The sequence below is a fragment of the Triplophysa dalaica genome, chromosome 13, assembly GCF_015846415.1.
Source record: "Triplophysa dalaica isolate WHDGS20190420 chromosome 13, ASM1584641v1, whole genome shotgun sequence".
NCBI lineage: Eukaryota > Metazoa > Chordata > Actinopteri > Cypriniformes > Nemacheilidae > Triplophysa > Triplophysa dalaica.
In genome coordinates, this window is record NC_079554.1 from 10,488,743 (window position 1) to 10,560,831 (window position 72,089).

General features: G+C 40.0%; 1 protein-coding gene across 4 annotated transcripts; it reads left to right on the forward strand.

Annotated features, from left to right (window-relative positions):
- The first annotated feature begins 7,630 nt into the window (after positions 1 to 7,630).
- jag2b (jagged canonical Notch ligand 2b) lies at positions 7,631 to 48,236 on the forward strand. Of its 4 annotated transcripts, none has more exons than XM_056764429.1 (26): positions 7,631 to 7,875; positions 8,392 to 8,709; positions 24,996 to 25,053; positions 28,249 to 28,506; positions 29,197 to 29,257; positions 32,314 to 32,444; positions 33,045 to 33,164; positions 33,587 to 33,700; positions 35,649 to 35,762; positions 36,742 to 36,855; positions 37,142 to 37,188; positions 37,615 to 37,791; positions 40,073 to 40,229; positions 40,363 to 40,527; positions 40,946 to 41,059; positions 41,133 to 41,246; positions 41,332 to 41,445; positions 41,533 to 41,649; positions 41,806 to 41,833; positions 42,535 to 42,620; positions 42,987 to 43,100; positions 43,331 to 43,446; positions 43,889 to 44,140; positions 44,338 to 44,469; positions 46,292 to 46,442; positions 47,007 to 48,236. In XM_056764429.1, the coding sequence occupies exons 1-26, from the start codon at positions 7,807 to 7,809 to the stop codon at positions 47,519 to 47,521; spliced, it is 3,756 nt and encodes a 1,251-aa protein (XP_056620407.1). In that variant the 5' UTR covers positions 7,631 to 7,806; the 3' UTR covers positions 47,522 to 48,236. The 4 variants fall into 4 exon arrangements, with proteins under 4 accessions (XP_056620407.1, XP_056620408.1, XP_056620409.1 ...); XM_056764430.1 differs by having other exon boundaries at positions 7,632 to 7,875; positions 28,252 to 28,506; XM_056764431.1 differs by lacking the exon at positions 36,742 to 36,855 and having other exon boundaries at positions 7,632 to 7,875.
- The last annotated feature ends 23,853 nt before the right edge of the window (positions 48,237 to 72,089 follow it).

The window sequence follows — 72,089 nt, forward strand, 5'->3', positions numbered from 1 at the left end:
TTGGATTTTAGGTACAGATAAGGGCTACCATTTCCACAGCCTTGGGCAACAGATCACCCTCACTGAAGTGTATCCCTCAAGTACTTTTGATTTTTTCCTGTAAGTACTATGGGGTTGTGTAACGCTCATATGCGTGATGCTCTCAACACGGAGAGTTCCTGAACAGCGGAGCGTACAGATGTTATCGTTCCACACCTGAAGGCAATGTTTCTCGGAAGGGGTGGGTATTTATGAATCGTGACTTGACTTCCCACCCACAGCATTCCACAAAGTTTCTGTTCTGTTCTGTTCTAGAAGAACTTGTTGCCAGGGAACGAGATGGCAACAGGTCATGAAACACCCCCTCAGGATTTTGTTCAACGAGTCCTCCTGTCTGGCACTTTTGGAGCATCTGCTAAGCATCATTGCATCTTCCATTCAGTTTTCCAAACTTTTACTCATTTGGCTTGTCTCGGTCCAGAGAAAAGCAAATAAAAAATGTGCCATGTATATGGCATGTCATATCTAAACGCATGTATGTGTGCAGGGCAACCCTACTGCATCTCACAATGTATTTCCACTATGTCACTACTGGTAATGAAATAGTAATGAGGTCTTCTCAAGCGTCACAGCTCCCAAATCCGTTCAGGAGTTTTGCCAAGCACTTTTACGTGTAATCGGACACATGGACCTCATGCAGCTCGGTCATTGTGCTTTAGCGCGAGAGGCCATCTGTGCGGCTGGCTATGGGTGCCTACTCCCTTTCTCAGAACACTCCCAGGTGTGACCAGCCCTTTGAAGAGCAGTGAGCATTGTGCCCACCTCTGGAGTTATGACTGGCAGACAAAGAGGAGGGGGACACACAATATGATTCCAGCACACTATCCATCTGTATGCTAATGGGGACTGGTGTGCACACGGGGGCAGAGAAACTGGATAGGGCTCGCCACTCTGTCCTGGGATCCTTTTGACCTGGAATTGATGGTCAAAAAAATGAGCCTGGTCAACAGGTGTCATTGTCTTGGTTCACCGGTGGTGCAGCACTAGAGAGCTGCGAGCCGATCTCTGTAGAGAATCTCTTTGACGGGGACATTATACGTTTATGGCATTAGTTTTAGTTAGGAGTCTCTTTATCTTTTAGGTAAAGTACGCTTTGTCCACTTGCATTGACTAGCCATATGTGTTTCATATAAAAGTAATATTTATAATCAATTTCACGAGCAATCACAAGATAAATTATTGTTTTTTTAAATGGTGGCTAATTTGTATGAATCTCAGTTTGTATGAATCATGTTTCTGCTTGTGCCATTGATGGTAAGATTTAGGAGTGCTTTTTGTTGCTTTTATCTTAAATAGTTTTTTTTACTGTTGACATCACACAAAATCATACCAATTTGCCACCTCGTAAAATAGTCTGCGTGAAATAAGCCTGATATAAATATTTATTCTTTATTCAACATGAAATCTCTATTATGTTAAAAATCATTTATTTTATTTCAGGTGTAAATTAAGAGATATAAACACAATGTCATCGGTGGAAATTTGGTCACAATTAGGTGCAAACCCATTTTTCCATAAAGCACCTAGTAACAAATGCACCATTTTAAAATGTATCTGGCAACTTTTAACAACTTTCGACAAATTTGAAAAGTGACTCAAACTATGAAAAGCAAACTTGTTACCCTAAATGACATTATTTTCTCTGGCACTGTATGGGTCTCATTAAAAAGACTGGAGGACATTTGTCAGTCACATATACTGTTTGGCCAAGGCGGTCTGTTTTTCAGAAAAGCGATCATTACTTTTAATAGAATCAAAGTAGTCTCCATTATGCCTCATGATAAATAAATGTTATATTTATAACTGTTACTTTTATGAAATAAGATTACTTGGTTAATTCTTTTCAAATAATTAACAGCCCAATTTAAAAAAAAAATTTTTAAATAAAAACTCTTATACCGTGTCTACAACGGACGTGGCACAATGTGACAAAATAAAACACTTAGACGCATAAGAACCCATTATAATAAAAAAATTGTCCTCACTGGATGTGATGCAACGTGACTCGACAAACCTTTTAAGAACAAGCCATTATCTTAGCGCGTTGCGCCAGTAGTGGCAGGTGTACACACGGTGTTACAATTTTCTTCGCAATCAGACAGTTTAGCGACATCATGATATGACATCATGACGTAATGACATCTCAACATTATTTAGCCACTTTTGGCAGTAAATCCTCTTGTCAGCAATTTACCCTTAAAATTCTAAATGTGTAGAAGAAGCGAATAACCGAAGACAAAATTTACCAGCATGAAATTGATGATTTTTACAAATGGGATTCCCTTTATTGTCACTGTTTTTTGGAAATATCTAGCCAATAAAATACGTTAAAAACGGCTTGTCAACAGCACAATATTTCATCGTTTAAAAACTACAATGTGTTTTCATTTCCTGAAAATAGCAGATTTGGACATGCAAGGTTTTGGAAGGACCGCAACAATTTGAGCATATATGGGCAGCCGATCATTATAGTAAGTTGCTTTACATGCTGTCATCTATGCATCTCATTTTCATTCTATCATCATTTCACAGCCCAGCAGCAGTCACATCCTGAACATTGCAGTTTTGAGAAGAGGCCATTTTCCGGTGCTTTTTGGGTAAGAGTAATGATCCAACGTTTTGATTTAGAGTGATTCAGAGAACTGGCTGTGAGAACACAAGGTCCTCTGCTTATCAGCAGACATCGTAGATATTTATGAGACTTCAGTGACTCGACTCTCCTGCTGTGCAATCTCCTTCAAAGTTTGCTAATTCCATCTTTCTTTTTCTGAGGAGATAGTAAAAAGCGAACAAAGTAGTTTTGAATCCACAGGATTCGCCATGTAATCCCTGAACCCTCTTTGAACCAGTGGACGGATGTGCAGTTTTGAATTAACCAGAAAGAAAACAAGCAAACAGGGGAGTCACCATTCCGACTCTGTTGTAGGATATCCTGGATGAGTCAATGTGGCTGTTTTTGGGCAGTTAAAGCATCTAGAGTTTGATATGGTCAGCTCTCATGAGAATCCTAAGCCACTTCAGTCCGGTTTGTGATGTCATAAACAGGACGGATATCCCGGTCCAAATATAACCAAAATAAGTTCTCAAGTGGAGGGTGACACTGCGTTTCAGTTCATGTAGACAATGGACAAGACTGAAAATGCTTTTTTATGATTATGCGACTTTGAAGAGTAATTCATATTATTACATTTGCACTGTCTCACAAACATGCTGATACAATCATAAACACTTTCAAATATGATCAATAAAAATGAATAGACTATGGAGGACTGAGAATGGCCTCTTCAACATGTTAAAATTATGCAAATAAGGGGCATGCTTGCCCTCTTGATTGAATGTGTGCACAAAAGAATCCTCACTCAACCCTCAGCACAGATGTATTATATCTATAACACAAATGGCAAAGGCATGTCCCTACACTTTGCTCTTTTCAGAGAGCTATAAGAAAAGAGGGTGAAGAGTCTTTTCATTATGCACAAGTGGACTGTTATATTTTTAACATAAGTGATGCATAATTACTGCTGTATTTTATGAAACTAAATGTGCATGAATTAAATGTGCATCCACCTCATGCCCATTATTTTGTACAGAGTAGCGTTTGATTAGATAAATTAAACAGGTCACAACATTTATAATATATATAATGTCTGTCTTTCCTTTGGTTCATCTTTCTTTATTCAATTTTAATGGGTGGGTGGATTCAATTTGGACATGTTTGACAAGTTAAGGCTGGAATGCACTACATACACCATCTTAAAAAAATGTAATAACAAGACATCACACTTGCCGACTTGGTAATGGGATACAGAGATAAACTGGGCATCTACAGTACAGTACACTAAAAATAATTAAATATCACACACAGTACCAGACTTCAAATCTTTCCGATCTCAACAAACTCACAGAGAAATACAAATCTCACATAAACAAAATATGGATGTGCAGGAGATGACTCCAGTTGTTGTTATGGAATGGACTCTCATTGACGTGACGTGTCATTGTAGGTTGTGCTATGTTTACAAAATCGACTCGAAATGTCAAACGTGTTTTGATGTCCTTCGACAAAATCTGCACACCAGTGCAGACTTTCTGCAACTATTGCAAACTTATCAAAGAGTAATGAGCGAAAGTTGCATGGTTTATTTTAGAAATTTACATGTGTGGGATTGGTCTAAATTAAATCGAGTATATCAACATAAATTGGCTCCATTAAATCACTGTATATCAACATAAATTGGCTCCATTGTTGAAAGTCCAATTTAAGATTAGGTTAGAGGTAAGAGGTGTGTCATGCATTCTTATAGCCAACCACAAGAAGTTTGAACACTACTTGACATACTGATCCTCTGAAAACTATTGACAATCTATTGTTCTGAACAACCTATTTGTTATCGTGAGTCATGTCTGAAGTGTTGTTTTGTTCGTACATCAAAAAACGTCATATATTTTTACAATCAGATTTCACACACGGACGGAAGATGAGCAAAAGACAGAAAAAGTATCCATTGCTCTCGTTTAGAGGAGGAAGTCATGCTTCCTGAGATAATAAGATTGATCTGAGATCAGTGATCAGGGTTTAGGGAGTCGCAGCACTTTCAGGTGTCGGATGCCCTCATGTTCTGCATCACTGCAAATATGCACACTACTCTTACGATGCAAGAGGTCGCAGAGTGCTTGACAGGGGCGTGACCTCACAGATAAACTATTTACACACATACAGTAAATCCAATACATGTAAAACATTTCTTGAATTATAATTAGTTACAGTACTTAGGATAAATATCACAAATGAGGACACGTTTTGTAATCCCGTAACAAAGACGCATTCTTATTATGTAATGTGACACACTACACTACTAAAGTTGTCATTCCCGTCTAAATGAATGCGGCCAACGGCTTTACTCTTAGCATCGTTTTTAAAACATGAAGAGTGAGATTCCATTCAACACAACCAACGCCATTTCCTCATTATTGCTTTCATACGTAAAAAAAAATAAAGGAGGATTTAAAGTAGTTGTATTAGATATAATGCTATTATTAAAGATGTTGTTATCACAATCTGTTTCGTGACATGAGAAATTTGTCTTGGCAGCCATTCCACTGTAATGTCCCATTGAAGCCCATTTGTTCTAGATGGTGACATTATTATGACAACAGTGTTTGTTTGACATGGGTTTAAACAAACACATAAAAACTTCATGGTCTGTGACTGACAGTGCTCATGCAGGGCAATATACACATGAAAAAATTTCGTTGCAAAGAATGATTTTTGAGGAATTATACGTTGTATATGTTATTTTTGAGTGAGTAAAACGCTTCAGGTTATCAGACCGGAAGGAGTAAAAATGTACGAAAAAAACATAAACCTGTACTTTCCGGCTTTTCTTGCTTAAACGTGAAAATCAAATGTTTTAGAACTGCTCCAGGCATCCATAAAGTGTTTTACACATGCAATCACCTTTAAATGTATGGATTCTAATAGACTGCAACTTTTTTATCTAACTGTAATGTATTCTGTAACTGTAATCCCTGTACAGTGCAGTCACTCTAAGTTTTGCTTCAAATTGTATGGAAATACTTTAGCAACCATGCCTTTATTTTTTAAAAAGTGCTTGATGACACCTTAGAAGAACCATTTTTGGCTTAATGGTTCCATAAGGAGCCTTTAAAACATGAACCTTTCCGTTTTACCTAAACGTTGTTTGAAATGGAAAAAGGTTCTTTAGACTATAAAAAGAAAAAAGAAATGGTCTGATCAGAGGTAACCAAAAAAAGTTATTCCATAGCATGTGATGAACCTTTTGTAGCACCTTATTTTAAAGGGTAGTCTCGTCGAAAGATATGAGATTATGTCTTTCCTCTCAATTCTGATTTGTGTAAACAGGAAGATGTTGTCTAACCTTAGATCACTGCAAAAGAAACATTGAGTCCAAAATGTAGAGTATTAAAGCGATAAATTCTAACTAGTCCTACGGATTATCTATACCCGTCAAAGAAGAGTAAAGATGCTGTTCTGACAAAGAAAACAGCATCCAGCAGCCATATGTCTCTTTGACGTGTGATTTTCCATCAATTATTTCTCACCTTTGGGAAATCTCTTTATATCACATTTAATTTCCTCTGCTTGCTTTACAGTAAAATCGAAAGCCTATCGCTATGGAAACAAGCTTCTGTAATAAGGTCATGCATCAAATATAGGGCCGAGAGAACCGAGCGCAGCAATACAAAAAGCAACCACACAATTGATTTATAACCTGTCAGCATGTAAAGAAGTTGCTTGTTTTATGCCCCAATATTCTGTTTTCGCTTGGCTGAATAATGCTGTCATTAACCATATGGGTTTATCTTGTTAGCAGGGGATTCTTTATTTTCTGATCTGTCCACGGTGATGAGAGGAAGTGAGCAACTAACAGATCGTGAAAGACATTAAAGTGGGTCAAGGCCATGAATCATGATTAAAGAGAATCAATGCGTCGGCTATAGGTTTATATGCAAGGCCTCAAAGGAAAACTAATGAAATATGAATGAGGGAGGCAACCAAGACACGCCTACCAGAGCCGCCAGCATCCCTGTCCGTCAGTACACCACTCCCCCTTCCCCCATCCTCTTCACAACAGATCCATTATATCCACCCACACTTTCTTCTTCTACCTTCTCCGAGGTCTCCCAGCCATTTGCACCCAGCTGTGTCCATTTGCTGCCTAAGTTATCAGTGCATTTATTTATGCTGTGACTAGTGACATGGCCTTCACCAGGTGAGAGGGTGTCGGGTGTTGTAAGTAAATCAGAGGAGATTTTAAACCTCCTTTAAAACCAAATAGCTTTAAAACTCACATCTAGCGGCGTTACAAATAATACAGGAATACAAATGCACCCAGAAACGTCTACATAAATAGGTACCTATGGCTACATCTCAATTATTTTCAGATTAAATTTCAAATCAGTTAATTTATATTTTTAGTCAATTTACAGTAGGATATTATTTTAATGTTTAGCAGTAATGTTTCCAATGGTTTTACAGTGCACTCGTTTCCGGTTAATGCACAACTGTACAGTAGAGGGCGCTCTCACCCGAGCAAATCACACTTGCAGGCTGAGCACGCACCAGCACATAAGACTGCAGTGTAGACAGACACTTTTCCTCAGGATCATCCTACTTCGCTACAGTGTATTATATTGTAGTCGTCCACATATCAATCAAACATTAATTTTATAAGAACGTCGTTTTTCATGCGCTCTGAATTTTGTATTACCGCTCAACTATTTACGGGAGAATATTGCACACATTGGCTACATGTAGCCTAATAAATGTGGTCAAAGGGATGTTTTCGATTTCATCTGCAGAGCACCCGCTCGTTCAAAACGCAATTGTTTATTTTTGTATGAGCAAAGCTTTTCTTAAAAGGCAATAAAAAAATCTCTTATTATTGATGGCGAAACATTGCACCTTTCACAGCGTGTCAGCGTAAGTTTGGGAAAACTCCGCCCTCGAGCAGCGGCGTTGGCCACAAATCTAAACGGGGGCTTCGTGATTGGTCCGTTCGGCTGTCAATCGCGAGATCTCCTCAGGCGTGCGGGTAGCCGTGAAACATATCATTTGCCGTGAAGTGATCTGACGGAGGGAGAGAGAGTATCAGCGCAGACCATCACCACGCAAACACACCACGCTAGTGAATCTTTGCATGTCAGGAGCGGAGGATCCTGTCGCCGGTCAACGGCCGTTTCACATCTCTTGTCGCTTTTATTCATAACGTTTAAATCAGAGGCATGTGGACTTGTATTAGGATTAGGAATTTGCTCCGGATGGCGTGCCTGCTGTTAACGATATGGACGAAGGTGAGAGCGCTGATTGTTTCTAGTGTCGCGGGTTGATTTCATTGTCATCGAAGTGATCGGCAGGGGAAAAGTTGACGGGTGTGGGCTGATGATTTGAGAAGCATTCATGGCGAGAGCAGAAATCTGCTCGATATTTGAATTGTTACGCAGCCGTCAGCTGTAAGACACATGTGCTCGTGCAATTGGACTGTCAAGAGATGTGAGACATTTGAACTTAAAACGCGACATTTCTGTGATTTAAAAATGTGCAAAGTCAAGAGCATCTTTAATATACACAATTCGGATCTTCTTAAGCATCACGCGTAGTTTGCAGATGAATTGCGTGACATTTACCTGATATTAAACTAGCGAACTGTAGACTCAAATGCTCGAGCGCACGCGATCAGCCCAGCTTGTTCAACACATCGCCTCAAATAACGTTGCATCTTATCTGCATTTAGGATTGGTGCAACACATTTTTTATGTTAACCAGCATTATCGGCTCCCTTTTTATTTTCTATTCTATGTTATTTTTAGGTGTCCCAGTCCTCTGGCTATTTTGAGCTGCAGCTGATTGCTGTCGAAAATTTAAACGGCGAAGTGTGGGACGGGGAATGTTGCGACGGCACACGGAACTCTCAAGACAAGCGCTGCGTGCGGGACGACTGTGACACTTACTTTAAAGTATGTCTGAAGGAGTACCAATCCGAAGTCAGCACAACCGGGCAGTGCACCTTCGGTACTGGATCTACTGGCGTTCTCGGTGGAAATATATTTTCTTTTAGAAATGCCAAGAACCCCAACAAAATAAGCGACGCGGGCAAGATCGTCATCCCCTTTCAGTTCGCCTGGACGGTAAGTGCGCGTCTTCTTCTGAGCTGTCAGTGTGTAGTGTTACGGTGATGACATGGTTGGAAAGCGCTTGGATAAAATCGTGGGTGTGTTATCTACTGTGTTCATTTAACTTGGGATCTTTTTTCAGACCACGTGAGGAGTTAAAGAAATAAAAACCATTATGTTGTGTTATCATTCTAGATGCGCGTGTTTGAAACAGAACATATTGACTGATGTAAAGGTGCATTTGAGGTGACACGCATCCCAGTTTTCTGGCTGTATCTCCAAACATAGTGGGCTGCCTGACTGAACGATTTTATAGGCAACATATCTGTCTTCATAGAGTGCTGTCTGGGTAGAAAGCTCACTAGGCAGGGAAACACAGCAACTATTTGTTGGTTTGTGGTGAATCTTTCACATTTTTCCCGAAGAATATGGCAGCCCGTGTTCTATAGGATGTATTACTGATTTGCATGAATTTTTATTGAAAATATATAATTTCGGCCAAAATATAGCCATCGATTCGTTTTAGCTATTTATTTCGTATTGTTTTAAAGTATTATATTAAAAGGAGTGCCTTAGTACTCCATCCAGTGTGTATCCTGCCTTGATGCCCGATGACTCCTGAGATAGGCACAGGCTCCCCGTTACCCGAGGTAGTTCGGATAAGCGGCAGAAAATGGAATGGAATGGAGTGCCTTAGTAATAGTAACCGTGGTCTTATTACAGTAAATTATGGTTATTGTGGTGAGACTAGTAGATTTGTGGTTACTATGATTTAACTGCAAATACATGTTAGTATAGTTAAAGAAGGTTTCATATTCATATGGGGTAAAATGTATTGGTGTAACTATTGTATGGTCAATGCGGTGATTTCTCGTAACCGCACCGAATACAAGCTGTTTTAATATCTGAAACTATTATCAAGTGTCTCCACACACACTGGCGCAGTACCGAAGCTGATATCAGGTTGCGCATCTCTGCGATGTTTCATGCACTTCAGTCTCACACACGCAAAAAAAAGATTTGGCATAGTATTGACTGTCAGTTTTGGACTGCAGCCCAGTGTCAGCTGCGGCTCACTCACCTGTGTTTAATGGCACACCCCATAAGCAGCCCTCCTATGGCAATTAAACACCTTTCCTTTACAACCCCCCCGGCACCCACACGCACAACACACAACCGTTTAAGTTAATGTGTAACCCGCTATCACACTGACCCTCTTGGGTCGGTTTGATCAAAGCCAGCTTAAACGGTCCACCTGCTCTCTCTTCTGCCCCACTGCCTCAAATCCCACTTCGACGTGTCCATATATAACTTACTCATGTGATTTGTGGCTTTAGACCTGTAGGATCGGCATGCCCTCTGTAAGCCTGAGATTGAGTTTGAATTTCTAATGCGTGCTGTGTTTGCAGTAGTTGAGCGTCCCGTGGAAGCTAATGAAATTCCCGGAGGAATCTCTTCCCGCATCCGGTCATCTCTTTGATGTGTGCCCAGTGAAACCTCATCTGGGGAGTATTGTAAAAAGATATCAAGCACCTCACCCAGTCTTGGGAATGGCGTCCGCCACCTGCCGGCGGGGTTGTTTATTTACTTCTTCCTATTTGTCTGATTTGTTTCTCGAATTCAGAGTTTCCTCTGAAGTTTACAACTGGTGTTCATGTGAAATGGATTCCGTTTTTGCCACTAGGATACCCAAGCTCAATTCTTCACACCGACTAATAGAGCCAACGGGTTAAGATTCTCACCTGTTCCCAGCAGTTGTGTAATGGAGCTTTGCATTACAGTTTAATGTCTGTCGCTGGCCAGCTCCACTGCACAAGCGGGTGACAGAAAGTAACCACACGAGATCCTGCCGGTGAGCAGAGAATGTTGACGATAGAGACTGCAGCTGTAACCGTCTGTCAGAGTGGAGGACCACTACACTTCAAGGCTAAACGGCAGCGTCAGCCACACCTGATTGGGAGCTTGCCGGGTAGTTGCTAGGAGACGGTTACATGGGCCTTTAGTAAACAATTATCTATTGCCCTCCGAGTTCCCTTCCCCCTTGACTGGTCTTTCAGTGGAGCCACTCGTTCCCGTCTCACCTGGGAAAGAAGTGCTAGAGCCTCACGACTGATTACACTATTGACTGTGTAATTAGCCAGTCACAGCTGGCTACATCTCCGGTCAACAGAAAGCAGTAATTGTCCGGTTCAGCATCAGAGCAGGTGGCTGCTGATTGGGGTTGATTATAGATCGCTGGTCCCCTAAGGCCTAAACATGTTCACGTAAGCGCTGTCCATCTTTTGTTGTTGTCACCGGCTTTTGTGGGGAAGGCGAGAAAGCCACAAAGTTGTGGGCCGGACAGTATTAGTTTTGTAATTTGGAGCTGAAAGAACCCAAACTGATCTCACAGGATAGGGTAACTATTGTACAAGGTGGTAATTTCGAATGAATTCATACGATGACAGTTGTTGAAAATTGTATGGTTATTGGTTAAAAAACGGAATGAAGCTCCACCCCTAAACCTATGTAACCATCACTTGTGTGAAAGCAGAACGCACTTTGCTAAGGAGATCATACAAGTTCACACACATTTTCCACTTCCTTAATTTGAGCAGCAGTTTGTTAGGAATTACCATAAAATTGTGTTGTTTGACTAACTAGATGCTATTTGCATGCAAAACGGAGAATGCAAATAGCAGCTATACCAGCGCAACTGAATGGAACAGAATGCACAGGACTTGTGTAAAAAAATCTGAATTTTTTTACCTAAAAAAAATGCTTGTAGTGGTGTTTTGAGGGTGAGGAATAGATTTGAATGCAAGGATTTGTTGCAAACTATATCAAAACAAATAAAATTTATTAGGGCTGCACGATTAATCATATTTTATTTGCGATGATGATTTCTGCCCTCCTCAAGTAATCGAGCATAATCGCCGTGATATGAAAGTTTAAATAGAAAGCAGAAAACACATAATATGAAGGTCAAATTTTTTTTTAGGCGGAGTATACGGATGATAGCATGTGTTAAAAAAAGGGTTGCAGATGTTCAGCAGTAGAAGATTATAACATAGGCTGTCACGATAAACCGACGATAAATATCACGTGATTTATGCACAGCTTTTGAGTGAAGTATTGAAAATGCTGCTGCATCCGAAAGCCAGAGGGCGATCTCGTGCGGAAACTCCAAATATGTACTGCAGAAGAAGAACAAAACGCTTTCTAGAATCAAGGTAATGCCTGTGGACATCTTTTTATTACTGTTAATCAAGCCTCATCAGGTATTTTAATGAGAATAAAGTATATTTATAATGATCATGTTTGACGGGTGTTGCTTTTTCAAATGCACATTGTAAGCGACTCAAACTCGCACTGCTTTTGGATCAGTATTTCCTACTGATCCCAGAGCCGTGCTTCACAGACAAGCTACGCATTCAAAAGAATATCGACAGATTCCATATCCTAGCCAGCTCGATTACAATAGGATTAAGTCGTATCACGATTAGTAATCGTGCGGCCCTAACATGTATTACTTGAAAAAAATATGCAGAAGTGAAAGAAAGAAGTTACAAACTGACAGAATCAGGTAATTGTGATTAAAAAGCAAAAAATCATTATTGTCTAGCCCTTATGTATAAACATAAATATATAGTCAACTACACTGAAAAAAAGGATAAGTACTGGCAGAAAAATACGAGAACACTTATCCTTTATTTCACAGACATTTCCGTTAATGCTAAAATGTAATTTAATGCAGTGCAAAATACAGCCTTCATATTAAAACAGTATATTGTGCCCTATTTTTACAGATTTTTTTGGAATATAGTTAGTTGTTAAATGCTCAAACAATCTTCCTGACCCATTACTATAAAAGGGGAACAATAGGCACAAATAACCAGTCAACTTAGTGTGCTATGCCCTATCATCTGCAGTGATGTTTCCGGAAGAGCTTGTATTGATTTTTCCCGCTCAGTAGAGACCTGCTGTGGTGATTCAACAGGAAGTTGGGGAAAAAGGAATCTCCGGTTTGATGCGAGACTCTGTCTCTTCCTGACCCTAAAATACCTTTTTGTTCCGCCATCCCAATAAACATTTTCTTTCTTGCGACGCTGGGCAAAGCACAGCTTTTTATTCCACTTCCCTTCATTTCACGAGAAAATACCCATATAGCTGGCATTTGACCTCTTCTCAATGCAGCAGTCATTGTTGAGGTTTTTCTAGGAGCAGAGAGGATGGACCAGCTGTGGAACCGATGTGCCAGAGGAAAAAACCTCTTGCAACTGAATGATGTGATTGTAAGATACTTTCTTCATCTCCTAAATCTTAACAATTTCGACCGCACATTTGATTGTGAAAAGCAATTGTGAGGTTATCTGATATAAAAAGAGGATGCTTGGACCTTAGTGAAGTGTGCTGGTCAGGCACCTCCTACTCCATCACTCCCACATGGTGCACAGTTTTAAACAATAAAGCCTACTTCGAGATTGCATTTGGGCAAAGGTTCTTTTTCTAAATGCTGTTTATCGCTAAAGTGGGTTTTTCTGTTTGAGCATTGTATTATTCATTAAGTCAGAAACCTGACATGATTGCAATGGTCGGGTTATCACAATGGATAGGCCTGCCATTTGAAGCAATGATGTGAAGAAAAAGCACTATGCTTTTGTTTGGTGCTTCAACTGAGTACCCAAGACAGTATGGCCCAGTATTGTAGTGCTTTTAGATGTGCCTGTCTATGTTGAGATGTTGAGAAAATGAAGCATTGCCCTCATAAAGGAAAAAATACATGCCTGCTTGCATGCTTGGGTGCCCAATGGAAGAGCTTCCATTAGGTTAAATGTACCAGCCATGGATATAAATGCAAATATAATTGCACCACCTAATACAATTATGTCTCCCCTGGGAAGGGTCAGAAAACATGAGTCCTTTCAGTGAAAGAAGTGGGAGTTAGAGAGCTTAACCCCGATGGTCCCTTTCCAATAACACTAGAAGTGTGTGTGTGTGTGTATGTGTATGTGAAAGAGAGGACTTTCTTTTGTTAGTTTATAGTGTTCAACTAATTGTTTTCAAAATCACAACCCATGATGCTCTACCTCCCTGGCACCCTGGTTCCTCCATTGCATCAACAATAATTCACAAATCACCGTGAGCAGCACTTTTAATGACTCGAAGTGTGTGTGCACAAGTCCGTGGCCCTTATTACCATGCCCCTGTTGTTTTTCCCCTTCTTAGCGTTTGATTTTGAATTTGCTCAGTGGGAGCCTGATTGTTTTGCCATGTTGGCATACGTGGATGTGTCACGTGTGTGATTGTGTTTAACTAATGCATGTTCATCTTCTTGAGCGAGCTGGCGGGCTAATGAATTGTGAGCAGGTGTGCTGCAGTAATTAAAGTGCATTAGCGCTCAGCAAGTTTAATTCCCTTTTGACCTCTGACCTTGTTCGAAATGATAATGATTATAATGGAGATGTAGTGCATGCTGTCATTGTGGCAATAACCTAACATCACGGGTTGGCTGGAGATCATCTTATCTGTTTACTGATGGTGAGAATTTGGTTTAATGCTAACAGTCAACGGTCGAGAAAAATATTTTAATAAAACGTTTAAATAAAGGTTTGCTACTCACCATACACCACTTTCTTTAACAGAAGCACAATGTCTAGCGGAAGAGATACTACGCATAATGTGATGTTCTAATGTTTTCTGTTGTTTTTATGCTTCTGTTTACAAATAGATGCATAAATGATGTGTATATGTACGTATATAAAACATTTGTTCCTATTTTAAATGTGTTACTAACAGTTGGCCATTCTAGTTTAATTACAATTGTAATTCAGTGTTCTTACAATGTTCAATTAACATTGGTTATTGGTTAGGAAAGAACATATCAAAATGTGCAAAACAAATTGAAAATGATTGTTCTCAGTCAGATGGCTGTTTCTTGGATTCTTGGCTATTTTAAAATTGCAGACACACAAGATTGACTATAACACTAGTAGGAATTTTCAGTAAGATCTATCTGAGAGGCTGTTTACACAAGACCGTTTTCAACTAAACCCTTAAAACTGTTCATTTACACGATGCGAGTATTCCCTAAACAATAATGGCTGCCTCCGTGCTGCATGTTTGTACTGCCTAGTTGAACATCCTTTCTCCAGCAAAAAGTAGATTTACTGCACAACATAGGATCTATATACACCAACTATAAACATGCATACACGCGGACAAAGTGTATTTGAAGAGCTTTTACCTTTAAACAGGGTATGTTTATGTGCGCAGGCACATAGTGTTTCTTTATAGTGCAACAGCGCCATCCACTGGCCTGGCATGCATTAAAATGCGTTTTTATTCGATTTCCCAGATCCGTGTTAATGCAGATCGATTTGATAACGCTGTCATGTGTATGTGAAATCTTTCAAAAACGCAAATATAAATGTTTTGTGTTTTTCATCGTATACACATTCTCTGAATCTACTTTGCGATGACTCTCTCATTTAGCTAGATACGGACACTGGAATCCTCATCAGTGCTGTGACTGGACAAGACAGACCGATAGACAACTGGGTTGTCAGATGGTTTGATGATGAGCTAGCAGTCTAGGGTGTCAAATGGACGATTCACTGTAGCAACTGAAGGGCCGTTTGCCAAATGGATGGATCTCTGCCAACCGTTATGGAATATTGTCATTCCACGTTGGGGTCATAACACTAGTGTAATAGTAGTTATGAGGTGAAACAGTTTCACGGATAAGGTTAATGTGTTACACATTCATTTTGAAAGCTTGTTACTAGGCATGAGCAGACCACCGTGTAATACATTGGTTGGAATGAGCTGCAAGAATTGATTCAGGCCAACGTCTTTGGGAGATCTGTGAGTTGTGCCCATTGGGATATGGCAGCTTCCATTCTCACAGCCTGTTTCTGTTGCTGCCAAGCAGCCATGCTAGTTTCAGTTTCTACAAATGCCGCAGTTAAACAGTCTCTGAAATTGAGAAGATATGAATTATCACAGCTCTGTATAGTGGTTATCGATATATTTTGCCTTATTTGTATCAAGGGTGCGTCACATAGAAGTAGACGCAATCTTTAGTTTAACGCATTTCGCTAAAATACACAAATTATTTTTATTATAATTATATATAGTTATTTGTTTTCAAGGCTATATCTTATATATACAATATTTGTAATTGAGTTTATATTTGCAAGTCTATCTTACAAGTGTTTTCAGAGACAATAACATGCTTTAAAGTCCCCGTGAACTGGGAGTTGAGATCGTTTTTTTACACATTTACCCGTATTTCTCAGTGAAATGGAATTTTGAATGAGAAAAAATAGTGGGCATGGCTTTCGTCTTTCTCTGTGATTTTATTGGATGGATAAAAACAGCCGTTGCATTTTAAATGGAATTGGCAGTTGAAGGGGAGGGGTTAACAGATGCTCCGCCCAAGCCGTCTGACATGCGTCATCGAAGATGGATATTCATTACTGGATGGAAGTGCATTTTCAGATTTGAACTAAAGATTACGAGGACACATGATTTTTAAAAAGATAATGACCCACATGGATGAACTATTTACGATAAACGCTGCAATATTTTAGGGAAAAATGAGGCATTGCGATTTTAATTTCTTATTTTAAAACCACTCTTGAGAAATGTGTAATAGATTAGTTTCATTCTAGAAAGTAACCGAATTTGACTCAGAATGAGCAAACTATTTATTTTACAGTCTAATTTAAGTGTTTAGCTGTCTGGCATTCATTCTTTGTTATCGTTTAAGGATATGACCGTTTTTAATCTCGCCCTGAAGTTGATGCTGGTTATCTGAATCTAAGCAAACCTTTTGTCCCAAAGTTATCGTTTCAGTACCCTTTACATCACCTTAAATCTAGTATGTATCTTGGAAAACTTGTTATCAGCATGATTGAGATAGCTTGTACTTTGCTTGCATTTCTGAATGTAAGGTAACTCTTGAGTGTATGTGTGCCCACTATCCGTCCCTTCCAGTTAAATTGGGACCCAGAGGGGAGGGGTTTGTTGTATTGTCATTGCTAATGATCTTGTTGGCATGGCAGCCAAATGCTAAATAGTCTGTGTATGTACACGCTCACTCTGAGCGTGCCCTACGCTGGCCAAGTTTGCAGCGATAAGCATAAATCCGCATCTTACACCTGCAACCCGATCGCCTTTCAGTCACACGGACATAAACAAACTCTTGTCCGTCTTGCTTTATTGATGATGGTGTCTCATGGGTTTGCTGGGGTTAACTAGAAGCATTGTAGTCAGTGATGCAGCTTTAGTATTGTGTCTGTAGGAACTCAACACTAGTGTGAGAATACGCTGAAAGAGGGGAGGTGACTGAGCACAGAATATCGTTTACTGGCTCCAGGGCCCAGAATGTACATCAGGCTTCATCTTCCTGTCTTCCCAGGACCATAATGCCGCTTAAACAAAGCTATTGTCTGCTTTTGTGCTCTGGAAGTCTGGCGGAAAATGACAATTGAATTGAGTTGAAACAAGTCGTGTCATTTAGAATTGTGTGGAGAGGACACTGGCTTTGTCTGTAGACACATGGTAGATGATGTATTGCGGATTCTGGTGTGAAATAGGCAGGGGTGATCTGAGGTGGAGTTCTTGACTGAATCTTATGGGAGTGACAGAAAATGTACATCTCTCATTGGTTATGAACTTATGTCATTGTCACGAATGACCTAAACCATCATCTCAGATAGTAAATACAATACATGTTCTAATTCTGTAAATACCTTTTGATTTTTGTTGTTGTCTTTTTCTCATACAGTATATCATGTTCTGAACAAGAAACAAAGAATTATCCTTTTGTACAGACTGGGTTAGGGTGGGACCTCAAGGTAAATGTCACCGCTTTTCCGGGTTATCATAGAGCAGGGCTAGTCAACTGGCGGCCAAGTGGAGAGACTTTGATAACGGTGTGCTTTAAGACATGCACTTCCTGAGACGCCATATCATTAAAAGTCCAAACTACATTCAATACAAAAGTAATTCCCGCAGCTCATAACGATTGACGTCTTAAATAAGGATTTGATCGGTCTGTCCAAGAAACGTAATGTTATTTACAACATTATAATCATCAATTTTGTAAACTATCGGTACTGTTCAGCGTGTTCCAAAATATGTATATGCTCTCCTTCTTGTAAGTTGCTTTGGATAAAAGCATCTGCCAAACTAATAAATGTAAATGTAAATCCACAGCCACAGGCAGTTGGTTTGCGTACGCGATAGGTTGCGATTTTAGAACGGGTCTTGTACCCTTGAAAGTAAGCTAACTGCAGGAAGGGTACACCACGGATGTGCCCTTCTTAGTGCGTGGGGCACATGAATGCTATGGTTCAGTTTCCTGCACAGACCAATTGATTCGCTTTATAAAACGCTAAATTAACGTCACACATGGCAGGGATTGCTTTTGTGTTTAATGTAGTAGCGTATTTGTATTTTATTGGTTTAACTTTCATTAATTCAACCAAATATCTTCATAAATAACTTCTTGAAAAAACAATGCCACCCACATCTTGGATGTACTGGGGGACCGTGGGTGAGTAAATGAGCAGCAATTCTCAAAGGCAAAGTAACGCATTAAGGAATATAAAATGCAATGATAAAGACAATATCCCTTTAGATTTAATCTCATGAAAAGGCACACATACTGGATGCAATATTTGTGTGCAACAAAAACAGTATAAAATGAATAAAAACGCAATAAATAACAGAAATTCTAAATACCAGAATAATTGAGGAGATGGTAAAAAACTGGCCCGCATCCTATTTAGACTTTTGAAATCTGGCTCTCAAAGAAAAGGAGTTGAAGACCCCTGTCACAGAGTCTCGCCCACCTATTTTGCTAGCCATTTTCTTTGAAGCGCCCCGTCGCTTCCCGTCCCCTTCCCACCCTGGTCCCCTGTCATTACCATACTCTGAGGAGCAATCTTTGCTCTTTCCTTTGGTTTACTTAGTTGGACTGCATGCTCGAGGTCATCATCTTCAGAGAGCTGTTGTTTTTGTGAGAAAGCAGACACTTGCAACAAAAATGGATTTGTGGATTGTGTAGAATTGAAGATAGATGCAGGGCTGACAGTCAAAGAAAGAGAAAGAGACAAAGAGCAAAGATGAAATGACCTGGTCACCCCCTGTCGGCAGGATGGTCAGACCTCTATGTATTGATAATATAGTAGAGGACACCTTTCTCTTGTGAGTGATTGATTACAGAGCTGCCTTTTCAACCTTTTCTTCCCACCACTGAGGGTGTGATACGAGGTGACTGGACCTTGCAAACGCCCCCTAAAATCCACAGCCTCAGTCTACCAAGTCTAGACTCGGTTGACACAAACATGACCTTGTCATGTTGGGTTGGGTGGTTGACATCACACTGTTGATCGCCTAGAGCACCGGTGAGAACAAAGTGCTCTCATTTGTGATCAGACCTATGCAAAGGGACCCTGGGGCAGAACACAGCGGCTGAATTTGTACTGTGGTTCGATTGTCATAATAAGTTGATGTATGTGTGTGTGTTCTTTTATTGGGGAAATTTCAGTGTTATGGATGTGACATTTTGCATTGTGGATGTGACACACACTCTTAGAGAACGTATATGTTATCAGTATATTGAAACACATGTTTATATTTTACAGAACCCCTGTCGATAGAGTCTGAACATCAGAAGAATATCAGTCTATGCGCAGTTTTCTATAATAAAAGAGAAATAAACATGTGTTATGGATGTGACAAAAACGGACATAGTTTTTGAGAGATGACATACTTGGTGGGATTTCGGTGAATTATAATGCATAAACCATAAGCAATAATACCAACATATGGAGAAGGGATGGCTCGTTCAAAAAATTGTTATTATATTTTAATATTTCATGTGCCCATGTATAAGGAATATGTACAGTTACGGGTGTGACAATGCTGAAAGCAGGACTTATCTGACCATGCAAAATTTAATTTAACTATTCGATAAATAAATAAATTATTGGCATTTGACATTTGCTTGGAATTGCCCATTGGCTTTCCGATTGGTCATAATTTATCATCATATATATAATTTCTGGCAGTACAAATTGTTTGTTTGCCATACGACTTCCATCTAGTTAATTGAGGAATTAATACTTTGATTTGGATTTAATTTCAACATCACATTTAAGTTATCCAGTCATTCCAAACATATACATTTTTTTTGTGTTGCGAATTCTTGAAGACACTTTTGATGCATAAACCAACAGGAATGAACAGGCAACCATCCTGATAATACAAAACAGCCATTCAGTGGTTTGTAATTGACCTGGTGTTGTCTCACATTTTGTGGTAATTGAAGGTTGTGGTCAGTGATGTTCACAGCCTCTCCATCCCCTTTTAAGCCCGAATCTCTGTCAGTCAAAGGTTCGAATTGTCGCATGAGATTAATGGAGATTATATGTTCCCGTTGCTTTCTGTGAACTGAATAAATGACCTGCAGGTCCCCTGACGACAATCAATCAAAGTGTGTGGCAGAACTTGTGGGACGTGTCGTGTGTTGATACTTTGAGAGCTGAGTTTTGCATGTGTTTGAATGCAGCGTTTCATTATGATGCAAATTATTTGGAATTTAGCTTTTCCTCAACATCTTTCTCACAAACATCTTTCTCACAAACATGTTTTTCTACATTTGCCTCCAAGCTCACCTGCAGACATGAACTCCTGGTAAAATGTCGGTTGGCTGAGAGGGTGTGGAGAGAATCTTCTAGGCAGGTGTCTCTTCAAAGTTCCTTTCTCAAAAGCAATGAGCACGCAGTGAACTACCCTCACCAAAGTCACAGGGGAACGGAGACCTATTTTTCAATATTCACACTGGCTCCATGTCTCTCTTCCGTAAACCAGGTTCAGTTTTCCAGTTCTCTGCCGTCTCGCTGGCTCTCTATCCTTGAGGAAGGGCAAGTGCTTTAGATAAGGCGTGTGAAAACTCTTTGACCGCTTCACCTCACACTTAACAGTCACGATGACCTTTATGGTTCGTCATGGTGAGGCATCCTTAACTGGACATCACTTGTTCATGACATCTACAACAATAGCGCTGGTGGAAAACACTTTGCCCTCTTAGCAAGGTGATCGTGATATCGTCCGGTCATGTGATCGCTTGTCTAAAGTTAACATTGTTACAACCGTTGCATACTAAAACAATCACATTGAGCGTGTGAATGTGTCAGAGCGTTGCAGTAGATTGCGTGTATGCACCGTCGCCAGTTAAACCTGCAGCGTGGGAGCCTTTTGAAGCTGATGAGAAGCCTGATGAAAGGTCTCCAGGGTCATTCTCAGCCTCTCTCACCACAGCCCCCTTTAATTTCAGCCCTGCCCCTCTTTAAACTGCTTCATCCACTGACTGTGGGAACCTGCACCTGTGACTCCCGCCACCACCCAGCTAGACACCCACCTTATTGTACAACGCACACACACAGGTTGTTTACATGCTTAAAGGGATACTTCAACCAAAAACGAAAATTCTGTCTTCATTTACTCACCTCGAGTTGTTCCAAATCCGTATACATTTCTTTGTTCTGATGAGCACAGAGAAAGTAATGCTTAAAACCAAACAGATATCAACACCCACTGACTACCATAGTAGGAAAAAACAATGGTAGTCGAAAGTGCCCCAGAACTGTTTGCTGTCCTACATTCTTCAAAATGTAATTTTTCCTACTATGGGAGTCAATGGGTGTTGTGATCTGTTTGGTTTTAAGCGTTATTCCAAAAATCTTTCTCTTGGTTCATCGGAACAAAGAAATTTATACACATTTGGAACAACTCGAAGGTGAATAAATGATAACAGATTTGTATTTTTTCATTTTTGTGTGAAGTATCACTTTAAAGCGATATTTAAACCTGTATGACTTTCTTCCGCTTGCCGAACACAAAATCTTTTTTTGAAGAACGTCGGTTACCAAACCACATTGGTCCCCATTGACATCCATTGTATGGACACAAAACCACGGAGACATTTCTCAAAATATCTGAAAAGTCATATACAGGTTCGAATGACATGAGAGTAAATAAATAACTGAAGTTGAATTTGGGTGAACCCTAAGATACCCAATCTAAAACAAATAGGGGATCGCTTAAAGGTTTCCTTTAGTTGAGTATTAAAGGACATTGCTTTGGTGGGCATGAAAGAGGTGCACTTAAAATGTGTGACCCGTAACCGCCTGTAAATATGTTGGTGCCAGGCAGCCTGCATGACCTTGTTTGCAGGCCCCTTTATAAATAATCCCCATTATCAGCAAAAGTAGTCCGTGATAAGGAGCGCAGAGTTATACTTTGCTACCACTGCAAAGCGCATCTCCATGAGAGCTGGGGTGCGCGTTTGTGTGCAATTGTTGCGGTTTTTAGGGGAGGTTATAGAGTCTGCACTGAACAGGACGATGTGTGTGGCTGGAGGAATGTCCTTGGAGCATCACGAGACTCAGGTTAATGGTGACTCTCTGTGACAGGGTTTAGATGGAGGTCTTTGTTCACTGGTCACCTCCCCCACTAGGCCTGATCCGCATCTAGCCCTTTGGGCAGCTGTCACATAATCCACCTAATCAGAGACCGAGTGTGTGGGAACAGGACTGTCCCCGTACTGCCGTGTTTCTGTCTTTCACGCACACCGTGACATTCTGACTTCTCCGTTTGGTTACATGGCTCGTCTCTGATACCCAAGAGCGTAGCCAACCGGATCAATCCGGCATTCATTTAGAGATGGAGCATTGGACCAAATCCACATGTACGGATACGCGTGCACACACCCACTTTAAGTAGATACGTGCAAACGTCCACACAGATGCCACGAGACCCCACTAATACTCTCGTGCACACATAAACACAGTGGAAGCCCCCTGTGTTGGGGGATGGGAGGAGAGGTCAGAAGCCTTGCAGCATGTCGTGGGATGAACCACGTCCATGTCAAATAATCCATCTTTTTAAGACGCATCTGTTGTATGTCTGCATTGATATGTGGCTGCGGCAGAGTAGAACGGACCCCACACCCACCCCAGTGCATCCAGACAGACATGGTGCTGCTTCTAATCCCTGACTGCATCCAGCAAACCAGACCGGCCCGGGACCACCCCCCGAACTGTGTTCACGTTGTCTGACTCCGCCCCCTTTCTCACTCCACCTCTGGATATCGTGTTTATAGAACTTGGAGATTGTGTTTATTTGTTCTGTCTAGCGTGTTTTGTCAACTGTTCAATAAAATTGGTGCTCATACATGATACACTACAAATTCAGCTTGTCAACTCCAAATCACTTTACATTTTTACTTTTTATTTACTCCCTTCTTGTCATTTTATCTTACGTTATAAGTTACCCTGCTTTACTGGCCTGTTTATTGATTTGATGAAAGATTGTAATGACCTGGTCAGGCTGGAACTGTAAGTGACATTTAGTAGATCACGTCTCTGATGTCAGAAGAGTATCAAGAATGTTTCCAAATTTAGGGTGATCATCTAAGGTGTGGCAGAAAATCTCATGTTGTAACTTAACTCAACTCTTGTAAACCCCGCTGTATTGAGGGAGGACTCTAAAGCCTCTTGGCCATTTTACATTTATTTATTTAGCATTAAAGTGGCAGTAACTCAGACAATTTCAGCATATCTGATGTTAATCTTGAGTACTTGCAGAATAGTATCGTACCCTTCAAATAGCCGTAGAATCTTTAGTTTGATCACATTTATAAAAGACGATTATTTCCGAAAACATACGACGCGTGGGGGGGAGGGTGGAACTAAAGCATGTGCGCACTCATTGCCAGAATGCATGAAACAGGGTTAGATTTTTGCTTTTATCCAAACAATATTGATTTGTTCAGCATTGATTGTGTTTAAACTTTCGCATCTTTCATTAACTTTGTAAAGTGTTTGTACACCGACTGTATTCGATAAGAATGAACTTAGGATGTGATCTTTTAAATTCGGCCATTTAGCAACAACCCAAAACATCCTAGCAGCAGCAATCGCCCAAAAATCCTTATCAGATCATGATATCAGATTTTCATTACATGGTTCTCACGGCTACACAATAAAATAACAACATCTATTGAAATGTCTAGTAAATAATTTTATTGGTCAAATTTCAAATAATTTAATTTAGCTTATTGTGTGTATAATTGTATTTACAGAGGTAGCGCAAGACTTTTTCATTGTCCGTCATTTTGACGCAAAAGGCTCGTAATAAATCTGTCATAATTTTTTTATGGTAAATGTTGACCATTGTGCTAATTAGCATGTTTGTGACGTCATCGCGAAGTACGCGTTCTTTGAACTTACTGTATAGTACCCAATAAAGCCGACATCATTTACTTATTTAACGTTTCTTTTGTCAGACATAAAATACTTATTACAGACAAATGTTCATACAGCCAGTCAGTAACAATGACAGTACACGCTGTTTTGTAATCATTCATTCACTCACTTACAAGTAACTTTAAGCTTTTATTAGGTCATGAACAGAAAAGACGCAGACATTTTTTCGCTCACTGAAAGTTAAGGTTTATCCAAAATGACTCTCTAAAGGAAAAAAGTATGTAAACATCGCACCACTGGTTTGTTAACACCTGTGTGTATGAAAGCACGCGACAAGAGGGTCTGATTACGTGACTCAATCGGAGAGCGTAACTTGTGTTATTTATTCGTAGTTTTATAAGAGCGGGTTGCTTGACAAATAAGAAAAATTAAAGAATCAGATCCACAAACAACGTTAGAGATCGCAGTGTTATTATAAAAAGTGCAATAAGATTTTAAGTTTGTTTTGAAACTATTGCGAAACAAATTAGACTGTGAAGTGTTTACACGCCCCTGGCTCATATGGCTCGGCTACTCACCGCGAGTCTCCGCTGATCCCGCTTGGGTTTCCCTGAATAGACAAGGAGTTTATTAGTAGCCTAATGAATTGGAAACGTACACGTCCATACAATCACGTTCTGCTACCAACTCGACAAAAAGGGGAATTACAAACTTCCTTCATTGTAATCCGTCAAAATGATGGATAGCCTTCAGATATTTCCGTCACTGGTATAAAAAAATGTCGATGATGAAGAATTTTCGGTTAATGCAACCTCTGGTATTTGTGGTCTGGTCACGGTATAACACTTACAATAGGAATATAGGGAAGCAGAGACTGAGTGAGTTTGTAGAATTAACACAATATTGATCATTATAGTTTTTAATATCTCGATTATTGCCTAATCGTTATATTGTGAGATCCCCAATATGTCGTGTTTTTTTATCTCTATGTTTTCTCTGAGTCTCCAAAATATTAATCTCTTTTTTTCTCCCCTACAGCGTTCATACACACTCATCTTGGAAGCCTGGGACTGGGACAACACCACCAATCAGAACAGTGAGTCTATTCCACATTATTTCATAGATGATTCATTGCTGTAGGCTGCTGTAGCATCTCTGAGTTGGATTTAATGCTTATGATGGGCACTGAGCATTGTAGTTTTAGAGCCTCATGTGGACGACTTCATAGTATGGAGTTTGAGATGAAAGCATTAATGCCAGTCTGTTGACGTGTCATACGTTTAGGGGGGTGGGGGGTTTGAAATTTATCAGAAGTTTATATTCTGCTCTGTTGGTTTTATTGGGCATGGATGGGGTTATTTAGGGACCTGGATGTGGGCATTGAAAATCAAAGTTTTCAGTTCTTATGTGCCTGCTGATATATAGCGTTGGAGGCGTGATTGCCAGTGGATATTGGTCACAAACTGAATGGTAGCTAATTAATGTCTGACAGATATATTAGTTGTTGCTATCCCACAAAGGAAACTGTACCTGTGCTTCCAGAGAATTCTTAAGAGTGCTTATAAGGAACTTCACACAAACATGTATTTTAAGGCTCAACGCTAAAACAAGTACACTCTTGTGTCTTGTGCTTTAGTGTGCGTGCTTATGCATGTGTGTCTACCAAGATTTCTTAATAAGCCCTCATCTGAAACCTCAAAGTCATACATGCAATTACAGAAAACGCCACATTGTCAGCGAAATTGTCAGTGTTTAATTTTACGGAACCTTACTTTGGGGTGTTTTCTTGTTTAGCTCTTTAAGCGATCAGAACTTCAATTATTGTTGGTTCATTCTGTTCCTGTGGTTGCAATGTATTTAATTTTTCACTCTTCAAACTGAGTGAAGCCTCTTAAATGTAAGAGCTCAAAACTGTTATTCACCAACTTCTGGTTTTAGGGGGAGCTTCCTTTGAGGTTTCAGCATATTAGGATCTTAGGGAATCAACATGGGCACCATAATTCCGCAGCTGTATCCTGTTTTCCCCCGGCGCCTTTGTCTGGTTTTAAGAATTGTCGGTATAAAGGGGTCAGGAGGAGGAATTTTACGTATGCGAAAGAAAGGTGAACGCTGGCAAACTATTAGAGACCTAGAGCTTTTGATCTGAGGATGTGATCGGTGGAATAACTGTATATCCCAGCGTCTGTAAAACTCCTGATGCAAACACAAAGCTTCTCATTCCGCTTGAAGTCATTACGTCCTGTTTTTCGTTTTCGCTTTAGCGTACACTTGAGCTTAAAAGAATGGCCAAGGGACGCTTGCTTGACTGACCGCAGTAAGCCAAGTGCCTTGTAATGCTCTTGTCTATAGAGGTTGCCTGTCAAGAGTGCATTTTGAGTGACTTGGGGCCTATTTTACCTCGTTAGATATTCCGTGACAACAACTTTTTTCGTCATGTCTTGTTTTGGCGTTAGGGTTGTACTATTTTGACTGTCTAATGGTCAGGCAGTTCCAACAATTCCAGACTTCCAATAGTTCAATCAATTCCCAAATGAAGTGATAAAGTCCTACCCTACATTTTTTCCAATTCCAAATGCCGTTCAAGATCATCGAAACTTTTGCTTCCTGCCAACTTTACCTTATTGTATACTATATATTGTCAGATTTAAAAAATGACAATAGAAATTGTCGTTGACAAAAGTCACAATTGATTCGCTCTCAGTGGTTTGGCAAGGATCTGTTCGAAACAGTGGCTTCATTTATCACTCATTCCCATTGTAGAGAGGTGTGCCAGACGTTAATGATCTTGACATAGAGAGAGAACGTTGCCATGGTCTTTCTGATGTGATCTGCAGTCTGTACTCCTGCCACGATTGGCAAAGAACACAATTAAAAAATCTGCTGGTACCTCATCCTCTTTCTATTTGATGCTTTTCATTTAGTATGCATTGTGTGAACACCCAAAGCTGCTCTACCTCTTTTCTTAAACCGGACACGTCTCCACGCCGCCCCTGCTGTCAGTCAGACACCCAAGAGAAAAAAAAGATTACCCTGTTTTGCTTTTAGCTTAAAGTTTACTCTGCACGGCTTCATGTCTTTCCCTTGTTGAACCTCGTTTTGTTCCAATGTGTTCTAAGATTTGGGCCGTTGTTTATGACTCATTAAGAGAATAGACAGACTGAACATTATCAATAACCTTGCATGCTTTACCGATGGTATGTGTACGTGTGCATTGTAGGTCCCCGCAATCCCCAGGAAAGGTCCTGTAGCATTGTGTTTACTCTGCAGGAAGGGCTCTGGACTGCCCGGTGTTTAGACATTGGGCAGAACAGCCCGGCAAAGCTTGCTCCATTGTTCTTTATCTGGAAGCGCCAGGGCTATTTCTGTTTTTGTTGCTTAATTCGGTCCACATTGTCAGAGGACGGAGAGGAAGGCGTGTGTATGTGCTCTGCTTGTGTGAGAGACGTGGACGCTCGACGCGTCAGGACAGAGGAAATCGCAGGCCCCCCATTTCCACCGCGATTGTTCGCCGTCTCCGATCCCATTGCGATAAAGATTGCTTTCTTTGCAGAGGGCTGGGAAAGCTTGGGAAAATGGAACTGTTAATGTGGCCGCTAACCGCTCTTGCTAGCAGGAGGGACATTTGTTGAGGGTTTGTGGCCTGGTAATCTGGGATAGGATGGGATCCAAGTCCAAGATGAAATTTGTTAGATATGGAGACCAGTTGCTTCTTCTTGCCTAAATCTCCCTAGAAACAGCACTGATACTTACAGTCTTCTCTCTGATCTGACACTTTACTGTAAGAACTGGATTTGTTCATTTTTTGAAGGTTATGTAGGTGTTGCTTGCTTGTGCAAATTGCTTAAAGTAGTTTTAACCTTGAGCTATTTAATTTGTACATTTTTGAATGCAACGTCTCGCCTCAAAAAGCCTTTGAAATATAGTTTTTTCACTGCTAACAATCTGGCCCCAGTTCCACACATTAAAGGGAAAATTCGCCCAAATATGAAAATGAATGTAACCTTTTCTCACCCTTTTCTCATTTCAAACCTGTATGACTTTCTGTATGAGCAGAACACAAATAAGATATTTTGAAAAAATATTGGTAATCGAACAACGGCATTAACCATTGATTTGTATTTGTTTTGTGTCCATCGAATAGAAGTAAATGGGTACCGCCGTTGTTTAGTTATCGACTTGTCTAAGAAATATAATTTGTGTTTATTATTATATATTTATTATAATTATATATGTATTATTATATATTTATTAATAAATATTATTATATAATATTTATTATCATTTTTCCAAGCAGGTGAGGAGAATTTGATTGAACGTGCCATACATGCCAGCATGGTGAACCCTGGAGACCAGTGGCAGTCCATCCAGCACCCTGGTATCACGGCCCACATCGAGTATCGCATCAGGGTCAAATGTGACGAGAATTACTACGGCAGTCAGTGCAACAAGCTTTGCCGGCCACGCGATGATTACTTCGGCCACTTCCGCTGCGATCCATCCGGGAATATTGTGTGTCTAGAAGGCTGGATGGGAGAGCAATGCAGGACGGGTAAGTGATGTTGCACTCAATGCTGATGTCCTTGCTAATATAATTTAAATCATTTTAGAATCAAATTCGCCAATTGGCTAATGCCTACAAGCGTCTTTCGTTTTCTGTAGCTTAAAAGAGCATAGTGCTAAAAACACCAGGCATTGATTCCCAGGGAACTGCCTGAAATGCACTTGCATAAAAAATTCAGAGAGAAGAATCCTGTTCTTTCTTGCACTCTACCACCTTGTAAAGGGACCTGCTGCTATCAGGTGTTTTCACAGTCCCGTGATCTTTGGTCCTTTGCGTAGAGGTGAGATTGGGTTGTAAACAACACCTCTAGCCTCCTGGAGTCACACTTTCCATTAGCTCAATTAATTTAAGTGATGGTGGGGTTTTGGTGTCTTTAACTGCTTCGGACGTGCGTTTTAAACAACCTAGAGACCTCTGTGCCAACATTGTCTGTGTATGTGTGTATATATCATCTAAAAGGCACTAAATCACCATCTGCTATTCTACAGAGCAAGGGTACGAGTAAGTGGGTGGAACTGGGGGTGGATACCAGGGGCAAATGTCTGTGTGTGGATTTGGGCCATAAAGTTGTCTTGTCACAGCGAGAAGAGTGAATTTATCTTGTCACACTTGTAAGGCAACAAAAACAAACAAGACTGACCTCTGTCTCTCTCCCTCTTGCTCTCTGCCCTCCCTCAGCAATCTGCAAGCAGGGCTGTAATCTCATTCACGGAGGCTGTATGGAACCTGGAGAATGCAAGTAAGTGCTCGAGCATCATTTCATGCTCGGTTGGTCAGGCTAAGATGACTCCTTAGTTTCAGTTGGGCCAAATGTGTTCATGCTGATAAGGTCTTTTCATTTGTTTACCTCAACATTAAGTAATTAGTGCACCGAAGCCGTTGTTTGTGCAAGCTGTTTTTATGTGTTTTCCTTTATCACGCTATGTTTTCTCAGGAGGGTTTTGAAGTTGTGAATAAATTAACAAATTAGACTTTAGTGTTTGATAGAACTTTGTATTAAGCGGTAACTGCTAAGGCAAGAATACTTAGTCATAACCTGTATACATCTATACATTTCTTTGTTCTGCTAAGCACAAAGGAGGCTATTTGGAAGAATGTCAGTAACCAAACAGATCTAATCCACATTGACTCCCATAGTAATTAGTTTCTCTACTATGATGGTAAATGATCTGTTTGGTTTCTGGCATTCTTCCAAATATCTTCCTTGGAGATCAGCAGAACAAAGAAATGTATACCGGTTTGGAACAACCCTTGGTTGAGTAAATAATGACAGAATCGTTATTTGGGTGAACTATCCCTTTAAGTTTTTTTAACTGTGATATCAAACCTATAGTAATATCTGAAATTGTGCAGCTTGTTGAGTTTTGTTTTATAACTGGCCATAAAATAGCATAGACTGTTGAGGAGACATATCAAGGGACCACATTTTAGAGACTTGGGCAACCACTTAGAAAACCGTAGCAACCACGTAGCAATTGCCTAGAAACGCCTTAGCAACTGCATGTAAATGCATTAGCTGACACCCACAACACTAGCTGCTATTGTGATGAAGAACCCAAATCTAAATGTTGAAATATAAAAATCTAGTTAGAAACTATTGCTTACAGGATGTAAGTTTAAACTATTTGTATGGTTACCCAATGCAGCGTTCCCTGGCAGAGGCTCTGGTGCTGTCCCAGCATGCCATGGGTTTCAAATGCTGCCTCTCAGAGTTATCATCAGATGATAATTAAAGCGAATGGAATGTTTGGATTTTGCTCCGACTGTCTCAGGAAGCTGTAACACTTCCTGTGCTGGACCTCAGCTGGGAATCCACCTCACGGTCCTACATGACGTTTCCCATTCAGTCTCTTCCTGTAGCTTAACGCAGCCTGCTTTGCCACAGGAAAAGCTCTTAGCATTTGGCACGAGAAATGCCTTAAAACATCTCTGTTTCATGCCAAATGATTCGAATGCCTATTTTAATGGCAGGGAAAGAATGAATCAAGAGGTGTAAACCAGGAAGTCACTGTAGATGTTGATGAGAGACTGGAATCTTTTGACAACAATTCACTCAGGATCCCCTCCAAAAAAATCCCAACTGTTCAACACTGTTTTTAAAGTGCAGATGCTTTAATTTATTTCACCTTCTTTGAAATCTGTTGGGTTTAGTCAGTAGAAGAGCCAAATTCTCCAAGATGGGGGGGTAAAAAAGGCCAATAAGTAGTGTTGGAGAATTTGTAGACATCTGTGACCGTCGCTCTTCTTCAGGATGCAGTGATTCGTTTCCCTGACGTCACTTGCTTGATGGTTCCGGGGAAGGAAGAGGTTGGAGAATGAGGTGTTGCATCATATTTAACCAATACTGGCACCAGTGGGTCCCGAATAGTTCAACTTCAAAATGAAAATTCTGTCATTACCGGTGAGTAAATGATGACAGATTTTTCATTATGTAGGTGAACTGTTCCTTTAAAAAACGAATGATTGGTCATTCTACTGAACTGATCGCTAAACTGAACCTACATCGGACGATCCTGATATTATCGGCCACAAAAAATGATAAGAAAAACTTGAGCCTCATTTTTTTCCACGTTCGGTCTACCTAAATCTTTTTTGTGGCCTCTGTAAACAAATGTGAAACAAAGTAACAGAACTTTGCTAATGCTTGAGGTCTAAGGTGTTTTCCATAGCTGTAGTGGACATGTCCTAGCACACATAGTGAATGCATCCTACGTGACTTTCTCTTTGCAGAGAGTTAGTGAGCATGCTTATGTTTGGCAGTGCTCGACGGAGCTGAACGCCCCCATGCACAGGCAGGGTTCAGACTCTCCCCACACACTCTACTGCCTACATGCTCTTTCATACTAGCAAAGGTTGTTTCTGGGCAGCACGAGGCTGTGTAAGCTCCGGTGTAAATATTACAGCCTCTGAAATAGCCTCTAGATCTGTGCCCAAAGGGGCTGGCCCTGAGATCTCATTTGAGTGTAGTTGAATTGATGCCACCATGCAGAGAATTTATGAGGTTTTATATATAATATAAGCTAAAGCTAGATTTAATTCGCAAAATTCTTCGTATAAACATGTTTTACTCTAATTTTCTTTCAATTTATTGTCCTAGGCTAAAAGATTGTGGTGTTTCTTGGTTATAAATGCATTGTTTGCATTTCAAATCATATCAACTACAACGTAACATTATTAGACATGTACTATGGTGTTTCTGGAAGGACTTTGTAAAACCCATTTTTTATGGGTAAGCTACACAAGGGCATAGTATATTGCAAAGAACGTTATTTTGATCTGATACCATGGGACCACCTCAATAATAGACGTACAGGTTTTTTGGAGAAGACGTACTGGGTTAGTTCTGCACTGTTTTGCTTTCTCTCTCTCTTCAAGACACCGAGATAAAGATATGCAGACAGCGTCTCTCCGCTCGGCAGCTGGAGTCAGCCCATACCTCTTCTGCAGGAAAGCTGTCTTAAAATAGCCTGCTCAGAAATGACAAGACAGCTGGGTGGGGGGTGTGGCGGAGTGAACACCACTGTCCTTGGAATAGCGGAGCGCTGCTGTAAAGCAATGATTAGTTAACCCATCACCAGCATTTCTACGTGCGCCAACTAAACCGCCCGCGGGGGAAGTGGCGCACGGTTGTGAAAGTGTTCTTAACCTTTGTCACCCCGGAATGCCTACCCGTCCTAAGATTAGGTGTCGGCTCGGCGATGTGCAGGCTATATGTTTGTTACTGTCTGTCATTAAGATGTCACGGGCTTGTTGCTCCAGCCGTTAAAGTTATAGCATGCTTGTTCTATTTTTCAGGTGCAACATCGGATGGCAGGGCCAGTTCTGCGACGAGTGTGTGCCACACCCCGGCTGCGTACACGGGACATGCGTCATTCCGTGGCAGTGCGCCTGCAAGAAAAACTGGGGCGGTCTTATGTGCAATAAAGGTAAGGGTCTCGCAGCGTCGCTCCGCATTTGACCTAGTTATTTTGGAAAAATGGAGGTCAACCTGGAATTGACCCATAAAGTGGTCCGCAACGGATCTGGATAAATGATGGTCGTGTTATTGCCTAAGCCCGTGGAGGTGCCAGAGCGGTGGATTCATATCATCGTGTTAAACAGAATTACGGCATCTTACGCTGGGCTGATTTGTTGGCTGCGATGTCAGCACAGTGTGTCATGTGACATAGTGTACGCGCAAACATGCACTCACTGGATATAGCGGTTGTGATTGGAGTGGAGCTCAGATACCCGATCCGTCGGTCGGCGTGCATCCTGGAAGGTTGTTAAGAATGAGAAGAAGCCGAGAGGTGCCTACGGTCCTCTTTATTTATTCACCAGCTTTTATGTGCACGGCCTCGCCTTACAAGGCATGCTGGGAGCCCTCAGTGGTTTGTCACCTGTTTGCACCTGAAGTGCAAATGTTAACAGCTGTAAAAATTTGATTCTTGGGGGAGATACTCGGGTGGCATTGCTCCAAGAAATAGCCCATGAGCGAAATTCACTTTGTTTGATATGAAGTCATCGTAGTTTTCGTGTTCTCGTAGATCTGAACTACTGTGGCACGCACCACCCCTGTGTCAACGGAGGTACCTGCATGAACTCCGAGCCGGGTGAATATAACTGTGCCTGTCCTGAAGGGTACTCCGGAAAGAACTGTGAAAAAGGTAAGAGTATGAGGATGGATTGAAAGAGCTACATATTTATTTGATGCAACATTAATGGAAATGTCTAGGTTATCTCATAATGGTGAGCAATAAAGCGACAATTCCCCCAAAAATGAACATTTTTGTCATCATTTGCTCCCTCTCATGTCATTTCAAACCCGAATGACTTTCTTTCTTTTGAAGAACACTAAAGGAGATGTGTTGATGAAAGTTTGTAACTAAACAACATTGGCCCCCCATTGACTTCCATTGTATGGACACAAAACCATTTCTTAAAATATCTTCTATTGTGTTTCAAAATAGCAAGTCTAAATACATGAGGAGAAATTACATGAGGGTAGAAAAATGATGACAGAATTGAATTTGAAAGGTTCTCTCGTAAGAAATGTGTTTGTATTTGACATACAATTGTGTTTTTGCAGCTGAGCATGCCTGTGTATCCAACCCTTGTGCAAACGGAGGCACGTGTCATGAAGTCTCCTCAGGATTTGAGTGTCGGTGTCCACCGGGCTGGGAGGGTCCCACCTGTGCTAAAGGTTTGAAAACATTTATTTTCCCCGCCATTGCTCATAACCAGTCCACGTGGCCTGAAAACCTAGTTTCTAGAACACACACACCCCCCTCGGCCCCTTCCACCAACATGTGTCCAGATGCAGTGGCCGGTCGGCCCCCCGCCCGGTTCTCATGCTGAGATGTGTCAGGTGTAAGGAAAGCCAATCCTGGATTTTGGCAACACAGCGGGGTCCCTTTGGATGGCACAGAGCTGAACTCTTAAAGGGGCCTGGATTATACCCTGGTGATACCGATCATGGAGACGGGGGATTTACATAATCTGCCTTCACTTTAAACCAGCATTTGGCTTCACAAATCCAGAACAGAGTGTGTTTTGGACTACTCCTCTCTGCACATGAACCGTCCCGCTTTGGCACAACAGAGCTCAATATTCGTCTGTTGCAAATGTGCCTGTATTTCTCACATCCAGTGTTTTTTTTTATTTGGATATTTCTCACACTATTTATTAATCCCTCCACATTGCATCTCCCTCGTCCTCCACCACACATATGGGGCTGTGTTTCCATAGTCATAGCAACAACAGGGTCCCCTGCCGGAATTTGGAAAGCCGCACACCCCTTTCCCAACCCATTTTCCCTATAAAGGTCCTCCCCACCTCTTTCTTCATCACTTCCATGTCTGACCCTTTACGCACCCCACTCATCTGTAACAATACAATATGTGTAAGACTACAGGAGGGAGGAATATCACCTGTTTCTGTTTCACTGTTTCTCCCAAATTTTGGACGCTCCTCAGTTTTTGTGCCTGTTTGGAAGCTGTAGAGATATAGACTGTAATAGCAGCTAATCTGTCTTTACTCCTGTAACACGATTAGAGTTTGATATAATACAGGTCGCCAAAGACTGCTCTATTAAACACCCTGACACACTCTTGTTTTTCCCCTCCGGTAATATAATCGGCTTTACCATTGTTTTGGCTGTTTTTATATTAATACTGGGTTTACGGATACGTTAGGCATGGCCCTCCAAAACAACTGAACCGACATAGTGGAAGACAAATTATGAAACGTATCATATCATAATAAAAGTTTTAAGTGAAGTTTCTTAGAAAAGTGTTTATTGCTAATAAACCGGTTAAATGTCACACATCAGAGATCAGTGATGGAAACGGTACATTGTGACGAAAAATTTATTTGTTTTCGCGCTTACTTGAGGCGGTTTCTGCAAAGAAGAGATATTGCGAATTATGGGAGATGGAAACACATTTACCGAATTCTGACATAGCGAACATTATATCCACAATATTCGACGTCTCCACAAAAAATATGTTGTAACTGTTTCCAGTCATGTTTTATTTACTGTTGGTTACTAGGTTTCCAACACTGTCATCGGCATGAAGAACTTGATGGAAATGCTCCTATTTCGCATTTGTTTTTGCGAACGTTGAACAGATTTGCTACATGTTTGCAAGGAAACACGCGAATGCTATATACAGTAATAGTTGAGTTCTTATCTACAGTTTGCAGAAAATCTCAGTTTGATGTTCTTAGACGAGAAACCCATGTAGGATGAATACATGAAGTTCAATAATCGATAATCTTAGCATACCAGTTAAAATCAACAATATTGTTTAATCTACTATAGATTCTTTATTTTTATCTTTTCTTTCCTCTTTATCTTATAAATGAGCCTTTTTATCATATTAAACCGGTGTTGAAGGTCTGATAAGCTATCTTGTATTTGTGGTGGGTGGTGAACAGCTCCCACACCAAGGCTGGGTGTAAAATTGTCCAGTTTGAATGTTATGTAGATGTAACGGAAATCCATTCTTGTAGACCTCACGAAAGCTGTTTCGTTTTGCAAATAGTCAAGTGCTTTTTCACAAAATGTATACTTTTATGTGTAACAGTATTAGGTAATATAGTGTAAATGTGTGACATGATTTTTTTGTGTTCTGTTGATTTAATTGTAGACATGGATGAATGCGCCTCCAGCCCGTGTGCACAAGGTGGAACTTGTATCGATTTATCCAATGGCTTCGAGTGCGTCTGTCCTCCTCAGTGGGTCGGGAAAACTTGTAAAATCGGTAAGATTTAGATCCTCGCTCGCTGTATTAATGTTCCTTCCATCTACTCATATTCATTTTTTAATTGCTGTTTATTGAAAAACGGTCAAGTGTGCGTCCAAATGGTTGATATGTTGTGTGTTTGTTATAAATACGCTATGTGTCTTGAAACAAGTCAACACTGCATGTTTTGGTTATATACTATACAGTATATGCATATGAAGCATGCCCGGATTACCTTAGACCTGGCTTAACAACTAGATCAGATAGCCCATTGCAGGCGCCAAAGTATCGGTGTGTTGTTTTTCCATCGCCCTTCTGCTAGTAATAGTCCTCGGCTCTTGTCAGGGGAAGTGATGAATGTGAAAGGAAGTGGATTGTGACCTGTAAACAAGCGTGGGGTGGGAACAGGAGTCGGGCTGCTCGTCTTACGCTTCGAACCTTAGCCTCCGGCTTGGGTTTCATCCACAAGAGCAAGGCCCGAGCTATGGGGTGTAATGTTTCCCAGAGGACAGGTGTGCTGGAGAGCGGAGCGTACCTCACTAGGGGCCTCTGATGAATTTTTAAACGCCTAATAAGCACCAGTTTTTGTTATGGCAAGTCGTAAGGGCCGTTGTCCCTTGAAGTGCCGTGGCACCTGCTGGGTTCAACCAAAGGGGGTGGGATTCAGCGGGGATTTATAAATATCAATTTGGGGATTTTGGTACCAATACCAGTGTTGTGAGGTTATCAATATTTACCCCCCATCAGCTAATAAAGGTGAGATGAGCAGGTCCAGGGTTTAGCTGTAATCGATCAGCACGCGGAAGTGAAGCAAACTGGCATCTGTGTGACTGTTAGAATTTCAAGCCAACGCTCTTTTCATTGGGCTTAATGGTGGTGGGGTTACAAAACAAGATCTCCGATTCCTCTGGCCCTCTCTTGCTTTCTTTCTTTGGTCTCCCATCCCTTGGAAAATCAACCGAACCTACCAAAAACTCTCTCTCCCTGACTTTCACAGATGCAAATGAATGTGTGGGGAAGCCTTGTGTTAAAGCTCACTCTTGCAAAAACATGATTGGTGGATATCACTGTGACTGCTTTCAAGGATGGGCCGGACAGAACTGTGACATCAGTCAGTATCTTCTCATGCTACTCTCCGCTTCCTTACTCCATCTTTCAGCACAACCAGTTTTCCTTCTCGGCCACTTGATACCCTGTGGGCTTCTGTACACTGTCTTAGGCTACTGTTGCATGCTGGGTCTCTTTCCTTGTTTTGTTGATTAAACTAACCTTTCCACCTTCAGCACACTTACAGAGCTCATCTAATGCCAGTTAATTGTATCTTCAGCTGTTCTTGACTGCTGTTCTTCCACTTAGCCATTGATTAATTGTCTGCTTTACTTCGCCCGTGACTGCAGATTTAAACGGCTGCCATGGACAGTGCCAGAATGGAGCCACATGCAAGGTACAAGATCTCAACATCTGAAACTGCTCTTATTCTTCTTTAGCATTGATTCTTGATTATGCTATTAAAGGGACAGTTTACCCCATAATAACAATTCTGGCTTTATTTACTCGCCCTCGAGTTGTTCCAAATCTGTACACACGGAGAAAGATATTTTGAAGAATGCTTATAACCAAACAGTTCCTGGCCACCATTGACTACCATAGTAGGACAATTGCAATGGTAGTCAAAAGAACATTATTTTACTGTTATGGTAGTCAATGGTGGCCAAGAACTGTTTGGTTACAAGCCTTTTTTCAAATATCTTTCTCTTTGTTCATCAGAACAAAGGCATTAAACAGGTTTGGAAGAACTTGAGGGCGAGTAAATAGACAGAATTTTCATCTCCGAGTGAAAGGTTCCTTTAAATGCTTATCGTTTTTGCAGGAGCTGGTGCACGGAGGTTACCACTGTCAGTGTCCTCATGGTTTTGTGGGCTTACACTGCGAGGTCTCGAGGAACAAATGTGCCAGCGAGCCATGCCAGAACGGCGGCCGTTGCCATGTGATTTTAGACAGCTTCGTGTGCGAATGCCCTGCAAACTACGAAGGGATGCTCTGTGAGGTAAGAATCTTTACTTTTTTAATTTTTTCCCCTCAAAATAAGGGCATGTTTTGCGCCTGGATTTGTTGATGTTGACTTAGGCTTTTATTTATAGTATATATAAATATATCCAGAAGCGTGTGTGCCTTTTCGGTATCGTGTATCTCTTCATGAACACAAACAAGACCTGCGATCCTTTCAAACAATATCATAATAGATTTCCTCATAAAGGAGCTAAATGCATTAAATATTTATAACAATTTAGTTTTGTTTCACAGTATTTAAAATCGCAATCTTTGGAGTCAGAAATTGTTTGTATTAAACAGAGAGAGCGATACAGAAAGATATTCCTTTCCAAGGATCATCTTGGACCTGCTGAAGTACCTTCTGGAGTACTTCGGTTTGGAATTAATGGTGTAGGAAGAGGACAGTGGGTATGAGCACCGTAGCTCAAATTTCGTGTGCAAACGCCCTGTTCGGAAAGCCATTTATAGTCCAAATTTTTCCTAGAATTCAGCCGTTGGTTTACTACTGTGTCACTCCTTCATTCATGTTCTCCTTGCACCTCATTGCTCATTGTCATGACTAAATCAGTCTTTAACCAAACCCCCCACCCTCCCTCGCCATAGCGTGCATGTGTGTTTAAAGCCCTGGTGTAGGGCAGATCAATCCTGTTATTCGGCCACAGGTGTGCCACGGTAACTAGAGTAGGGATTGGGAGGAGGGCAGAGGTTATTTTTTCTTGTGGTCATTATCGCTGGTCTGCAGCCAGTGTTAGTCCAGCGGCAGGCTAAAGATGGACTTCCATAGATGTTCTGGACACTGGTGTTGAGCCAGTCTCGGTTTACCATGCCGACTAAAAATAAGCTGTAGTGAATGAGGCAACACTTCTCTTGGCGTCCTGGCTGCCTGCCAACAATTCAGCCCGGGAAAAGAAGGCCTTGATTTTTTTTTTACGATATATTCATGCCTGGCATGCCACACAAGACAGTAACGTCTACAGTCTTGGAGAATGTAGAGTATATATGGGGAAGGTTTTGATCTGTAAGCCTGTTTTCCGTGTAGTATTATGTTGATATTGACTCAGAATCTTAGATGCTTTAGTTAGGATCAGATTCATCTAGATGCTTTAGAATGCAAACAGTCAATTTAACATCTCTCTGCGGTCCAATGGTCATTTTTAGTCTCAAGACCAAGACTCGCTTTTCTAAAAACAAGGTGTAGATTTTTGATACCACTATTAAGTAGATCCAATAAATGATGATCAAAGACTGGTCTACAGGTCTCTTGCAACGCTTCCACCTATATGCTCTTTAGCTTCCAGTATATAGTGTCTTTATGTATTTTAAATAATTGAGCAGACATGGCCAGCATAAAGCTAGAGACTGCTTACGGTCGGAACCAACACCTTACATGGCAGCTGGGATGATGTGTACTGTAGAGAGGTCGTTTCGCCAAAAGAGGAATATGTGAGGAAAGATGGGAAAAGGGGGGGTACTGAGGAGGTCATGGAACTCACTTTAATTTGAGCGGTTGAAATGAATTGTATAGTAATTGTAAGAATACAATTATTTTGGTTAAATTAGTTTAATATTTAAACAAAATTGTCAGCTGAACTGTCACAATTTATGCAGTTTTTGAAAGTTTTACATAATGTATTATGACTTATTGCGTTTTTCCCCTAAAAAATTCCTACCACCACATTTTGTATCATGGTATTACAAATTGTGAGTAATTACATTATGTGTGGAAAGTTTGAATTCTAAATGTTATTCATCATGGATCATCAGGTTTCACACCAACTTGTTGCTTTAGCTCAAGCACGTGCTGTTTTTAAAGCCAAAGTCAGTAGAAATTTCTGAAATTCAGGGTTTCTTTAAAGTTGAACTGTTTTACTAGAATATTGGTGCTGAAAATCTTGGAATAAATACATTAGTAACATCTAATATGAAGCATTGTTACTAAACAATTAAGCATTGTATGCCAGTCAAAGTTTAACAAGTTTAACATTTAAAAGAACAAGGGCAAGGCAGAGGAAGAACTAGATGTGCAAAAGTGTTCCTCGTCCCAGTTGACTATGTTCAGTAAGAGAGGAAGGATGAGCTAAATTTAGCTTTGCAGTTTGTTTTGATTGGTCTCTTGTGTGAGTATAATGGTGCTTCTGCATTAGCTGTATGCTTATGGGAGCCTTCCACAGCTTACCTGACTGTTTATCTCTACAGTTTAAGAGGATTGGACTTAAAAACCAAAGACCTAACTCATTCACTCACCCAATCTCTCTCTTGTTTTTTACTGTTTTAAGTTGGAGACTCACCCAAGCCCCTGTGAGTCGAACCCGTGTCAGAATAAAGCATTATGCTACGGCTTGCCCGGCGATTTCTACTGCGCCTGTCCTGAAGATTACGAGGGCAAGACCTGTGAAAACCGCAAGGACCACTGCAAGACCGCCCCTTGCCAAGGTACAGCCTTTACTCAACAAAGACTGGCTTACTTTTAGATACCCTATATTTTGGCAAGATATTGGTTTAAAAAAGTTGCGTATGAATCTGTTTGTCATTGGGTGAATGATTGATTTCCCGCTTGTTTTCTTAGTGATTGACAGCTGTACGATTGCCGTGGCGAGTAACAGCTCTGATGGGGGTGTTCGACAGATCAATTCTAATGTTTGTGGTCCTCATGGCCGATGTATCAGCCAGCCCGGCGGCAACTTCACCTGCACGTGTGAGTCCGGCTTCACCGGAACCTACTGCCACGAGAGTGAGTCGTCCTTTCTGTTTATACATATCTCTTTACGGCTTCGTGTTATATGTTTCTGACCGTATGACGGTTTACAATTTATGCACAACGATATTTTATTTATGCTAACAACTGATTAAAAATGATGTATTGTTTTCTTACTTTAATGATTAAACATGCATAAATTTCATATTTTCTCAATTGATTTTTTGTTCTACCGACTTAAAACAAAGTCATTACAATGGTGATAAGTTGCAGCCCTTACAAAAAATTCAACATGGTTTAACTATAGTAACCATAGTTGTTTGGGTTTATTTGTTGAAAAAAACATAGGAACCACAAATTTACCATAGTAACCATGGTTTAACCATGATATTTGTAGTAAAATCTTGATGTTGAATAATAAAAGTTTATCTCATGTTATATGTCACGTACACAGATATCAATGACTGTGCGAACAGCCCATGTCAGAATGGAGGTACCTGCATCGACGGGATCAGTTCTTTCCAGTGCTTCTGTCCAGACGGCTGGGAAGGAGAACTCTGCGAGCTCAGTGAGTGTCTCACCTTCACCCTCCTCTTGAACTTCTCTATACCGTCTCTCTTACCTTTCTTTCTCACGCTCAGATGTGAACGAGTGCGGTCGGAGCCCCTGTAAGAACGGCGGCCACTGTGTGGACCTGGTAAATGACTTTTACTGTGAATGCGGCAACGGATGGAAGGGCAAGACCTGCCATTCGCGTGAGTTTATACCTTCCTTTGATATCTAGTACGGACTTGCTGCATGTGTGAATTGACTTTCAAACGTTTCGATGTTTACGTGCAGGTGAAAGTCAATGTGATGCCAGCACGTGCAGTAATGGAGGGACCTGTTATGACCACGGAGACAGTTTCCGCTGCTCCTGCCCACCCGGATGGGGTGGGAGCACATGCAACACGGGTGAGCAGACTTTCTCTTCTTTAAACTGGATTACGGGTTTTCCCGACCGTCTCACTCTCTGTATCTTTTCTCATCTATCTCCTTCAGCAAAGAACAGCACATGTGCTTCCAGTCCTTGCGTGAACGGAGGAACGTGTGTGGGTGGTGGCGACACGTTCACCTGCATCTGTAAAGACGGCTGGGAAGGACCCACCTGCACTCAGAGTGAGTCATTTTGCCCATTCACACTTCCCGTCTGCACACAGCTGGAATGCAGACATCATCCATAAAAGTGTTTGTTTACTTACGATCAAAACGCAGAGGTTTAATGCTGACTGACATGTTTCTCTTTTCTTTTTTTTATCTTTTTATTCCTCGCAGACACCAATGACTGCAACCCTCACCCCTGGTAAGAATAATACTTTGGCTCCACAGTGTTCCCTTCTCTTATTTGCTCAATACCGCCCAGGGCTGCTGGTAAATCTGTTGTCTCTTCTGTACCGTCCCTCCCCTTCGCTGTACAACATAGACAGCTTGGAATGACCCTTCTAATGTGGCTTTCTGCCTGTTGTTCTATGCCGGCATCACCCCCATTCTCTCTGAGCGGATACACTAGGGGGTAGGCGGACGCGGGAGGGGTTCAAGGGGGACGCCGGTTGTAAAGACAGGAGAAGATGTCCCTATATCACCCCTAAATCCGACAGCTCAGGAGACCCCGGGCTGGTTTTAATGGGGAGCACAATAGAGCCAATGGCCCTAGAAGAGAACCCCCAGTGGTGCGGGGCGGAGGGGATGGGCAGGCTCTTTTTCTCCCAGCCTCCTTGGTCCCTTTGCCTTTCTTTATCGCTGACCTGAGAGCAAGGGATTTGGGAGGTGGGGCGGGAGCAGGGGGTGGGCGTCCCAGCAAGGAGGCAGCGGCGGTATTTGCATCTGAAAGGTTTGGGTATTGATAAACGGAATGAGGCTTTTTAACCCCCTTGCATCCTTTTTCGTCTCTATCTTGCGGTCTTTCCTCTCCGTGCCCTTCCCCCTTTTCCTCTTTTGAGCATGTTTATTGGACTCTGGGTCTCGCGTCACGACTAACCCAATTGTTCTTTTATCTTCCCGCAGCTACAACGGGGGAATTTGCGTGGACGGGGTGAACTGGTTCCGCTGCGAGTGCGCCCCTGGATTCGCCGGACCCGATTGTCGAATCAGTGAGTATCTCAGGGGGATGGATATGTGGAAAAAGGTGGCGGAGGATTACTGAGCATCCCGTGCCCTTTGACCTCCTCAGGGGTCAAAGGTTAGCCCTCACCCACCGACAGAAAGAGGAGATAAATTATTCAACCAGTGGAAAAATTCCTCTTGTCTCTTCTTTCCATTGATGGCTCTGACATAGAAAATAGTCTTTTAGGATTCCATGCATTTCCGCGGCCTCATTTTCCCAGGTGCAGCCATGGGAACACGAATCCATCTTTGAGAAAAGGCTTAAATGTTTATCGGTTGTAACTTTAGCGACAGTTTGGCGGTTCTGCAGGGGACAGCTTCATTGACGCAAATGTTCTCTTTCACTTCACCAGACATCGACGAGTGCCAGTCATCGCCCTGCGCGTACGGCGCCACCTGCGTGGACGAAATCAACGCCTTTCGATGCGAGTGTCCACCCGGCCGTACCGGACCTCGATGCCAAACGTGTAAGAAGCCAAAGAAGTGAATTCATTAAACATAGTCGAAAAATGTTTCTTTTCAATATTGAAGAGGTACCTAAATATGGTTCTCAAGAGCCGAAGAAATGCCAGGCATGCAGCATCTGTGTAGGAGCCCTGACCTTTGTCACCGAAATCATTCCAGACGGGATAGATTTCTGCTCTTAAATTAGAGCTGGCGCTGATCTTACGGTGTTTCTGTTTGTGTTGTGCCGCAGTCATTGGCATTAGGAGGACGTGTCACTATGCTGGACTCCAGTTCCCGCACGGCAGTCGTTGGGAGGAAGAATGCAACACATGTCAGTGTGTCAACGGCAAAGTGGACTGCACAAAGGTAAGCGTGCGTGCTTGTACACAACTGATTTCTCATCATCTTCAAAGCTTTTGATTGGAGGGCATATGCTTACATATTCAATTGTCATTTTGTAGAGACAAAGAAAATTGCGCCGACTTATTAGTTGCTTTAATTACAAAACTACATTTCAAAATGGATGATTTATAATATACATGGTACATTTATACAATCATACGTCAAAAAATGGTAAACAATATGCTAAGAGTGCGTTTTAACAGATTCTATGCAATGCATGACTACATTAAAGATGCTGAAATGTAACAAGGTTTTGATTTATTTGGGTTTATAGTCGTGACAAAATTTTGGTTTAATTTGTTATTGTCATTTTTGAAGAGTTTATTTCATTATGATAACAAATAATGGTTTAATAACTTTGTGCATATTTATTATTATTTATGTATGTGTGTTTGTGGAACCTCAGGTGGTGTGTGGGCGACGGCCGTGCCTCTTGCCAGGGACGCCAGGGCGAGAGCTTCACTCCTGTCCGGGAGGTCGTGAATGCCTGGAGCACAACTTCCTTACTTGTCTCTCTCCCCCCTGCAACCAATGGGGGTTCTGTTCCAGCCCTGAAGCCCCCAAAACCATTCAAACCAAATGTGAGCCCAACACAGCGTATCTGGACAAGAGCTGTGCTCGCATCACCCTTATATTCAACCGGGACAAACTACCCACAGTGAGTATTCTACTTTTTGTAACTTTGGTCTATTTCCCATTAGAATCAAACAAACACATCAGCATGTTTCTAAAAAAAAGTTTTCTATGTAAAAGAAACTACATGGTACCGCTAAAAAGCTGATGTTGTGTTTCATCATATTCCATTTACCATAGTAACGCTCTTCCGGAATATTTCTTTACTCTTGTGCGTTCTAGGGAACAACAGTGGAAAATGTCTGCTCAGAGCTGAGGCACATGCCCTCCACGCGTAGCCTTGCAAAAGATCACGCCATGTTGGTCCTCTGCGACCTCTCCTACAAAAACCAGGACGCAGTGGAAGTCGCCATCGTAAGTACACATTCTGCTTATGGTCCGACTCCTGCTTTGTGCATTCGTCCACACACAGCTCACCTAGAGAGAGCTTTCTATCCCTCACATTTTATATTCATGAATCCTACACGCATCTGTACCCTGCACACAGCGGTCTGCTTGCCTCTTTAAATCGGTTATCACCGGAAAAGAAAGTCAAAACCACAGGGGTCCTAGAAAGCCATTGCACAAATCTGTTAATGGATGCAAATTTGATTTCCTCAGCGAGTTCCTTGAAATGCCCGGACGCCAAGAGCAATGCCAACCGTCCCACTCTTCAAACCAGCCCATTATGTTGTAATAAGATTCAGTTGACTGGCCAGCAGCGGGCCGTACTGCATTGCAGCATTCCCTCCACCCACACGCGCTGAGAGAGCGCTGAAACCGGCTCCAGCATGTCTTAGACTTAGACGTAGCTTTAGGATACACTTTTGTCTTTTGAGTAATGGAAGAAAGCTTAGACAATGAAATAAACTACACTATTAGAAAAGTGAAGAATCAACGCTCTCATTTTGAAGTAAATCACAAACTTAACAATGGAACAATATTGCGATGCTTTCACTAAAGTTTTGAATTACATCATGTCAGATACAATATTGTGTGTTGAATACAAATAGTGCTATAAACGTTACCACTCGCTCAGATTAGTGAAATCTCTGTCTCAACAAGTTACTGACTTTTGGGTTAACACGCCAGTCCTGACTCATTCAAATGGAACCTGTAGGCGGTGGCTTTATACAGCTACATGTTTTGTATGTTTAAAACTTGAGTACTCTTGAAATCATGAAGGAATGAATTGAAGCTATGCATCAACAATCACTTTCTGATGAAAATTGCTTTCACTTTGCTTTTATGATGAATAAACGCCATTTTGATGCGGCTTGAGTACAGTTGTAATGGAAAAAAAGGAAGTGAATGAAAATGTTTATTTTATTTACAAATAATTGCTTTAGTAAAAACTATCGGTAACAGAGGAAAATCAGTATTGTATTGGTAAAAACAAAAACATGTTATTTTGCACAACCGTTCACAGAGAGAACACATTTACTATGTTCCCCTTGGTTTGAGAACTTTTAATGTAGATGATCTCATATAAGGGGTGGAACGGTTCACAAAATCCACGGTTTGGTTCGTGGTAGGGTTCTGTGATCATGGTTTTCGTACAATTCTGTATACATACAGTAGTTAATGTTTTTTCTCTTTTAACACTCCACATTGTGATACGGACAATCATAAATTAAACCTAAAGGTGAGATTCTGATACAACAAGAGGGGAGGTTTAAATTTCAACAGGCTTTTCATTTATAAAAAAAAAGGTTTGCAACTTTTGGCCTTTAATTCTAGCTGACACGTATTCGTCAAATTAAAAGAATGGACCACATGACAGTACCACTAGAGCGATTTGTGTGTAGAAGGCTACGGATGGCTCATAGTCCTGTGATGTCATGGGCCAATAGGTCTGCGCAGTGCCACACCGCATGAAGTCCAAAAGCCTAACTGTAAGCAGATAGTGTTAGTCAATGCATTGAAGAAAACCGCCACCATGGGTGTGAAGAAAGAGGTTCTCCCAAAAAGCAACCTTTTTTTAGTAAGCCCAGCAACCCGCATGATTTTTAATACGACTTGACAGGAAAAGAAGCCCAAAGTCACGTATTATACTTAAAAAAGCATGTCGCGCTGCGCATGACTGGACCGAACAATACACGCGTGTCTTGAACCCTGACAAGTGAATTGAACGATACAGATTTTTTCATGAACCGTTCCATCCCTATCTCATATATATTCTATGTTTGTCTTGCAGTCGTTTCAACAGGATGAGCAGCCGGACCACAGTCAGATCCAGGAGGCAGCCAGCGCTATAGTCGGCACCCTGACCAGACGGCACAACAGCACCGTCATGCTCGCCGTCATCGAGGTCAAAGTGGAGATGCCGGTCATGGCCCAAACAGTGGGTGAGTAGAGCCCTCATCCCCCGACCGACAGTCAGTTCCCCGTCTCCACCAATTAGTGCAGCTTAGTTGTCTTTGTGAGTCACAGGAGGAAGGTTCTGACAGGTTAGGTGGACCCAGCGGTAGTGGGCAGGGGGCCATAAACCTGTGATGAAAAGAGATTTGACAAAAATTGCATTTAATGATGCGTGAAACGATTGCAACTGCTGCATTTAGCAAAGTGTTTGTAATTGTATAATTTCATTTGAACTATAATTATTTTCAGTATTTTAAGTGATGGACCAGTGTTAAATGTCTGATCAGAATTTTTTCTACACCACTTTTATAGGAAAGTACTATTTGAGGAATCTCTTATGCGATACAATTTGTATTATTATTATAATTTGTGTTATAATCTTATGCCTTACAACAAAAGTAATGAAAAAAATCTAATGACAGACGAAAATAATATTGACTTGTATGGGATTCATCCCTATTTCAGTCTTTCCTAGTTACATTTTTTTGATTTTTTTACTGCATGACACAAATGCAAAAATCCACATCTGACTCTGGTTTCTTTTCACGTAGACTACCTGGTGCCCGTCCTTTGTGTGATCCTATGCGTACTCTGGGTGTTCTGTGTCATCGTCTGCGTGTGGTGGACCCGCAAACGGCGAAAAGAGCGCGAGAGGCGCGAGCACGGCCCGATAGAGGAGAATGTCAACAACCAATGGGAACCACTTCGGCCGGTGACGCGGCCGCAGCACAAAGACAACCGGGACACGCAGTACGAGCGCGCCAAGCTCATGGGTTCCCCGGATCGGCCCTGCAACAGCGGGGAGGACGAGGAGGAGAGGGAGGAGGAAGAGCTGGAGCTCGTGGAGGAGTGGTGCAGAACCGAGGGGGGCAAGCGTCCCATCCAAAAGTACTCTAAGGCTGCAGCGCGGACCAACAGCGAGCTGATCTGCACCACGCGGAGCAGCGTGGACAGCTCGTCCCTCAAAGCCGACTACTGGACAGGCTTCATCCCAAAGGACAAGAACTGTAAAAATGTCAATAACGCCGCCGGCGCCGGCCAAGAGCACAGAGAGCACTGCTTATGAGCTCCGCCAGTAGACCGAGCAGAATGTAGAGACCAAGGCCATCTCAGAAACTAGACTTTTTCCCATTTGTTATTTTTATTTGAGATTTTGAGGCTGAATGGTAAAGTGGCAAATTTCCTTGGTGTTTTTTTATGTAAAGAAGTTCTATTTCTTTATACGGAGGCCGAGGCGAGCCTCGTTTTGTTTTTGAAAGTCACTGCTGGATTTATGAGCAGCACTGAGAAACTCTGAGGAACTCCAGAGAGAAAACATATAAAGACTTTTCGTTGTTTACAAACAGTTCTGGTTTTGTTTTGTTGTGAGTGGCCCATTTTTGTGGCAGATCCCGTATGGGGACACACCCATCGGTGAACAATGGCTTTGGGGGTCTCCGTTCTTGCGTCGCCCCATTCAAATGTCCATCTTCTCCTACGCCTGCCTTACCGAGCTCGTCGTCCATGAGGAGGGCTACAGTGCCTATATAGTGGCCTTGTTTTTCTTTCATTTCTGTTGTCTGAATGGTCTTTAAAAACAGTATTTTGAGTCGGTCGCAAGTGCCTTCAGACAAGCCCCTCGGTTTCAGGGTCTCACCGGCGCGGTAGACCTCATTAATCACTACAAAAGTGGAGAGGCTGGTCTTGAGAGCAGCTCCCATATCACCATCAAAGTATTTGTTTAAACAAAGACAAAAATTGTGTAAATATGTGTATATAATAAATCGCTGTGTATATTTGAATTTAATAACTTAAGTCACTTTTTTATTATTATTATAATTATGATTGAAATTATTATGATTATTACTGTTTTTGATTTTTTTACACCATTCCTTTTATTTATGCCAGTTGATATGGCAGGTTTTGTAAGATGTATACAGCGTCCCTCAGTCAGAACAGAAATATAATCAAAGATCATTATGTTCTTGGGTTTGTTTTTATTTTACAAGACACGTGTAAGATTGTGTGCTGTATTGTGGCGTGTGTGTTCGCCTCCTTGAGAATCCCTGTTCCTTTTTCACACCAGCCCTCTCTTGCCGATCAAAAAAAAAAAACGTCACAATTTGTTGGCAAGTGCTGGTGGTTCGTGCTGCTTGATGCTTGTAAAGATGCCGAAATGTCAAATGATGTCCATGTTTTCTGTTGTTTGGATTGAAACGTCATGAAGGGAACAATTTTGCTGCAATGATTTTATGCCTGAGGTACCAACTAAAAAAAAAAATGGATAACCTCAGAAATGGCTGCCTATGATTTGATTTCTTTATATCTTAATGTCAAACGTTTAATTTTGACGGCTTTCGTTTTTATATGCAAAAAAAACTGTTCCGAACAATTGGTTCAAAATCAAGTACAAGTAGACAAGCAAGCAAAACTCAATGTCCGGAAGGGAGCTGGGGGTGGGGTTTGTTTTGTTTTTTAATAGAAAAAAATGTAATTTTTTGTACAGAAGAATTGCTCTGAAAAAAGTTATTTGGTTCATTTAGTGGAATTTATGTTTGTTCTTAGAAATAAATCAAACTATTTATTAAAGCATTTTATAACAATGTGCTCCAGAAAACCACTGTGTGCTCGTGTTTAGTACTGAAGCGGATGTTTGTCTGAGCACAGTCTGAGTTTGTGGTAAGTCTTATTTCATCATATCGTTTTACCGATAAAAAAAATATCCTTCCAAATGCCAGAGGTGAGGACAACTCCAGATCAATACAGGAAATCTTTATTCCAATGATGATGTCACAGACAGAAAGCCAATGGTAACAGGTCTCCTGTTCTCGGCTGACCGCTTGCCGACCAATGGATGATGGTTTTCTCGTGGCTTCATCTGGTCTGAATGTTTTATGAGGACACTTATGATGATGCAGTGAGTTTGTTATGGTTTTGTCCGTAAGTAACCGAGTCTAATGGGATGGAGTACAGGAGTCATGTTTCACATCACTGAGGATACGGTTGTGTTGGGTGTAGGTGTTTCTGATGCTGTAATTGAACTCTGGTCATGGAAGTAAAATGGGGGAATATAGCGCTTGTAAGATAAAGAACAAAATTGGAAAACCCAAGAAACTTTCGTAATGAGAACACCGAGTGCTTGGCGACAGTGCCACTGGGATCTATAACCAGATTGGTAAATGTTTCATGCTGTGAGCTCGATCTGAAAACACATGAAATAAATGAACAAACTGTTTGCACACTCCATTAAAGTGATATTAGCGATGCTTTGATATACCAAAGAACGTGCATGCGTGAGCTGTTTGAAGATATTTTGAAGAATGTTGGTAACCAAACAACTGTGGCACCCATTGACTTCTCATTGGTTTTGTGTCCACACAATAGAAGTCGACGGGTTGCAGCGTTGTTTAGTCAGCAACATTTTTGCAAAATATCCTGTGTGTTCCACAGAAATAATTATAGATATTCAAACACAAGATGGTAAATAAATGATGACAGAATTTTTTAGGGGGTCGACTGTCATCCCCTTTTGTTCTGAGGTAATTCCCTGTGTATTAAAAGGGGGTCTATTTCATGTTGGAGAGAATTTCCACACGCATGTGTGACAACCATGTGCGATGCAGTCTATAAAATATCCTCATGTTTCCCCTGTACAAGACTACTGCATGCGTCTGAAAGCTGATACCGCATTCCTGTAGAGTTTCTTAGCAATCAAGGACGTCCGACCCACATGCATTTATAAACATTTTGTGCCTGTCGTGACCCGAAATGAAAGGTACGCCCGTTTCCAAACGTCTGCCTGATGTAAGGTCTTTGGTCTTCAAGAGAAACTCCACCAATCTTCATTTGCACATTCAAAGTCATCCAGAAATTGTCCATTTGTCTAATTACAGTGCAGTGGCACTTCAAAGTCAAGAGCATGTATTCGACAGGTTTCTGCAAGATCTTTCGAAATGTCAAAACTGTTCAAGCTGAATCACGTTTGTTTAACCCTTGAAGAGAAGACGAGCGTGGTGGAATCGATCTGTAGATGAAATGTTTGGAGTTACAGCATTGAGATATGCACTTATGAAACCATATATGGGCCAATTTGGAGCTTATGCTTCGAATAACAATTCCTCTTGGCTCTTCATGTCGCCCATTTGGGAGAAACGTTTGTATTTGCTAACACTTGAGAAATGCCCATGGAGACATTTGACTGCCAACCCTTGGCTCTCAATCCACAGACTTTTGTCTGGGTTTATAATGGCTCAATTAAGCAGGTGGGTTTTATACAATGTTTCTGTAGTCTTTATGTCCACAGATTAACTGTCACCACTGTGTTCAGATTTTTTATCTTAACTGAGACTCAGCTGTTTCTTATCCATTGATGGACAGAAGCATTTCACCATGTTCACATGTGGGTTCCATCTAACATTCTGACTCATTTGTCTTGCTGCTTAAGCTTTGGGCTTTTGAAGAGCGTGGGATTTGGTGAGGTTCTCCTAACCCCAGGTGAGCAGAATATTACCCTGCTCATCACATGGGAGTATGGCTTCGTATTTCCATGGTATATGAAGCCGACACCGTTATGCCAATTCCATAAGAACTGTTGCAATGATATTCAACAACATCCCAAATAAAAAATGTCCAATTTTCATGCACACCCAACATTCAAAATGTGGGTACAGGGTTTATTTCGAAATATCATACCCTTTAAGTTCTGTTGTAAGGCTGGCACTAAATCTGTCGGGGTACAACAAACAACTGTTTTGTCCTGAATCCAGCAATGGCTCGTAACAAAACAGTGGTTAAAATGGGGGTTGGGATGTTTAACAAGCTTTTTATCTCCTGGATTGTAACCTCCCACTTTGGTTCTCAATTCATCGGGGCAGTGCATATTTGTCCATGTGAACCAGTTGCTGGGCTCATTGCATTCATGCCCATCTCAATGTAGTGCCGAACAGATGTCCTGTTCTTTTCCAGGGCTTTACAAAGGAAGCTTGATGCTACTTTCAATCCGAGTCTTCCTGTGGAGGTTCTAATACAGAATATTGTCAAACTGATCTGTGGTCCATTGTGTATAAAACAGATCACTTTTATTCTGTTATAAACTTGAAGACCTTAAACTGAGTATCTTTGGTGACCTAGGTGGTGGATATTGGTGACCCTAGACTGAATTCTCATAGGAGACAGTGAGTTTATTAAACATTATCAATAGTGATTAACCCTGAAATGACCCCATCTCTGATGCCAATCTAGATATCACTTGATGACACTTATTCCAATAATCATATTGATGCCTATTTCACATAAAACTAATAACTGATATGTTTTTATCATAGAAATAAATAAATACACATCACGTTGATGAATTTCATCCAAATCATATGTGTCAATCTTTGGTGTGCTTATTCCACATTACCTCCATATCAAAATATGGGACGAAGCAGATGAACTCCACCCAGGGGCCTTTATTCTAGCAATAAGGCATGGATTATGTGGCAAAGTCTCATGGGTATGGCTTTGGCAGCACGATAAAGGTCATGAACCCCCATGCAAGCGCCACCACCCCAACAATATCAAGAATTTCTGACATAATGTTTGAAAGATCTTAGAAAATCCAATTGCTCAAGATGACTGTGGTAAGAATGTTTCAAATATTTTCATTCTGCTCAAATCCATCTTATTGTTTTTCGAAAACACTGAATAAATTTGTGGAGGCTGTGGAACATTAAAGACACATACAATATCATCTGTCCAGTTTGTGTAAATACAACAGTAGCAAAGGAACAGTTAACCCGATTCTCTAAAAAGAAGAACATTCTGTCTTCATTTACTTACCCTCAAGTTCCAAATATGTAAAAGTATTTTTCTGAAAGATAAATGCTTGTTACCAAATATTTATTGGCCACCATTGATTAAGAAGAATGACTTTATAAATGTCTTTGTTCTGTTGAACACAAAGACGATAATATTTTGAAGAATGTAGGAAAACAAACAGTTCTGGGGAACTTTTGACCACATTGTAATATTACCTACTATGTTAGTCAATGGAGAAGTGTGTGGTTACAAAAGTTCTACCAAACATCTTTCTCTGTGTTCATAGGAACAACAAAATTTATACAGATTTGGAACTCAAGGGACAGTAAATGATGACAGAATTTTCATTTTCGGGTGAACTGTTACTTTAAAGGACCCAGTCTTTGGCTGTTTTAGAGGCTTTGATGATGTTTTTTGGGTGTTTAACAATGTATGTTCATGTTTCTAATTTAAAAAAACGCTTTATATTTCACATATTTTAACTCTATTGTTCATTGCTTCTACCAAAACGACTGGATCTCTTTCAGTCTATATAAAGTCCCTCCTTCCGAAACGCTCTGATTTGTAAAGCTGACCAGGTCTTTCGTGTTTGGCTTCCGCTTCTCTGGCTGTTGTGATTGGTCGGTGCCCCTCTCACGTGTGCTCATAAACTTTGGCTTTTAGCAATAAACAGTAACAATGGCGTCAACTTCACTTCATCAGTTAAAAACATGCAGATCGATCGAAGTGTAACGGAGGTCTGCTACTGCATGAGCAAACGTCAATCTTTGTTAGAGATCGCAAATTGTTTTCCTAATATGGCGAGGGGAATGACACCAGACCGAAAGGCATCAGACCGGTTATATTAATTAACAATAATAACAGAAGCTTTAGTTTTTCTTTTTTATATTGGACAAGAGTTGGATAATAAAACAAGTAGATTGACTAGGAGTCTGCAAGCAGGACTTCAAAGGATGTTTCATAGAAGTGTTTAAGAGGTAAGCGCACACACACTTCAGTGTATTACACAGAACAGCTTTTACAGCCGACAATAAAGTCATGGAAGCTGTTTGTGACGAGCAAGGCGGGATGAGATCCGTGAGGGAATGATGCGTGGCACCGGCTAGGCATCTCTCATGGAGGAGATCGATAGCATAAAAGGACGAGCGACAGAATGTACGACGAGAGAGGACTGGGCCCGGACATGTGTTAAGTTAGTGTTTATGTTCTTGGAGCCGACAGTCGACCGTGAGGTGGCTGCCGGCCTTTACTTCCGTGTTATTGTTTGTTTATTTTGATTGAAGTTTGTTTGAATGTTTGCCGGTTCCTGCCTACTTCTTTCCCTACTTTCAACTTTGTTGCACTGTTATTTGACCGTTGGTTATTTTAGAATGTGTGTAGCCAAATTCTTATTACCAGCTGTAGGACAATGATGAAAGTGAAAGTAATTTAGCGCGTAACTCAGTCAAATGTTTAAACATCTCTGATAACCTAACACTACTCCAGCGGCTCTTCTTCTTCTCTAAGGAAGGCCCCGCCCATTTTTTGGCATATTCCTGTGGGCGGAGGTTATTAAAAGCACTCGGAATGGTGACATCATGTACCCCGGAAGTAGAGGGCTGTAGTCCGATCCTGCGGTTCCCTGTAGTTCTTGAAAAGCGAATTCTGTTAAAGACAATATCTCTCTCATTGCACTGAACTTTGAGCATTATCATTTTTCAGGTATTGCTTTTGCTCTAACACCAACATTACACACTAACTAATGTTGAAAAATGGGATTGCGGGGAACGTGCTCTTTAGTGGCTGGAAAATTCCAGTCTGCTCAGAACAAAACGTAGAAAGTTAAACGAGTACAAGTAGAACGGCCTAATCCTCAAGAACACACTTTGTTGATTTTGGAAGTGTTTTGCTCTGATGGAAAAGGGTTGACCACTGTCATGGCAAAGTATAAACAAAGAAAAGTCCAAGAGACATCAAAAGAAGATTTCCAAAATATACACTCACAATTCACGTCTCAAACAACCAAAGGTGTTTACTGCCCACGGATATAGTGCTAGAATGAGACTTCCTGACATTGATGCATTCTTGGTGAGGTTTCACTGTTTGTAATGAACTTTTTTCTTCATTTTTGTGACTCTTTGCTTGGATTGTCTGTATCTTGAAGACAACAAGGGACAGTTCAAAAACCATGCCATTGAAACCTGTATGACTTTTTCGTCAGTTGAACACAAAATATATTTTGGGATATGTCTGTTATTTTGTCAATGCATTTTTCAATATATCTTATTTTGTGTTCCACAGAAAAAAATCATACAGGTTTGAAATGACACAAGAGCGCTTTTGGGTGAACTATGCCTTTAACCCTCATGGTTTGTTGAGGTCGAGTGTTTTTATGTTTTAAGTCCCACAGAACCCAAAGTTTTCTATTTCTAAAACTTAATGATTTCATGAAGCATCAGCCTTACAATTCTTGTTTTGAAGATTGTTATGCAAAGTCATATTGTCTCTCAGACCCAAACAATTGGCTTAATAATATAACAATAAGTATGTTATGAATAACATCATTACATCATAAATTTATACCATAGTGTGTCTAAATACTCTATTCTGACTGGCTCTAAGCTTTGCTTTAAAACTGTTTAATGTGCGTGTAGTTCCAGTCAGTTGGATCACCATTAAATTAATGCACAACTATAAACATTGGTAGGATGTGCGCACAGAAACAGCACCGAAACTTGTTGTCAACATTTTTCGGGGACTTTGATTCATAAATAATCTTTTTTAATCCATTAAAGAATGGCTATATAGACCTATTCTTCTGAAACGAGGGGTAATCACTGTTTTTAACCTTCTGAATTCTCACAGCTACAGAGACGCATACAGATATTTCACGCAGGCACACATCTCTCTCTCTCTCTCTCTCTCTCTCTCTCTCTCTCTCTCTCCCTCCCACAATAATTATGTAGAATATTTGTGATAGTGTATTCAAATAAATCCAGTCCTACCGTCCTATCTCTGTGTTGGATTATAGCAGGCAAAGTTCTAATTCTAACAATCCATAACTGACGAAAATAGGCTACCGGTCATTTTTACCTGTTGGGTCAAACAACGGACTGCAAACATCAATAACAGGGCCAATCTTAATTTATGGTGGCAAGTGGTGTTTACAACCGTTAAAATAAACTTTAAATACCAAAGAATTATAGAATGTTTGTAATCTGTTGGATAAACACAATTATTAATGGTTACATTTTTGTTTTAAAATACATATTTAATTGAGTTTGAGAGATTTCATTTGTAACAAAATATGCATGTTTCCGCCATACCTGAGAGAGGTATTATGGAATGTAATGGCAATAATATGACATTTTTAACACAAATAAAGTGGTTATATTGGGAATACAGATTGTATTTAACACATTTAATTTTATGAAATTGTTTTTAGAAATACATATTTATGTAATATCTAAGAATAATAATATTTGGGTGTTTCCCAAATTTATGTCTTTGATGTTGCAACAATGGATGTTGCCCCTTTAAAAAAAGGGGAAATCTGTTTGGATTACTTCCTGTGTGTAAAGGTCATTGCAGGTGCTGGTTGATCCGAGGGTGAATGGTGAGTACATTCTTTCTTATTATTTTTCTTACTGTTAGCTCAATTTCTGACAATTTCATGCGTCACACTTTATAAGTGGCTGTTTTTTTATGTTGATAAATTGCAGATTTTACATACTTTAATCGAAATTTGGATAAATACTTACTTATTAATATGTACCCTGATCTTGAAATCATCATGATGGCAGCCTCCATTTTAGAAAAGACTGAATTTAGGATTAATTTGTCTGGGGTATTTTACTCTATAGTAAATAAATTAATAAAAATGTTTTTTTCACCAGTGTTTGATTAAAATGATAAAAAAAATCTAAATGTTATTAAGCTTAAATTTGAATTGATATAGCATATGAAACTAAATTTAAATGCAATACATTTTATTAAAATAAAATAAAGAAAGCATTTTTACAAATTCGGGCTCTTATTTGCCACCCCAATTGAAGGAATCCAACAACTTTAACTTGTTTTAAACGTGGCAAATGACTCTGGTATAAGAGGGATATTGCCACGGTAGGCAAGATGCTCCTCGCCTCCACGTTATGTACAAGGAAATGGTTATCACATGGTTTATCTGAAAAAACCTTCTTAATGATTAATAACAACAGTTTTGTTTGAAAATGATGATTGAAAAAAAAGATTTTCTTTAGCAGATCTTTCTAAAATGTTATTTTATACTGTAAATAATTTTTTTTTCCATCCAGATGAAGTTTAATGAGCAAATGTAATAGATTCATTTTGTAATATCACATTCCGATGTCAGTTCAGACTTGTCTGAAGCTTTTGTGTAAAGTCAACTTTCAAAAGAATTATTTCAAACCGAATGAGGTCACATACTTGACAAAGCTTTGAAAAGAGAAAAGTATAAAAACCCGCAGTTGACCACAGACTTAGAGCGGAGATATCATGTGTAATCTCCTCCATAATCACAATGCAGCTTTTCCTTGCTGTTTCCTACTTTATTGAATTTGGTCCATTGGAGAGGACAGAACTCAGCCGTTATCCGTGTGGAGGATGAAGTTAAATGGGTTGGTCAAATGCCACAGTAGGGTTGGGTTCTGCTTCTCCGGACAACAGAGCCGCCTGAAGCAGATGTTGTGTATTTCAGCACCTGCCTCCACAAAAGCTCGGGGAGTGGTTGACTCGTCAAAGTTTTATCTGAAAGATCCACCAAATATTTCTTGAGCCAATGTTTTCCTCTCATTTCAAGCCTGGGCAGAAAACGGGCACCAATTCGTCATATGCATTAATAGTAAGGACACGCAGGGGTTATAAGGGAATTGTTGGCATGAGGGAGGGACCTCTCCATGAAGCTGCAAGTTGTTATGCAAAAGGTCAGGTTGAAACACGCAAGACCTGGGCATGGCAGGAACAACTGGGGTTGGCAGGTCACCATGAATGCTGGCAAGATGCCTTGCTGGCACGGATGCTGCTCTTTGATCTTCAGCTGAACATGTGGAGTTAATGGTATCCAGAATGCCCCTGCGAATGTTCTCCACTGGCAGAAATATGGACCACCATCTGACACAGAACGTTTTCGTTTCAAGCTGTCTCTTTTATGATTTCTGATTCCAATGCCATGTTTTACTTCAATTATTAATGTGTCTGTTCCTTCAGCAAACAAACTCTCTCCATCCAACTGGGTCAATGAGATGTGAGTAGATCTCACAGGGGCCATGGCAAGTCACCACCACGCACTGCCATCCAGCAGCGCACTGATATTGCAAAAAAAGTGCCTGGAGGGGTAGGCGCTGACTTATTATAGAGGCACGTAAAGTCATTTGGCTTCGACTTAGCTTTGTGTTTTATAAAACAGACGCGCACAATTTTAACAAGTGCAGAATTGCTACGAAAGCTGAGGTCATGAGAAATGCTGCTGTAAGCCTGCCAACAATAGTGCAGCTGATGTTTCAATGGGGCTGGAAGAGGAATTGACAACAACGGTCGGCTGCCTTCCTTCCTGTGTCTGTCCAATCTGTCTGGCACTCCGTGGCACACTCAAAACGCACCTGATATCTCTCTTCTGACAAGGTGTCTGATTTGATACCTCAGGCTCTTAATCTCTCACAGACACTATGATAAGACTCCGGCAAATACTCTGAGCTGTTGAGATCTCACTTTCACTTTACTTTCATCCAAAGACTTTCATCATTTTTCTACATATCCCAGACTTTATAGCCAATCAAACATGGGCTTCTTTCATTTGAAAGTCTGATTCTTTTTAGTGAATGATGTGAGTAAAGATTCACTCATTTTGAAAAGGATCCATGGATTACATTAAAAATGTTTTGTTTATTTTATTTGTAGTTCAAATCAAGGTATACCACAACTTAACCATGGTTTTGATACAGTTGTTTAACCATAAGATTTATAGTAAAACTATGATTTTATAAACCCCACTTACATTTTGTTTTTCATGAGGTGTATTTAAAATAGGCCTATAAATATACTTAAATATATATATATATATATATATATATATATAAATATAAATATATATACTATAAATATACTTAAAAATGTATTGTATTAAATTCACAATATTGCAGTACAAAAACCATTGAACTAGTGGTTTACTGAAAGTATACTTCAAAATACTTTCATGTATTAAAGAATTTACGAGGATTACAACTAGTTGTACACTAGTATGTACTCGAAAGTGGTATAATTGATATAATTTTCCTCAAAGATTACTTTACCGTTACACTTACAGTGATATTTTAGTTAACTAAAATTCAAACTTTGAAAACGTTTCTGTTCATCGAAATCAAATCAAGTATTGGCCAAAAAGGATTGGAAAAACTTAAAATAAAAAAAGCATTGAATGTTTAAGTAAGTTCAAGGCATTAAAATTATAATAATAAGCAAAAACTAAAATAAAAACTAATTCATTTTATATTGCAGAAATAAACAAATAAAGAACAAAATGACAAATCATGTATCAAAATTGCTAAAAATATTACAAAAATGAAAAATCTAAAAATAAAGCTAATTTTATATATTAGTCAAACTAAATAACACCAAAAACAAAACGTTAATAACTCTGTGCAAACATTTATAAACCATAAAAGAGCCCAGTTTTGCCCCAAATAGTATTAATTAGGACATTGGAATACATACTAATGAAGCATACTTCAAAATACACCTGAAGTATACTTAATCAAATTAACTTCAAATATACTTAATTTTGTAACGTAATGATTCACTCCACAAAAAAGGAAAGAAAATTAAGAAAATGGTCTAATTACAGAAATCAAATTAATCTGATCATAGTCATACTGTCCCATAAATACAATGAACAAACGTTTTGTCATTTTACAATTTTATCCAAATGAAATGTAAAATATCAAGTTCTGTACACTTTTGAACACTTTGTAAATATAAAAACGACTTTAATGTCATTTAGATTTTTGAACTGATGTGTTTAGGACTTTTGTATGTTGAACTGGATGACCTCCTGTTCTGTATTTGGAGACCATTGATCAGTGCTAAAGATAAATCTATTTCTGGGTCAGCGTGCAGTGCTCTACACATCAACAACTCTCTCTCTCTCTCTCTCTCTCTCTCTCTCTCTCTCTCTCTCTCTCTCTCTCTGAGCTTACTAGAAAAGCCTCTCTTTCTTTCTTTCTTTCTCTCTCTCTCTTTCTCTTTCTCTCTCTTTCTCTCTCTCTCTCTCTCTCTATAATTCCATCTACAGCACTGGACTGCCACCGATGTCCAGTTTTTATTCCCATTCTCTGCACCTCTAGACTGCAAGGATGCTTCAGATGTATCCAATATCAGTGACAGAGATCCAAGTGGAGTAAGACTGCGCCTTGAGTCTGACTGCAGAGTTAAGGGAGGAGCCGTGCAGAAGAAAAGCTGCAGTAACTCCATTCACAGTGACCTCTGTATCTGAGACAATGTCATTCAACTGGGTGGAATCTTAGCCCAGGTTAACTCGGTTGGTTTGGCTCAAGATGAACCGGACTGAACCAAAATGGTCTACATTCTGCACGTTCTGTTCTATTTTATTGATCAGATGTTGCTCTTTCGTTACTCTGGGTATTTGATAAAGTTTTTAGTAATGTGTAAACGTATACTTCACCCAAAAATTTAAATTCTGTAATCATTTCCCCACCTTCGAGATGTTACCTGTATACATTACTTTGTTCTGATGAACACAGAAAAAGATATTTGGAAGAATGCTTGTTATAACCAAATAGAATATTGAATCCCATAGTAGGAAAAATTACTTTATCAAATTTTAACTTCTGTTGAACACAAAAGAAGACATTTTGAATGGGGCACTTTTGACTACCATTATATTTTTCCGACTGTGGTAGTTGGAAATCTTTTTGATTATAAGCATTCTTCCAAATATCTTTCTCTGTGTACATCAGAACAAAGAAATTTATACAGGGAACTGCTCGAAGGTGAGTAAAGGATGACAGAATTTTCATTTGTGGGTTAAGTAATTGCATCTCAGGAGAAACAAATAAGACAATTGTTTAAATACATTATTGCCCAGTTTCACAGATAAGGCTGAAGGATAAACAACTAAAGTAAACTTAGCTAAACTCAAGACAAGGCGAGTCCGTGTCTAGCCATAACGCCATCCGTAGCTGGAATCTCCTTTCAGAAGACATCAGATGTTCACCAACAGTGGCTACTTTTTTTAAATCAATTGTATTGTTGTTCTATTGTTTATTCAAATCCAAAGATGTATTTGTGATCTTAAATCATTTGCATTTTAAAGATACGTCTTATTTCTCTTTGTCAATCATTTCATGTAAAGCACTTTGAATTGCTCTTGTGTATGAAATGTGCTATATTAATAAACTTGCCTTGCCTAAACTCACAGAATAAAATGCATATTTGAAATACGTCTTAAAATACGAAAGTGCATTTGTTTTGTCTCTAGATGCACACCAGTAAAGTTATTTCAAAGGCTTTTTATTAACAGCAACTAAAATGTCTTAATTTAGCTAAGGCATGGTCCTGGCTTAAACTAAGCTTTGTCAGTGAAACTGAACAATGTTGAGATCTCATCTGATTTGTGGGTCTTTATCTTCATCTGAGTTAAAGAGCACCTAAGCAAAAGTTTCCATTTGCTCTCTATTTAATGTCATTTATGTCTGGGATAAACAGTTAAGATAGTAAAGAGATCTTCACTGTGATTGTTTTTTCTTTCTTATGAGTGATTTTATAGATGAGTGATTGTAAAATACATGCAACTATAAAACAATAGAACAAACAATTTATTAAATAAACAGCAGCATTTAAAACCTATTTTGCGACACAAAAGCAATCCGACATTTACAGCACAACCTAAGTAGTTTTAATGTATGAAATGAAAATGAACTTTTTACGCCTCAATGCTTAAGCGGATGCAGTTTATCTGTTGAAAAGCAACCTGTCTGTATAGAAAATAAATCTCTGTGGCTTCTGCTTAACTGCAGCTTCCCTGTAAATTCCACTCGTTCTGATTCACATAATAACATCAAGACAGGGATAAGGAAATACACAGAGAAATAACTTGAGGGGAAGAATGTGCGGTTGTGTTTGCATGTGATTGAAAGTAATTACAGAGTTGATATACCACTGCTTCTGATATGGAAATGTGATACGAGAGTTATGAGACTTAGCCGAGCTTAAGCTGTCAGAAAAGACCCCAGTAACCAGATTAATGCACTGACAAGACTTTCTGATTGTCGCCATGAGGCAAATGATTAGAAAAGAGAACACTTTGTGTTGTCACGGTTCATGTTGTGTAGTTTGGCCTCCAATACAACTTTTGCGTTTTTCAAGCATAGATTTTGTCTATGGTACTTTTGGAACAGCATCAATATAATGAAATTACTATTTATTTATCGCTTGAAAAAACTAAAGATTAAACAGACGGAGCAAAGCAGTCAAACCTTGACCTCATGATTACTTATTGGTCAGTGTGATAGATTGAGTGCGCAGTTTTCTTTCGTATGTTTTTTCTAGTCATTGTTTGTGAATACGTTGGTTTGTTTCACAGATCGCTCATTTCTTTCGATTGTTTAGTTCCTTGTCTGAGTGCAGAAACGGCTCCCAGCCCCTCAGTCCCAAGAGCCGATTACAGAAAGCCCCATAATGTTTATTGTAGGAGTCAAACAATGACATTTCCATAGTAGGAACTCTGACTTCCTGTTGATAAGCAGCACGCTATTCCAAGCCAACTAGTGTTTATGTGTGTTTATGCGCAGGGTGAAAACAATATCTCTTAGTTGAAGGCGAACAAGTGTTGGTGTAAAAATAGCGGTGCGTGGTTAAGCATCAAAGGCCTGAAAATTCCTTCCAATAAACAATGTTTCGCAAGAAAGCAATGCAAACAATTCAAACCCACTCGCTTGTTTTTGACTCAAATGGAATCTGCATATGAAGGATTTGTAAAAATAAGACCTGAAAGGATTTTTACTTCTCTTTTAAAGTCTGGGAGATTACTGGAGATCTGGGGTATGAATAGATTTAAACGCTTCTCCGGAAACCATGAAAAAAGAGACTAATTATTAACATGCAGTTAGATGCAAAGATACAAAGATTATTTTAATGTCATATTCAAATGGTTGTTGATGAATTCAATGACCTTGCCTTGATTTTAAATTGTTGAGATCTCTTCTAAAGCTATACGGGAGATAAGTGCCTCAATTCAATCTCATTGCTCTTTAGGACAAACAATTGACATATCCAACCAAGAGACATTTTTTTCACCCTGCATGATCTTTTTTCTTATAAGGATCGTTTTATTTATATTTGATACTTTAATGCAAATTATGGATATACACTCTTAAAAATAAAGGTGCTGTTAAGGTTGTTCACACCCATTGAATAACAATTTTTGGTTCCACAAAGAACCATTCAGTCAAAGTTTCTTTAAGGAACCCTCTCTTTTTTGCCTTTTTATAATCTCAATAACTTTTTTTCTATAAAGAACCTTTTGTGAAGCAGAAAGGTTCTTTGGATGTTAAAGTTTTTTTATGGAACCATTTAGACCAAAAAAATGATATGTATTTATCACTCATTTCATCTTACATTAAGTGTCAGAATGGATTTCACGATCTATGATGACATGTTCACAACCTTGAACCAGTCACTATTGGCGCCTGCTTTTTAATGTATTTACCCCCCTGGGTAATATTTGAAGCATAATAAACCACGCCGTACTGAAACACACACTATCTCTCTCTCTCTCTCTCTCTCTCTAGCTCTCTTAGATGTCATTGCTATCGAGCTAACAACATGGCTGGGCGGCAGCAGCTGTCTTGTGCAGAAGACGGAAAGAAGTTAGTAGCTTGGGAGTAACTCTTTGATCTGTGATTTACACTGAAGCCCAGCCTGGTTGTCCTGTTCCTGCCTGCTTTGCATTTACTGTATTTAAATATATCTGATGACCCCATTAGGAGATATTGAAATTATTACGCAACTTGTTTATAAAAGCAGTTCGATTAGTTTGAGAATTTTCCGAAAAGTACTGCTGATCATATTTTTAACTTAGAAAATGAGTCAAACAATATAAATATATCTCAATAATCCTATAATAAAATCTTCCCCCATTGCAGTTATCATTCTTATGCAGTTACAGTACAGCTTCTCTAATACCAAACTAATGGTCAGTTATTGAAACTTTTAATTGCCATTTGAATATAGTACTCATGCATCTCATTGCCTCATTTTCACGGTAGTACCATTACTTTGGCCACCGGGTGACTGTGATTTAATGTTCTTTGGGATGGCGAAGGCCCCTGAGGAGCTTGTTCTAGAATGTGTTCCATGTTGACACTCTAAAAATATCCTCTGTTCCCGTCTAGCCGCTCGCAGCAGCCCTCATCACTTTATCAAATAACCTGTGAGACGGGGTTCTGAGGCAGGCGGTGGGGGTTCTGCTGTAGACCTACTCCAGCTGGGTTGTCCAAAAGAAGAGCGAGGTCGTTCAGAGCTGACAGTTTGTGTACTCACAGGTCCTGGTTTTTGGTTTCAGAACTATAGTGGGTGGGAGTGAGGGTTTGTCTCTTTAGAGAAAACTTCTGAAGATTTACTACCGTAAAAGTAGAAAGCTTACTTGTTTCTTTTGTGATGTGCCTATGGAAGGGCCAATTAACTTTTTGTTTATAAGTCTTCTAAAATAGTCATTATTCATTATAAATTCTGCACAACATTTACTAGTGCCGACATCACCTTCTGTACTGTTCTGTATTTGTTTTACTTACGCAAACTTTGTGGTTGAACAGACTTTTAGGAGGCAGACATTGCCTGCTACATTCCACAAACTATAAGATATACAAGAGATGTAAAGTATTTCATAAATAAAAAATAAAATAAAAATTAGAACAAATAAATGTATAATTTAATAATTTATGATTTCTGTGGAGTACGAAAACTTAAAGATCGGGTATCATGCTATGTCATGCACTTTTTTTACACTGTTAAACGTGTTGGCTCATGCTTAACATGGTCAACTTGTTGAAAAATCTCTCTTTTATAAATTTGATCAACCTAAATACGCTTTGAAGATACAACGTATGCAATACTACTCTATAGACACTCAAAATTAATATATGATTGGCAGAAACTGATACGCATTTGTTTTCCATATAGATCATAAACCTTTGAAATTGGTTTAGCAATATTAATAGCACACTCTTAAAAAAATGGTTCTATACATAGCAGTAAAAGTGGTTCTTTGCTTGTAATCATAGGGAACCACTATGCTATATAGTACTACATTTTGGTGCTTCAGTGGTTCTTCAGAGGTTCTTTGGGGTGACCAAGGTGCACCATTTTTGCACCAATAACCTGTTAAGGCCCTGTATGTTCTTCAGCGGTTCTATATTGCACCTTAGTCATCCCAAAGAACCTCTGAAGAACCACTAAGGCACCAAAATATTGTTCTGTATAGCATTTAAAGTGGTTCCCATTCATGATTACAAGCCATGAACCACTTTTTAATGCTACAGTATATAGCACAGTTTGTTTATTTTCCAGAAAAAGCATCTTCTCTATATACTTGTATGTGTTTCAGTGGGCAGTCTTGACTGTGTAACAGAGGCAAGCTAGTGAAGTGCTGTGCAGTATGTAAACCTCACTCCCTGGTCTTAAGGACGCTCTAGCGACAGACACTAGAGACTGCGGTCTTTAGCCTCCTCGTCAGAGCGTCCGACTCCCATGCCGGACCAACCCGGTTGGAGGCTCGCTTGGAGCGGTGCAGTTCATTCCGGTTACACTTGGTCGGAAATTGCAGAATCATTGGCACATTATTTTGTATTATTTATTCATGAAATGTTCAAAGAGATTGGAGGCCAATGTAACTCCAAGGAATCCATCCTTCTTTCCCTACCATTTCGAGGCCAACGTGTTTGCCGGCACTGATAATACTGCACTTTTTTGCACTTGGCTGCAGAAATCATAAAGTTAAACACAATTACACACACAAGTGCTGGAGCGCACAAAACGTGTGAATTCAGGCAGTTTTGTGGAGCTTTTAAAGCAAGCGTAACACACGGGGTTTCTGCCAATCTCATATAAATCTTGAGTACCTATAGAGTAGTATTGCATACTTCGTATCTTGGAAGAGTATTTAGTTTGATCATATTTATAAAAGATAGATTCGGTTTGTTTCCGAAAACATACGCGTGTGCGGGTGGAGGGGTAGGCTAAACCAAAGCACATGCGCACCCATTGTCAACAAAACACAGACATCAGTTTCACTCAATGCATGCGTTTCATGTCCGGCATCTTTTAGCGCCGGGACGGCTCCATATATTAGTTTCAAACAATCTCCAAATCCAGCGTTATATCCACCGTTTATACAACATTCATAACCCAAATGCAGTGAACAAACAAACACCTCAACTTCGCGAATGTATGCTCTCTCTCTCTCCTGCATACAAGTAAAAGTGAAGACTTCACAAGCTCCTGCTCTGGGCGTTCCGCATGTTTTTCTGGGAGAATTGTCCAATAAGGGACTAAGAAGTTGTAATGAAACAGTTTTATATGTTCGGAAAAAACATTCCGAAACCGTACGATCGTTGCGGTAGTGTATAGAGCACAGAAATACTACGTAATACACCCAACTCATTTTTGACAAGTCAACAATGTTAAGCATGAGAAGACGCACGTTTAACATTGTAAAGAAGTCAGAATGCATGACACATCGTCGCAGGGCCGCTTTATCGAATTCCCGTTCGGGCCTGTCTATGATCCATCAAAAACCACCAGATTCCTCAAGCAGTGCCATGCTATGGTAACAACAAAAATGAAACATGGGCTGACCCTTTTGGCTCACGCGTACACATTCTATGACTGCCAACTGAAGAGAGAACAGTGTGCTGTCTCAGTGATGAAGCATGGGGAGCAAACACAATCCAGCATCTCTTGTCGAATGATGAAGCCTCAGGTTTTTCATGCATTGTGACTGCTGATTGACTGAAGATGCAAGAGTTTTGCTGACTGATATTTTAATCTGACGTTTGAATGGGTTGTTCTTTAAAAGATGAACACACAAAGAAGAATGTGTCCCCCAGCGCTGGAGGAGCATCATTATAAAGCAAGTTTAGTCTTGAATCCAGTTGTTATCATTTCTACGCTGTGGCACAATCACATGTGATTTGATTTAAAATTGAATGAATATGAAACAAGCTTTCCTGTGGCTCAGCGGTTGGAGCATGGGACCTAGCAATCCTAAGGTCATAGGTTCGATCCCAGGGGATTGCACTCAGTCAGTAACAAATGTATAATACAATGCATTGTAAGTCGCTTTGGATAAAAGCGTCTGATAAATGTACATGTAAATAGAAACCTATTAGGGTTTCTTTTGAGGCTGCTTCATAGTTGTGAAAAGATTTAACAAATACAGTCAGGTTGTGCATTAGCTGTAAAATCAACACTCCCGCATGTCAATCGCGTCTTATGCAAAAAAATTCAACTTGAGCAAGAAATTCCCGCAAAAGCTCATTTACACCTATTGTTAACTAGCTTTTCCTGCGGTTAATAAAGCGCGTGGAACGCAATTGTTCGCGTTTGGTGTTTACAGACAACATAAAAGTATTACAAACAGCTCATGTCACAGACAAAATGTATTTATGTTCAGCTATAGTGGAGTAATGACGCTTAATGGAATGAACCTTTTCTAAATAAATAAAATATCTTCTTTTGTGTTACACAGATGTCATATACAGCTTTAAATGAGATGAGAGTGAATAAATAATGACAGAAAATAGATTTTTGAGTGAGCATGTCATGTAGCTTATGGAGATCTCCTCAGGGCTTCTACAGTTCTGTCAAGAACTCTCTTTCATTTCACATCATTCTTCCTATTTCCTATTCACTATATTCATACCTCCTTATTTTTTTTGTCTCTTTTTGACAGGAATGACTCCTGGCCACGAATCAATCAAACTTCTTTTCTTTCGTAACCTCCCCTTGCCCTTGGTTTCTCATCCATAATATGACATTTTGTATTTTAAATATCTATGACTGAGTTCTTCTTGAGGTTATTAATGTTAACTAACTTAAAATAGTTATGTTGTTTAATAATAAAAAGTATAATTTGACTAAATTTGTAACTTTAAATGAATTCAAACTAAAACTTACTAAAACAACAAATAGCAATTCTAGTTTATAAACTGACAAAAGCGCATAACAAAATAGCCAAAAATAATTATATAAAAACTACAATATAAAAATAAAAGCTAATAATACTAAATAAAAAAAACACTAAACTAAGACAAATCAGTTTTGGGGGGATTTGGGGGGCTTTTGAACTGTTTAAAATAACACAGTACTGACTTACTCAGACATGTGTCCATCTCTTCTTGACTGAAAGTTAGTAAATAAAAGTTTTCCTTTAGTTTATTTTTAAAAATACAATGTGTAGCACAACACAGTAACATTCTGGGGCGGAGCTATCTGTTTGGCCAGACAACAGCAAATGAGGGTGTTATGAAACATAATATGAAAACGGTAAATATTTTAGCCAATTTTTTCATGATGCTAGAGCAAGTTAATTTTCACATCAATCAATATGCATTACAAGCAGTCCTTCTGACTTACAGTCTCTGATATGTCTCTGATACAGCCTCAATGTTCTGTGTCCTAGTTCAGCCATGAGAGAGATTTCCTGACACTAGACCTCTTCACCCACCCCTACCTCCATTGTGTGTCTGAATCACAGTCTGATGGTCTTCCTGTCTGCATATTAGTGGTTAATGTTTAGTAATTTTGCGCATGCGAAAACGCGTCTGATGTTCAACGAAAAGACTTTTCCCGTAACCCTGATTCACTTACATCCAACTCCGTAATCATGACCTACTCCAATGCTTCCTTTCATGTCAGTTTCCCACGCTCGGCCAGGCCGCCGTCACCAATACGGGTGGCTGGGATGCTGTAAATGTCTGTGTGTCTTCAAATCAGCCCCCTGTAATTGGCTTTTCAGACATGAAAGGCATTTTAGGATTAGGTGGTTGCATGGATCCTCTCTGTGGCTGAGATGAATTGGAGTATATTAGAGCATTAAAGGTCGTGACGGATAACCTAATATTACTTTACTTGGAAGAGATGGTGTGTCTAGTCAAAAGGTCTGGTGCTTTTTGCAGCTTAAACTGCTTAGGAATCACCTGTTTAGACAGGAAGAGACATCTGACTGACACGTAAAGTTGTGGTGGATAGAAGTGGAGCACGAATTGGGATCGGCAATGAAAACTGTCCAAAATAACCAAACAAGTGTTTGTTTCCTCTGCATCAGATATCAGCAGCTCAGCTCTGTCAGTTGTCATTTGTGGCTTTTCTTTTAGTTCTGGTTTTGATCAGGATTCACCAGCGTCTGTTTGTCCTGCGACTGCAGCTGTTCTTGTAGACCCCCCTCCATGCCATCCCACCTTTCCTTTTACTATGGGTACAGTTGCTCTAGCGGTCTCGTGGCAGTCAGTGCGAAACCAGCGGGTATGCAAGACGCCAAGAAGAAGTGTGTGTTTTGTGCATGTGTGTGGAGTTGAGACACCTATTATCGGCTGTGTGGAAAGAATGAATGATTAACGCCTCACGTCTCCTTGTGTGTCAGATGCCAGCTTCTCAGCTCACACTTGATAAAGGGGTGTGCGGAGGTTGTCAGGGATGTGCGTCTGCTGAGCGTGGCACCTCTGTGGTGAGGAGGCTGAGTGGCAGGAGTGGAGGAGATTTCAACGCCACGAGACACTGACTGTCAGGACTAATGAACCCGTCTCAATTTTTACTTTGACAATAAGTAAAATGCCCCAGTGAAACGCAACTCACATCTTCTCCATGGCACTTTTCGATGTGCAGATACTTTTCTGTTGAGCCAAGCAGCAGATGTTAGGGGATGTGATTTAATATAGTTTACTAGAACCTATAGTACACTAAGCCATGTAATACACTTAGTTTCTTTATATGGAGTATAAAGCGCTATGTTCATTTTATTCGTGTTGCCTATCTTTTGTTTTGCAGTAGCGCTTTAGGTGACATGAGTTCATGGTCCTGGTTCGTGTCGTTCCTATCTGTTTCATATTAAGCTATCCAAATTTAGTTATAAAAACACAAAAAACGTTTGCTGACCAGAAATTGAAGGTGTTACATTGTTTAGGAATCTTTTTTACGATACCATTAAGAATTTGTTTAAATTTAAATTAATAATAAAAAAATAATTAAGCAATAAAAACAGGACGCACTAAATACTTTAATTGATAACAAATAACCAATTCAATAAAATAAAGAATAATTTAGAACGATATAAATAATCAATATTATAAATAATCAATTAAAATTCAATAAAAAGTGACTTACAAATTAGAGAGGATTGTTGTGTAAGGAGCCAACAATAAGTGTAAAAGCTGTGCTAAGAAAATAGAAAAATAAATCATGTAAACTGCATTTTAGGTGTAGTAGGTTGTATTTATCATGTCAGGAAGGTATAAAGTCCATATATTTATGCTTGTCAGAAAGACTTTTTCTGCATTGTGTCTGAAGAACAACTACAGTACATCAGAGGCACACCACATTACAGTCAACTTGTAACTAACCACATTGATAGACTTAAATGAGATGAACATCTTCATCAATCACACACTAGAGGAGGAAAGTACTCCTTCCTGCCAAAATGTATGATAGTTGGCTAGCGTCACGGTACTCTTTCAACAGCCAGCGCCACAAGCATAACCTGTGTTGGATTTTGAATGTTTGCCATCATAGCGTCGTTCACTTTGCCGGGCAGCGTTCTGGCTCCACTGAGGAAAGGGGATACCACGTACCGGTTTGAGTTGCTAAGAAGAATTATATCGGCCGGAAGCATCCCTATATAAATAACAGTGTAAATAAGGGGTTGATCCCATAAAAGGTGCGAATGAAGTCTTCTGGTCTCAGGGCTGGGCTGAGCAAGAAGGGATTTGGCACCCCAGGATTGCCCGGAAGACGGGACTGGGTGGGATTTCATGCTGAACAGTCACTGGGAGGACTTTTGGAAAACTAGTGTCTAGATTGTGGGGTGACTAGATTTCTGAGCAAGACGAGAATAGCGTGTGCAACTCTTTAGTAATAACCCCGTCCAAGATGCAGGGAGGAAGGTGTAGTGGCCAAATGGAGGTGCGATTGCCAACACTGATGGAAGCATTTGGCCCTGCTGTGTGTCGAGCACACAGTAGCTTTAGTGGAAATATTGTGACGTGAAACATTACATTTTTTGTATCTATTAATAAAAGATACTTTTGCTTAAATGCTTATACCTATATGTGAGAGAAAAATGCGAGAAAACGAATTGCTTTAGCTGTGCCAGTCCAGGCAACAACGCGTGAAATCCTGACGAGGGTGTAGATAATACAAAGCATAAGATTTTAGTGCCTGAAGCTGCATCATTACGTGAATCCAAGTTGGAGAGGTCGGAGGTTTGAAATGGGAGCGTGTTGGCGTGCGCAGTGGTTTTGGGTTTCATGAGCGTCAACTGCGCACTCCTGTCAGAGCCACGCTGCCTCCTGCTGCCCCCTGTCGGCCTACATCACAGAAACATAAACCGAAAAATATCGAGTGGCATCAAACGTGATTTTAATAAGAGAATAATTAACGTATACATTTAAAGATTGCTTATGAGACGCTGGAAAAGTCGAAATCAAGTTTAATTAAAGAACGCTTGCGCACGCTTGGCTTGGGGCTTGCCATCAAAAGCACTCAAAAATGCCTGTCACTCTGCCAAAGCTTGAAAAAATCATGTACAGGCAACATTTCAGGCTGATGATGACTAACAAAGCACGAGCTAGAGGTGCTCAACAAATTGTGCATCCTTTCGAGCACATCCATGTGAGTCCTGACGCATTATTAAGCATGGAGGTTGGCCACTGTTTAATCATTACCCGCCCTTCTATGCATACACAGTGAGCGTGCCAATTAATGGGGTGTCATACATTTAGAGCCTTATTGTGTGAACACAAAGAATCTCTTTCTTGGCTAATGTTATAAATCAGTCGGTGATGTCATCTAGCCACAATGCAGTACAATGTAGCTTGTATGACTCTGTTTTGGTGGACAGCGGAGGGAGGTGGTCAATGGTCCTTTGCACCCTATGGGATTGGCACTGTATGAGGGACACATATAGATATCCCATCATAGAGAAGACAGTAAAGTTGCTTCACTGTTTTACTCTGATCAATAACTGAATACCAATAATTTGCGTTTTGTAGTATGTTTTATACAGTGTTATACAATGATCATATTGCCGTTTCTAAAAACATCTATATAACCTATATTAACAAAGTGAACTTGAAAGTATTTAAAAGTAGGAAATGCATAGATCTGAGTTATTTTTAAAGTCAATGTAAATTGACAATTTACACACAACAGAGAATTATTCTAAAGCCTATATGTTGTTTATATATATATATATATATATATATATATATATGTGTGTGTGTGTGTGTTTGTTTGTATATATAGGTGTAATTAAATGTATAATCCCTCTGCATGAGGGTCCCCATCCTAAAGTTTAAACGGCATCTATATTTTATAAACATCCAGTTTATACACTGAAAAAAATTATATTAACAAATCTAAACTTAGTTTTATTGTAATACTCTGACAAATTTAGCATTTATCTTTTGTAATCAATTTAATATAAAATAACTTTATTTTATTTCTTTCAATCTATTTTTTATCTATTTATTTTAACCTTATTATTATTATTATAAGGCCTTTTGTTACTTTTTTTTCTTTAGAGTTATTTTTCTTTTAATGATGATGATGATGATAATTTAGCATTTTTT

Coding starts and splice junctions, on each gene's coding strand:
- jag2b (XM_056764429.1), top strand. CDS start 7,807: ATGTGGACTTGTATTAGGATTAGGAATTTGCTCCGGATGGCGTGCCTG. Junction 41,650..41,805: donor AGGACCCACCTGCACTCAGA/GTGAGTCATTTT, acceptor TATTCCTCGCAG/ACACCAATGACTGCAACCCT. Junction 41,834..42,534: donor GACTGCAACCCTCACCCCTG/GTAAGAATAATA, acceptor ATCTTCCCGCAG/CTACAACGGGGGAATTTGCG.